General features: G+C 43.0%; 2 long non-coding RNA genes across 2 annotated transcripts; one reads left to right on the top strand and one right to left on the bottom strand.

Annotated features, from left to right (window-relative positions):
* Positions 1–29,629: 29,629 nt before the first annotated feature.
* Positions 29,630–44,773, bottom strand: LOC132813811 (uncharacterized). The gene is made up of 3 exons (XR_009644174.1): positions 44,702–44,773; positions 33,517–33,625; positions 29,630–29,685 (listed from the first exon to the last, which is right to left on the bottom strand). It is a non-coding gene; the product is annotated as an uncharacterized LOC132813811 (long non-coding RNA).
* A 1,719-nt stretch (positions 44,774–46,492) lies between these two features.
* On the top strand, positions 46,493–59,468 carry LOC132813813 (uncharacterized). Its single transcript, XR_009644176.1, has 3 exons — positions 46,493–46,602; positions 51,569–51,703; positions 58,998–59,468. It is a non-coding gene; the product is annotated as an uncharacterized LOC132813813 (long non-coding RNA).
* Positions 59,469–72,089: the final 12,621 nt, after the last annotated feature.

Here is a 72,089-nt window from a genome sequence, read left to right as displayed (position 1 = left end):
TGTAAATGGAACTGAGTGGATTTTTATTTATTGTGAAGGGAAGATATTACATAATGAATAGGAAATGGCCAGTTGCTTGGAGAACGACTTCCTGCTTTCATCACATGCGTTCAGGATGTGAGAAGAAACACCATGATGTTTGATCCATGTAGTACTCTGTGAAATTTGTCAAAGCAACGAGCAACAAAACTGGTGGGTTTTCTTTTGCACTTTAACCCTCTGTTTTTCTTAGCAGTATTTTCCTTAAGCTGAAATAAAGCCAGATCAAATTTGAATACAACATTAATCGTTCCAATGAGATATATCTAATTCACTTCTGATTATTAATGAACATTGTGAGGTTTCAGCAAAATTAAAATGAAACTAACACATCAGTGGTTCTTGCGATTTAATCCAATTCAGGTTCAGCCACATGAGAAAGGCCATTGAGCGACAACATCGCCTTTATTTCCCTCTCCATGGCTGCTTCTTCACGTGAGAGAGAAAGTGACGGAAGAAATTATGAGTCAAATGTACGTGCAAATATGAAAGAAAATTCATGTCCTATTTCATTCTGACTCAGTTCTGACTCAGAATGTATCAAGGACAGTTAATCATTCTGACCAGCATGGCTATTTACTGGAATTTGCTGTTATGATAATTCTGGTGAAGGCAGAAGCACAATGGTGTGGTCATATGTCACCCCTCTACAAAATGTGCAGAGGGGACCGAGGGATTATGGTGGTGGGTAATTATACCGCTGTGCTCTACATTCACAGGTTCGACTCACACTCTGGTTGCTAACTTTATGTACCGCTCTAGCAGTTTTTATTTGCACCTCACACTCTGGTATACACTGGATCGAGAATCTTGTTCTTGCCCTTCACTGCACGGGAGATTCACAAATAATCGACACCACATTAAAGTCGAAATGAAGAGTGAGAGCAGCCATTCTATTCAATTGTAGATGAAATTGGTGAAATGAGAAGGAACGCATTTTTCTTTCCGCCCTAAATTCCATCTTGTCTTTCTATGAATTTACATCGAAAGAAAGAAAGAAAACCTACAGATCGGGAGCACAGGCTTATCCAGTGGGGTTGTTCATGAGTATTTTAACCTAACACTTCACACAAAAATCTGATCAGTATTTCAAACAGTCAATCGGAATTCGAACCACAGAAAATGTCTCCAATGAAACAAACATTTCGTTCTTTCACAAATTTCTGCTGTGTGTGAAACATACAACGATCCATCATTCAGCGTGATCACTGACTTGCCAACTGTATAATATCTAGCAACTTTCTTCAGCAATCACAGCTTCTGTACACAGCCACCTGTGCTGGGCCCAGTGTCGTTTTTTGCCCCAGGCCACAGCATATTTCTTCTTCCTGAGTTTATGAGCCTTGTTCCTGCTCTGTCTGATCTGTTCAATAAACCTTTTATGCCACTTCATCCCATCCCCTCACAATTCTGAACTTATGAATAAAATAAGGCGTTAGATGAAATTTTAAACCAAGTGGAAGTATGCTATTCAGCGCAAGGAGTCTGCTCAACCATTCAACGAACTCATGATTGATCTGATTTGGAAATGCTGGTGTTGGACTGAGGTGTACAAATTTAAAAATCACACAACACCAGTTTATAGGCCAACAGGGTTAATTGGAAAAATACTAGCTTTCGGAGCGATGCTCCTTCATCGGGTGATCACCTGATGAAGGAGCGTCGCTCCAAAAGCTCGTGTGCTTCCAATTAAACCTGTTGGACTATGACCTGGTGTTGTGTGATTATTAACTTTGTACACCCCAGTCCAACACCAGCATCTCCCAACCATATTTTCCCTGTCCAGTAACGTCAAGTGACCTGTCGCACATAATTGAACATTCTAAATATTCCGACAGCTGGAGAAATCGGAGCTAAAAAGGCCAAACTAAAGCAAACATTAGACAAAATAATCAGCTCCAGAAAATTGTGGAAAGACCAGTCAAAGAGGTCGCAAAGGTTCGAGAGATCCAGTCACAACCAGCCCGAGAGTTGTGCTTTGAAGAGTTTGAAGCAGACTTCCTGGCACCTTGACTTGCAGCCAGTGCCTGAGCGTTATACACCTCGCTTGATAATGACGAAAAGTGAAGGGTGTTTTCATGAAACCCATTGAATGCTTAGAATCCAGAATTTTGGTAAAATGTTGTAAAGTATTTCCCAGATCATGGAAATCAGCTCAACATTATTGAAATCAAAGTACTCCTAATGGTCTTCAAGACCACCAAATTACTGTTCGGTGAAATATGCTTTGTACGTGCCTTATTGTTCTCAGGATGAATAATCACAGCAAACATCACTGTCTCACCAGATCCAAAGATACGTAAGAGAAACCTTATTATAATTTACACACTATATCTTTCCCAGACCCATGATGACACCTTATTTCTTATGACTGAGGATACTACACGTAACATGTGTCGAGATGAAGCAAGTCCTGAGTATAGGATTTTTGTCTGATAGATTTCCAAGCCAAAAATTATGATAAAAATTTAATTGTGGCTCATTACATTGTCAAAAGATCCCCATTAAATGTATTTATCTGTTTATTCAGAGACAACATTGAAACAAATACATTGATAAATGCTGTTGACTGTATGCTTCTGCGAAAATAAATCTCCCTTATGACTTACTTTCTTTATAATTCTGACTCAAATGTCTAAATATTGATGAGATGAAAAATTGCATGAATTAAGTACAATGCAGAATTTGTTCTTATTATATATTATATTTCTTCAGAAGAAAAGTAGAGAAACCAAGTATAGAAATTTTGAAGATCTGAGAATTTTGAATGACAAACCATTTCTGATCAATGTTCACTGAATGTCTAATGTCTTTCCACATCATCATGCCAGAATTTGCATTCTCGGCTGACAGATTAAGAAATATCTAGTCAACATCAGAGCAAATCCATTTAGACATATTGAATCATTTACTTTGCCAAAATTCTAAAATTAATTATCAATTCATTGTCATTCCAAAAATCACACAGTTTAGGTTTTGTAACAAACATCGTCAAATTCACATTTTAATTTAATCCAGTATTTCTTAGTGTCATTACTTTTTTAAAAAGTTCTCTTATTCCAGGATAACACAAATACAAACTAATTAATGATTCCTTATCCAACACTCACAGATAATATCTGTTCCCATCTCATTTGAATGTTCACAGAAATCATTGGATTAATATTCATCCTGACATATTAAGAGAGGTCTGATTATTTTACACTCCAATAAATGCTGTTCAGTTTTACACATGACGGGCAGCTATATGAGATTTCTAATCATTTTTAAATTCGCTATGAAATGTTTTTAAGATTAATTGTTGCTTATATCTAATAGTTAAAAATTGACTAAATCCAGTGTATCTAGTTTTAAGTGTGTAGTTAAGGCTCAGTAGCATAAACACATTGCATTTTACAGATACCAATGGTAGCAAATGGTGATTTTTATTTCAATACGTGAATCTTAGTTGATTTGCTGTTCTGGGCTCCCCCCACATGGAATAGAATGGTCCATATTGGCTCATACAAAATGTCTGACAATCAAAAACAGGCAGCCTACCTTAGAACTAAAATACAAGGGGTCAGGGGGTGATAAACTAAACTAACATTCTATTCCAGCCTTAAATTAAAAGAAAGCACACTACCAATGGACCGAGTCCAACGCCAGGACTACAACATTCCAGACATTTCATTATAAGAGCATGCCAACATACAGACAAATGACCAATCCTGATCTTCATAAATGAAAGGATAATTGTCCCAATAAATGTATAAACAGCAGCTGCAGGGTGCAGCCCAGTTAAATCACAAAGCAGCTATTATGACAACAGAAGGGTTCATTTGTCAGATATAGTTATTATTTTACAGTTACTCAGAACATTAAACAAAGGTTCTAATTACAGATTCTTGAGTATAATAAGGGAAATTTGCAACATAAGTTTGATACATGTAACCAATGCCTACTACAAACATCATAGAAAAGCATTTAGACTGAGATTTGAATTTACTTAGTTTTAGGAATTAACTTCACGGTATGATGTTGATTGCCCATTAATTATGAAGTCCTGATAGAAAGAGTAGCTGTATAATTTTAAAAATGAGGTCTGCAGATGCTGGAGATCACAGCTGAAAATGTGTTGCTGGTCAAAGCACAGCAGGTTAGGCAGCATCTCAGGAATAGAGAATTCGACGTTTCGAGCATAAGCCCTTCATCAGGAATAAGAGAGAGAGAGCCAAGCAGGCTGAGATAAAAGGTAGGGAGGAGGGACTAGGGGAGGGGCGATGGAGGTGGGATAGGTGGAAGGAGGTCAAGGTGAGGGTGATAGGCCGGAGTGGGGTGGGGGAACGTGGCTGAAGAGCTTCTGTGCAGAGGAGATGACCTGGGGGGTGCAGTGAGAGAGGGACTCACTGAAATCCTTGTAGAGGGAGGAAGAGAGCTTCTTCAAGGAAGGCATCCTTGTAAGAGGATTCGCAGTAGGTTAAAATCTTCGAGTAAAAAATGAGGTCTGCAGATGCTGGAGATCACAGCTGAAAATGTGTTGCTGGTCAAAGCACAGCAGGTTAGGCAGCATCTCAGGAATAGAGAATTCGACGTTTCGAGCATAAGCCCTTCATCAGGAATAAGAGAGAGAGAGCCAAGCAGGCTGAGATAAAAGGTAGGGAGGAGGGACTAGGGGGAGGGGCGACGGAGGTGGGATAGGTGGAAGGAGGTCAAGTGAGGGTGATAGGCCGGAGTGGGGTGGGGGAACGTGCACAGAAGCTCTTCAGCCACGTTCCCCCACCCCACTCCGGCCTATCACCCTCACCTTGACCTCCTTCCACCTATCCCACCTCCATCGCCCCTCCCCCTAGTCCCTCCTCCCTACCTTTTATCTCAGCCTGCTTGGCTCTCTCTCTCTTATTCCTGATGAAGGGCTTATGCTCGAAACGTCGAATTCTCTATTCCTGAGATGTTGCCTAACCTGCTGTGCTTTGACCAGCAACACATTTTCAGCTGTGATCTCCAGCATCTGCAGACCTCATTTTTTACTCGAAGATTTTAACCTACTGCGAATCCTCTTACAAGGATGCCTTCCTTGAAGAAGCTCTCTTCCTCCCTCTACAAGGATTTCAGTGAGTCCCTCTCTCACTGCACCCCCCAGGTCATCTCCTCTGCACAGAAGCTCTTCAGCCACGTTCCCCCACCCCACTCCGGCCTATCACCCTCACCTTGACCTCCTTCCACCTATCCACCTCCATCGCCCCTCCCCTAGTCCCTCCTCCCTACCTTTTATCTCAGCCTGCTTGGCTCTCTCTCTCTTATTCCTGATGAAGGGCTTATGCTCGAAACGTCGAATTCTCTATTCCTGAGATGCTGCCTAACCTGCTGTGCTGTGACCAGCAACACATTTTCAGCTGTATAATTTTACACAATATAAGGAACTTTATAACACAAGTCATATTTCTAATCTTATAGCAAGTAAGCTAAAATTAACTGTCTTTTCTATTTATTTGTACATATATAATTAAGACAGTGAAAAATATAAGGAGTAATTGGCTTTGATAAAATAAAATATAATGATTAGCAGAATTCAAAATTTCCCAACTGATAAGGTCTCCTGAGAGGCCCGAGAGAGTTCAGGAATAACTTTGGAATCTATGTCAATAAGACGCATGGAAAGTTCCCAATTGGAATCTGGGGATGTCCATGAGAATGCCTATCTGCGATTATGTGATTCAATTTGGTGTTTGGATGAGGAGGGAAGGGCTGTAACCACATTGCATGTGGCCATTGTGATGCCGAAAGTCCATAAAATGCTGCTTTTTACACTGTATATGTTACAGTATGTCATGGATCTCCCTTCCGTGATTGGCCTCGGGGGATGATCTCTTCATTAACTGATTGCTGCACATGCCTCAGCTCAGCCTGCCTCCTGAGTCTTCATCCCCTGTCAGGGGAAAATCCTTCTACAGCTATAATGACATTTCAATTCGACATACGTATGTATTGTGTGTGAAATGATTACATTCAGAGCGATATATTTTTCAGTATAAAATTGCTTTTATTAGTGTACAAGAAAACATTTTGATTTTATCAATTTGTTCTTTTGTTCAACCAACACGAAGTTTTAAATTATTGTAAAGACTACAATGGGGGAAACGTGAATGAGTTTTCAGCTCAAATGTCAAATGAAATGACTGTTTCCTTTCTTCAAACAAGTTGCCCTCCAAAATGATTTTTATTTTCATTTCACTATAAGAAAAATATTGCTTGGAAATGTTGACAATTCTCCTTTTCCCACCATATGAGATGTCAGTGAACAATAATCACACAATTATGAGAATTCCTTTCCAGAAGAAATTCATTGACTCTATGTTTTGTTCACAGTAATAGTCCCTTCTGTGGCCAAATTCTTTTCCTCCTAATTCTGAAATAAATGTCAAGACATTTATTGTGATAAAAATTACATCAATAAAATTGACATGACTCTTCAAGAAAACTATTGGAAGCATATAAATCTTGCAATGCCTGCATTTTTAAACAAAATCATTTTTTTCAATTACTGCTGAATGAATTTTTTCACATCATAGAGCGAGGTTTTATGCTTTAATTTTCAGTTCCCTAATCTTAATGAATATCCAATCAACAACAGAGAAAAGTGTTTCCAAAAATATTAGGTCAATTTATCTGTTAGGATTCTAAAAGCAATTATCAATTACAATAATTGAACAGCAATTTAACATAGACATTGTAAAAATGCGGTGTTTAAAAAAAATCAATCATTATTTCTGATTGTCAATGCTACTATATTAATACCTATTTGTTCAGGCCCATGCACATACCAAACGACCAAGAATATCCCTGGCAACATTCATTGTAAATGTCTGATTTTTGCTCAGGTGAAATATAACAATTATCTCAGCCTTCGAAATTCAGAGAACTCCAATTACTTTTCCCTACAATATTACTCTTCATTTCTACATATTACTCAGTCTAATATCAAGATGGGATATCTCATTATTCTCAAATTCACGAATATGTATTTTTAAATCCATTTATTGCTAATATATCTCATATCTAATAATTGTGTAATCCAGTAACGGCTACAAATGTGGAATTATGCTTATGTGCAATAAATACTGCAAGGACATTGCAATGTACAATCTCTCAATCATTGTGAATATTGCATTTATTTTAAACTTGGAAACATTTTTGAATTGATTTGATTGTAATTTACTTCGATGCTGACACTTACTGTATTTCCAGTCACAATGTCTGTAGATTATTTGGAGGTATAATGGTCCATTCCAATAATCACAGTATCTGCTATATACTTTCTTCTGGTCACTCATAGCAAAATGTATCTAACACCACTCAATCAATATTCCTCAGAAAATATTTGAGAATGTTACAGTCATAAAGCTTAAATATACAAAGTCATGATAGTCATTAATTTTCTCTTGTTCTGGAGATCTTAGTAAAAACAACACAGAATTTTATGCTCCAGTGCTATGAGGAAATATCAATGACTTCTCAGTAAAATAAACAAATGTCACTTGCTATTATTTAAAAATTTTTAATTACTGGTCAGTTTATCAATTGTGTGAGATTTGCTTTTAGATTTCCAGTCATCTAATTATATTGAACATGATACTGAAATGGTGTGAAAATATCAGGGTGTGCTCATTTGAAAATTCAATTTGCATACCTCTTACTTATCCCCTTAATTGCATGATGGTTTAAGAACGTTTCACTCAGCAATCCTCGTAAATATTAAAAACTGTCTGATTTTAAATCAGATCATTCACACCCAATTATCGGTCTGTTCCTAATTCATGTAAATATCTCAATTTTATCGAACCCAATGTTCACACTAAACATTACACATAAAGCAACACAAAGACTTCCATCACCATCTGATTATTGTTCAGTAAAATACCTTATTGCTCCTGAAACCAATGACAACAGTAACCATTTGCTTACTATTCCATGCAACAAGTGCAATTGATATGTTCTATTTCAGTTCAGTAGTTAAAGATGATTTATGTTGCTTAAAACAATGCTTCTACTTTATCACAGATATTGACTGTAACACAATCATGCAAACAACAAACGTTTTGTCATTCTAATAATCTTTAAGTTTACTTCTTTTAAATTTGTGTGCAAGAGATATTTCAAATTTCAACCACTTTTGTTGTATAATTCAGCAGACCTAAACTTTGAATTTGGGAAAGACTCCATTTTTGCAAATTGGAAGTAGTTTTCAGTTTACATAACACATGAAATGACTGTTTTTTTTTTAAATCACGTGCTGTGCAAAATGATTATGGGTTTCATTTAATTGTAAAAAAAGAACTGCTTTGAACATATTGATTCTTTTTTGTCTTTTCTTTTCCAACATTATTCATCACTGTACAATAATGAACAATTTTTATAATTCCTTTATGTACCAAATATCATTGACTGCATCATTTGTTCACTTTCATGCTCACTTTCATTATCTATTAACTTTCTTCCAAATTCTGACACAATGTCTGAACTCTGATCATAATATTAATCATCTAAATTAAAATAACATGTCTCCATGAGGAAACCATTTGATAGAAATTCATATTTCTTGTGTTACCTGCATTTTTTAGTCGAGAAAAAAAAATGTTCTATAATCACTGGTTCAGTTTTTCTTCAATTCATAAAGCTAGTTACTATATTCTATTCCACTATGTACCAATTTTAATAAATATCCAATCGACGTCACAGCAATGTGTTTTTGAAATATTGAATCATCTTCATTGCTCATATTGCAACATTAATTATCACGTCATTGTCATGATAATACTTGCGCAATTGTTTAAGAAAGACTTTTGAACAAGTAAATTGATATTCAGATTTTAATTTGACCAATTGTTTCTGAGTACCAACACTGCAATATGCAATTTGATTTTCAGGTCAAGTTACCCACAATGGATCCAAGGACTTCCCATCCAACATTAATTGTGACTGTCTAATGTTTGTTTATTTGAATGATCTCCATAGTCACAGACTTTAAATTCACAGACCTGCAATTACTTTTCATTGCAATAATTCCTGTTTGTTTGCAGATATTCCTCAGTCACATGGCAAAATGAGATTTCTCATTATTTCTAAATTCATTGATCGAATTTTATATTCAGTTGTTGCTCATACCTAATAATTATTCAATCCAGTATTTGCCGTAAATGTGGAATTACGGCTCTTTACATTTAGAACTAAATATATTGTAGTGTATAATCTCAATCATTATTAATATGAATTCTTACTTTACTCGCGGAAACATAGTTGAATTAATTTTTAAAAAATTCACTTCGATGCGAACATTTGTTGTATTTCTGATCACAATAAGATTTAAGTATTTTTCACGCAACAAAATCATGTAACATTCCGGCGTTTTGTTAAGTCAAATGAAAAAGAATTAACATCTCTGTATTGTCTCATTAAACAATGACAATACGTTTTGAATTTTTCGAAGTTGAGCATTTTGCAAAGAAGGGATGTTGTCTTCAGCAGAATTATCGCATTGACTGACTAATTCACAGAATCTGCTGTTTATTCTGTTTGCGTTCCCAAGAAATCAAAGTGACTAATTCTGCTGGTTCTAAATTCCTGAAAGGTATTTGATAATGTTTGAGTCATAAGGATGAATAAGTCGATGGAATTGCATTGATTTTTTTTATTGGAAAGAGCTTACTTCAAACATTTCAGGTACATAAAGCACTTTTCTGCAGTGTTGCAAAGATGAAAAGCAAGTCAATTTCTCCATCAGTAAAACAAACAAATGTCACTGCCCGTTATACATTAGTTAGCTCATTCCCAAATTTGTTGTTTAACAATGAAATTCACCTGAATATTGTTGTGTCCTTTGATCATATTAATTTTCTAATTATTGCTCATTCATGATTTGTTAGTGATTTTTATTTTGCACGTCTCTCACTTTTTCACTTCTTGCATGGGAATTGGGCATTGAGAACAGAGGATCAGTGGTTAGCAGTCGTGTCTTACAGTGTTATGCACTTGGGTTTGATTCAATCCTCGGACACATGTATGTGTGGAGTTTGTATGTTCTGGTTTTCTCCCACAATCCGAAGATATGCAGGTTAGGTTGATTGGCCATGCTTTGCTGCACGTTCTGTTCTGGGATGCGTAGGTTATGTGCATTAGTCAGGGGTAAATGTCCAGTAATCTGAGAGAAGAATGGTGCTGAGTGGATTATTCTTTGGAACATCGGTGTAGACTTGTTGGGCTAAATGGCCTGTTTCCACACAGTAGGGATTCGATAAACTTCGAATTGTGTTTCGCTATCCAAAACTAACAATGTTTTTTAAACGTTGCATTTAAAACTTACCTTTAAGTGTCAATTGTTAATCTTGTAAAATATCTCAATGTTACTGAAATCAATGTTCAAACAAAACACTGCACATGAAGCCACACAAAGATCTTCATGACCATCTAATTACTGTTCAGTGGAATAATCACAGTAAAAATTTATTGTCTAGGAGATCAATCACCACTATCACAGTAAGGATCTGGTTATCATTCCCTCCAATAAATACAATCGGTGTCCTCTGGTATTTCAGTTCAGTCGTTATACACCATATTGGTTGTTCAAAGCATGGTTATTCTTTATTATGAATGGGCAAGGATTCTAACGGCAAGAGATGTTGTTCGATCGAATTTTCTGCATGTTCTCAAATAGGTTTTCACTATAAATGTTGCAAAAATGTGTTAATTTGGTCGTGTTCAACTGCTGATGCTAACATTTTCAGTTCATGTTCATGAAACATATTTGTAGAAAGTGAGGAAAGCTGTAGCATTGGAAAAGGGAAGGCACATTCAAAGAGCAGAAGTATTGGCCTGTCGGGCATTCGGCCATCATCAAAAAAGATTCCTGATGAAGGGCTCATGGCCAAAACGTCGATTCTGCTCCTCGCATGCTGCCTGACCTGCTGTGCTTTTCCGGCACCACGCTCTTTTGACATTAGAAATATTTGTCTGAATATTCAGAGGTGATACTAAAGGTTGCATCTGTCAATTTTGTTTACTGTGCTTTCTATTCACTGAAGTTTTCATGTTAATTTCTCGTCTTTTTATTCTTAAATCTGATACAAATACAGAACATATTAAAATTCACATGAATTATAAATTTGATTTCTCGACAAGAAAACCAACGGAACGCAATATAGAATTCTTGAACAGCCGACACGTTTGAATGAAAAAGCAATTTCTTCCAAAATATGATTGCCATCTGTATCTCTCTTTCAATTCAATAATCCTGCAGATAGTTTATAATTGCCAGTTGATCTCTCTGAATGAGTACCTAATCAATGTCAATGTAACCAGCTGAAACATAAACAACAGATTGATAATTGGGTATTACAGATCTTATTTGAAGTGAACAAATGTTTGGAATTTACTTGAATTCCACCAGGAAACATTCTTGAGTCATAATACAAGAAATGAGATATGTGAGAGATGTGCAAACCTTATTTTTAAATGAACAAACTCCAATATTTTCAAAGTATTTCAACCTTACGGTCAAAATGAACAGGTGAATGGAAAAATAAAAACAAGTTTCCGGCAATTCATAAACTGAACAACAATTACAAATTCACTTTGATCAAAGGACAGAGTAACATTTAGATGAATCACAATATTTAGTTACAAAGTCGGCAATCAGCTGACTGACAAGTAATAGGTGGGAGCATTTGTTAGTTTACTGAAGAAGATATCAACTTTATTTCCAATTTATAGCACGAGAAAATAATGTTTAATGTGATTCAATTGTTTGGACTTGCCCCTTTGCAACAAAAAAAGATCAATCTCATTACTTGGAATGTTTAATTCTGCAACATTTTCAAATATTCTCCAGGAACTTATAAGCGACAGAATTAGATACAGGTATCCCCACTATCCGAAAGTAAAGCATTATTATGAAACCTTTCACAAGCTGAAAAGGCGTTGGTTGAAGAAGCATTAATTTAAATGGGAAACAGCTCCACTTGTTTCGAAAAAGTGAAAATCCTCTTAAGATTTCTTACAGTTAGAGAAAACAGGGCCAGATGTCAGTCTTTTGTAAAAGCAAGGTGGCAAAACCGAATTTTCCAACACATATTTCTTGGTAACCTGACTCAGGTAAGTATCAGATTTTGTGATTATTGATGTAATAGTCAAAAGCAGATCTAATATTAGATTAAAAAGCAATTCAATCTGTGCTTAGGTACTCTCTAATCAACATTCAGAGCAGCTCTTCATATATTTCTGTTGAAGGTGTGATTTGAAACCTTCCCTCGAGTCTAGTAATAGAGACACTGCCACAGCTCCACAAGCTCCTTTCATAATGTTCTCACTCAGGCCGGCAGGACTGCAATATTATGTTTAATGTGGTTACACAAATGAAAACTAATCAGCTGTTTATTGCAGTAATTTGAATGGGAATTGATTAGGTAGTTTCTGTGTGTAATGGACTGGAAATTAAACAATATTTTACAATAACAATAGAATAAAGGAATGATAGACTTAAATAAACAGGAATCTCATGACAATTCTTTGAAATACAAATTGACAAAACTGTATGATTATTGTACTTTGATTTGTAAAATACATCAGTCATTCAATGTGAATATTCAGCTGAAGACAATTCCCCTTCCTTTCAACAATGTACACCTTCCACAAATTCAAAATGAACAGTCATCAAAAAGGAAGGAACAAACAGTTGTTAATTCTATTTTCTGTATGTAAACATGCGATTAATTGTAATTCAGTTTTATATATGTAAAAAGGAAACTCTTATTCTGGTTCAAAATACAATAAATGTGAGCGTGAAGTGAAATATAATCAACTCAATTCAACTTTTTTCTTAGTTAAAATATAGTTCAATATTCAAAGTAATCGAGTGATTGTACACTGCAACATATTTATATTAATTCAGTGCTGAGACATAATTCCACATTTATACCCCTAATAGTGAAGCAAACTTGTGCCAGGAGTCAGAGGAGGTCGGGGAGGTCCTTAATGAGTACTTTGCTTCAGTATTCATGAGTGAGTGGGACGTTGTTCTTTATGAGGACAATGGGAAGCAGGCTGATATGGTCAAACCAATCCATGTTAAGACGGAGAATGTGCTGAACATATTGAAAACTCATGGGGGTAGAGAAGTGCCCTGGGCCAGAAAGGATATAACTTAGGTTATTATGGGAAGCGAGGGAAGGGATTACTGTGTTTTGGCAATGATCTTTGCATTCTCACTATCCACTGCAGTCATACCAGATGGTTGGAGGGTTGCAAACGTTATTCCGTTTTTCAACAAAGGCAATCAAGATAATCCTGGGAATCATTGATGAGTCAGTCTTACATCAGTTGTGGACAAATTATTGGAGAGGATTCTGAGAGACAGGATTTATTTGGAAAAGCATAGATTGATTAGAGATGGCCAGCATGGCTTTGTGAGCGGCAGGTTATGCCTCACAAACCTTACTGAATTATTTGAGGATGTGACAAACATGTTTGTGAGGATAGAGCAGTGGATGTGGTGTATATTGATTTCAGCAATGTGTTTGACAACGTTCCTCATGGAAGGCTTATTCAGAAAGTAGTGAGACACGGGGTAAAGGGTTATCCTGGTATCATGATTCAAAGTTAAGACATTTGTGTCAGAGACTGCAGGGGGGGTGAGTGAGAGAGAAATAAATAAGATAAAAGCAGAACGGAAAGGAACTGGTGAGCAGAGGAGCTCCAAATGTAGTTTCTCACCCTGCCAGCATCGTATTGGGTGAGCTGGAACACAGACTGTCAACCAACGGCCTTACACAGTCAGAATCATTCCTTACAATGTCCCAGACACCACCATCACCATCCCTGCATGTCCTGTTCCACCAGCAGGAAATGAATGTAACTTCAATACAGGAACATGCAGGGCTATGGACCAAAGTCTGCAGAATAGGATCAATGTGATTTGTTTGTCATTTCTCCAGAATATTAAACTCCAGTCCAATTTGAAAATGTATTAACGTCATCAGACTTGAAGTCCAAATGTCAGATAAAGAATATCAGAAACTTACAGCACAGATCGCGGCCACTTGGCCCATCCTATGTATGATGCTGTAATAGAACTATCCAGGCTTTACAATGTTCTGTACTCACCAATGAGAGCAACAGTTTCAGACTGTGAACTCTGCCCTCTATGTTGTTATAATCTGTTTTTCCAAAGTATTTGACAGCTGCATACCTTGTTTCCTGGTTTCTTTCCCAGCCCTAACTCCATTCCCCGTGGCCTTGAGTAACCAGCATTTCTGCTGTTTAATCTCTCCCCCTTCCCGCGAGTGACAGACTGTCTTTTTGTCCCTGTCTGACCCCCACCTTCCTCACAACCTCTTACATTTCTGATGGTTCCCAGGCCTCTGTGACATCACTGTGTCCCCCGGGTCAGTGACACAAGTTTTGATTTCTCTTCCCCCAGAGATAATTGGAAATCTTTCTGGTTGCAGTGTCCCCCAGATTTTATTTTTACAAACAGAGCATTTGTGTCAGAGTCACATATCCGTGAGACTCCATCCACAATTCCCAGCATTTGGATGTAATCTGTGACCCTCCCACAGATGTGCAGGTTTGCTCTATTGGCCGTGCTCACATGGCCTGTAGTGTGCAGGTTCAGCCGGTTGGGTTAGCCATGGTAAATGTGGGGTTATGGAGGCAGGGTGGGAGAGCAGTTCATTGTAGGCTCGATGGACTGAATAGCCTCTTTCTGCACTGACGGGATTCTGTGATTCTAACTAGTTGTGATTGTCGTCACGTTTTCCTAATGCCAGGTTCATTCAGTTCATGTACACACGCTGCCTTTGGACTTATGTGGGTTCTTACTCAATCCTTTCCTTCTGTTTTACAGCAATTTCACACTGTATGTGAGGGTGAGAATGAATTTGTAAAACAAATACTCCAACCTAAACCCGCACAGGTCAGCTGGCATAACTCACAAGGAACATAACAATAATAAAGGATTCGTCACAAATCTTACAGGAACATAGAGCTTATAATCACCAGGAAAGGCTGAACAATTCAAAATGTTTTTTTCTCAAGAAAAGAGGAGGCTGAGGGACAACCTGACATAAGGAGGAAGCTTTGTTTTTGTGGGTTCAGAGATTTGAGGTTGGAATCGTTGGGTCTGAAACATGTTTCATTACCCCATGTCAAAGTTGCTATCTAAATGTGTATCATTCTTTTGTCTTTCTGTCTGAGTTAACAATCAGATGGGTAGGGTCAGTGTCTGAGTGCTTTCCCAAATCCCTGATTGAATCGGCCTCCCCCACAATCTCAGGTGTCTCCGCACTCACTGGGTCACAGAGAATCTCTGCCGTTACAATGAGAACTGTCTTTGCTGTCGCCTCTCCCCGTGTTTCTGCCTAATCCCCACTTCCCTTCATTAAATCCCAGCTGTCTGTAGTACACTCACATGGACATGTTGAAGAGCATGACAGGAGAATGGATTGAAACAGAGAGTTCAATAACCGGAATGAGAGAGGGAGGAAATAAATGGGGTTTGTGGATCTCAGGGGATACAGACCCCGGCTGAGTCATTTGTGCACATTCCCGCAGTAATACGAGACAACATTCCATGATGAGAGTTAAACCCGGGTGGCAAGACAGGGAGCCACTGATCTTCCGTAGGTTTAGTTCAAACACAGGAGGTTTGTTCAGTCAGTAACGGTGTGTTAGACATGGATGTGAAGTGAACAGTAAGGGGAAATGTTACTAAAAGCCACAGATGGACAACTGTCATTGGAACATGAGGAGACCATTCAGCCCTTCAAACATGCTCTGCCATTCAATAGATTATGGTTGATTTGTGGCCTAACTTGCAATTTTCAAAACTCTTCAAATTCATCAATAAACTCCTCTGAAACAGACAAGATGAATATTGAACAACGAACCATCTGCAAATTAGAAACAAAAACAGACATTGCTGGAAAAATTCAACAGATCTGGCAGCATCTGTGGAGTGTGAACCTTTGTGTCCAGTGACCGGTCAGGTGGCCAGCTGCAGCTGACCATTCTGCCTGTTCTGTAACACTCTCTGGAACAGGTTCTGGTGCGAGGGGAATGAGACTGTCAATAATAACTGAGAGAAACAGGAGGACGTGCTCAATCAGAATAAAACCCATTTTGAAAAATGTGTTGCTGGAAAAGCGCAGCAGGTCAGGCACCATCCATGGAGCAGGAGAATCGACATTTCGGGCATGAACCCTTCTTCAGCCCTTATCTCCAGCATCTGCAGTCCTCACTTCCTCATAAAACCTATTTTGGTCTTACACTTCTAATTCAACTGCAAAAACTTTTCATTATTATTTCCAAAATGGGATAATAGACCAGAAATCAACTCCTCATGTCATTGGGCCTGTGAAACTGTTAATTCTGACCTGGTCCAGCCGACATGTGAATCCAGACACTGAATAATGTACTTGACTCTGAACCATGTCCTGGGCAGTCAGAATGGATGACAAATGCTGCCCCAGCAAGTGATGCCGTGATCCCATGAACAAACAAAACAAATCCAATTGCTGTGGTTACTTGTGAACCCGTCGGTGTTTCATCAAGCTGGATATCTGAGTGAACAGCTTCCCACACTCAGAGCAGGTGAACGGCTTCTCCCCAGTGTGTATTCGCTGGAGTACAGTGAGGCTGGATGGTGTCCTGAACCCAGTCCCACAGTGAGAGCACCTGAATGGTCTCGCACTGGTCTCCTGTGACGGGGAGAAATGATATCCACCATCCCGGGGATACAGGGTAAAGACACCTCCAACAGGGGTCTAGTGAGAGTAGATCAGGACAAACTGGTCGCATGCATGAACGAATCAATAATGAGGATGCACTGATGTAAAGGGATTGACAATGGAAGCACATGTGACATGAGACAAAATGTTTTCATGCAGAGAATGTTTATGGTCAGGAATACAGTGCCAAAGAGTGTGGTGGAGCCAGGTACAATGAAGAGAATAGAATTGAACCGTTACTGGAAGAGGACGAATGGGAATGTTTATTGAGTAACGGTAGAAGAATATCATTTGGTGAGTTGATCCTTTGGAGAGCTGATGAGGCAAACAGCCTCCTTTTGCGCATTAATAATTCTGTGAACATTTCATTCTGAGCCCTCTGAGGAAATATCAGAGCAGAGTTTGTGAAGAGGTCAGATTGAATGACGGTCTCGGTGACCAAAAGTGAGACACAGACACAGAGGGGTTTTGGGATGGATTGAATCAAATGTTATCAATTTGCATGGCCCCCAACACTACAGCAGTTACAAACGGGAATGATCAAGAGAGTGGAATTAGAGCAGCAAATACATCTTAAACATTTATGCAGCTAAAGAGGATGCTGGGTAAAGATACCACAGTTGGTGTTGATTTCCTTCCAGACACACCAGCCAGGGAGCACATCCTTCCTGTATCTGTCCTATCGAGCTCTTGATGAATTTTGTTCATTTCAAGTGTTTCATTTTAGATATTCCAGAGAACAGTTTCATGCTCTTCAATCTCTCCAGCCAGGGCAATGCTGTCGTTAGAATTCAAATCACTGATGCATGTTACTGGCTGCTTCATGGACTGGAACTGGCAATTGAAACTGTAAGGTTACTGTATAAAATATCTTTAGTTGTATTGCCAGATTGCCAGACGTATGAGGGGCTTAAAAAAAACACAACTTACAGGCATTGAGTGTCAGAGCACTTCCTGTTGTGGGGGCATCCTGTTTCGATATGATCTATTGATAATTGCTAGAATTGACTTGCACTGACTCCGTAGAAGTGGTCAGAGAATTATAACTGCCATTGGAGCAGGTAACAAATTTCTCATGGGTTAAAACTTCAAAATGATAGAATAGGTGTGGGTTCTTCTGGAAAAGTGAACAAAGTTATTCAAAATGGTCCTAATTTACTTTCAGAAACAAGTGAGAGAAAGGCACTTTTGAGTGGGAGAAGTGGCTGAGTAAAAGTGAACCCGGAAGATTCCAGCTAAGGTAAGACAGTTTGTTTTAAAATTATTTACCAGTAGCGGGCAGCGGTGGTTTTATTTTCTCTCTTCACCGAAAGAGCGGGAGCAGCAGGGGAAGTGATGGCTACCAGAGGAGCAGCCGGGAAGGAAAGCAGTGAGTATATAAATAAGGAAGGCGTGTACAGACCTCCTAACAGTGGTCAGTACCAGGGGCGCATCATGTACCATAAAATAGAGAAGGCATGTCAGAAAGGCAACGTCACAGTGATTATGGGAGACTTGAATATGCAGGTGGACTGGGTAAATAATGTTGTCAGTGGATCCAAAGAAAGGGAACTCATGGAATGTTTACAGGATGGCTTTTCGGAACAGCTTGTCATGGAGCCCACAAGGGAGCAGGCTATTCTGGACGTAGTGCTTTGCAATGAACCAGACTTTATAAAAGATCTTAAAGTAAGGGAACCCTTAAGAAGCAGCGATCATAACATGGTAGAGTTCAGTCTGGAGTTTGAAAGAGAGAAGGCAAAATCGGATGTAATGGTGTTACAGTTAAATAAATGTAATTATGAGAGCATGAGAGAGGAACTAACGAAAATAGACTGGAAGCAGAGGCTTGTGTGTATCATTTAGACAGTAGAGCAAAAATGGCAGGGGTTTGTGGTTATAATTGAGAACACTGTACAGAGGTTCATCCCCAAGAAAAGAAAGATTATCCGGGGAGGAATTAGACAGACATGGCTGACAAAGGAAGTCAGGAAATGTATTGAAGAGAAAGAGAGACCCTATAAAGTGGCCAAGAGTAGTGGGAAATCAGAAGTTTGGGAAGATTACAAAAACAAACAGAGGATAACAGAGAGAAATAAGAAAGGAGAGAATCAAATATGAAGGTAGGCTAGCCAGTAATATTAGAAATCATAGTGAAAGTTTCTTTCAATACATAAGTAACAAACGACAGGCAAAAGTAGACATTGGGCCACATCAAACTGATGCTGGAAGCCTAGTGATGGGAGATAAGGAAATAGCAGGAGAACTTAACAAGTACTTTGCATCAGTTTTCACAGTGGAAGACATGAGTAATATCCCAACAATTAAAGTGAGGTAGTGGGCTGAGTTGAGTATGGTTGCCATTACAAAACAGATAGTGCTAGAAAAGCTAAAAGGTCTTAAAATTGATATGTCTCCTGGCCCCGATGGGATACATCCTCGAGTTCTGAGAGAGGTGGCTGAGGAAATAGCAGAGGCATTGGTTGAGATCTTTCAAGAGTCACTGGAGTCAGGGAAAGTCCAGGATGATTGCAAGATCGCTGTTGTAACCCCCTTGTTCAAGAAAGGTTCAAGACAAAAGATAAAAAATTATAGGCCAATTAGCCTAACCTCGGGTGTTGGTAACATTGTAGAATCCATCATTAAGGATGAGGTTTCTAAATTCTTGGAAGAGCAGAGTCTGATTAGAACAAGTCAACATGGATTTAGTAAGGGGAGGTCATGCCTGACAAATCAGTTGGAATTCTTTGAAGAGGTGACAAGTAGGTAGACCAGGGAAACCCAGTGGATGTGGTCTATCTAGACTGCAAAAATGCCTTTGATAAGGTGCCACACGGGAGGCTGCTGAGCAAGGTGAGGGCCCATGGTGTTCGAGGTGAGCTACTGGGATGGATTGAGGATTGGCTGTCTGACAGAAGGCAGAGAGTTGGGATAAAAGGTTCTTTTTCGGAATGGCAGCCGATGACAAGCAGTGTCCCGCAGGATTCAGTGTTGGGGCCACAGCTGTTCACATTATACATTAATGTTCTGGATGAAGGGACTGGGGGAATTCTAGTGAAGTTTGCAGATGATACGAAGTTAGGTGGACAGGCAGGTAGTACTGAGGAAGTGGGTAGGCTACAGAAGGATCTAGACAGTTTGGGAGAATGTTCCAGGAAATGGCTGATGGAATTCAACGTGAGCAAATGCGAGGTCTTGCACTTTGGCAAAAAGAATGAAAGCATAGACTACTTTCTAAACGGTGAGAAAATTCATAAAGCCAAAGTACAAAGCGATCTGGGAGTGCTGGTCGAGGATTCTCTGAAGGTAAACATGCAAGTTGAGTCCGTGATTAAGAAAGTGAATGCAATGTCACTTATCTCGAGGGGGTTGTAATATAAACCCATCGTTGTGCTACTGAGTCTTTATAAAGCTCTGGTTAGGCCCCATTTGGAGTACTGTGTCCAGTTTTGGTCCCCACATCTCAGGAAGGACATACTGGCAGTGGAACGTGCCCAGCGGAGATTCACACAGATGATCCCTGGAATGGTTGGTCCAACATATGAGTAACGGCTGAGGAACCTGGGATTGTATTCATTGGAGCTTAGAAGATTAAGGGGAGACTTAATAGAAACTTACAAGATAATACCTGGCTTGGAAAGGGTGGGCGCTAGGAATTTTTTTCCATTAGGCAAGGAGACTAGGACCCATGGACACAGCCTTAAAATTAGAGGGGGTCAATTCAGAACAGAAATGCGGAGGCATTTCTTCAGCCAGGGAGTGCTGGGCCTGTGGAATTCATTGCCGCAGAGTTCAGTGGAGGCCGGGACGCTAAATGTCTTCAAGGCAGAGATTGATAGATTCTTGATATCACGTGGAATTAAGGACTACAGGGAGAATGCGGGTAAGTGGAGTTGAAATGCCTATCAGCCATGATTGAATGACGGAGTGGACTCGATAGGCCGAATGGCCTTACTTGCATTCCTATAGCTTATGGTCTTATGGCACATTACTGAGGTCATTGCATTAGTCCAAATTTAGAAGTTCAGGAGACCTGACTGGAGAGCTGGTGTTGGGAGTTGTAGTAATGACAGGGAAATAAAAAAATACTTGTTTTACAGAGAGAGTGAGTTCCTAGATGGGAAACTCAGATTTAACATCACATCAACTGCAGAGTCATCCAATTCCGCAGGTCCTGATCCTTATCGGTAATAAGGAAGGGGACAACATCCCCAGCCCAGAGAAATCATTTCCATGTTATGAATGTGGTTGAATATTTAACTGGTCATGTGATCTTGGAAGACACCACTATGACGCGACCAGGACGAGGGTATGCAAATACGGGGATTGTGGGAAGGAATTTACCTCCCCCTCCCAGTGGGACACTCACTGACAGAGTCACACTGCAGAGGGGCCTCTCACCTGACTCAAATATGGGAAAGGATCTTACAATCTGCTGAGGCACCAGAGATAGCACAGTGGATTTAGACGCTACACCTGCTCAATGTTTGAGAAGGTATTCACTCAAATCTCCCACCTGCGGAGACATCAGTGCACACCCATCGGGGAGAGGTCATTCACCTGCTCAGTGTGCGGGAAAGGATTCAGTCAATGACCTGCTGAAACAGCAGCGAGCTCACTCTGGGGAAAGGTCATTCGCTTGCTTCCAGTGTGGGGATAGATGCACTCAAATGTACCACCTCGTGAGACCCCAGTGAGGTCACACTGCGGAGAGGCCATTCAGATGGTCAGTGTGAGAGAGGGGATTCAGTGATTCTTCCTACCCCCCCTGAGACCCCATTGGGCCCACACAGGGGAGAGGCCATTCAGATGCTCAGTGTGTGAGAAGGGATTCAGTGATTCATCCCATCACCTGACACCCCAACAGATTCACACTGTGTAGGAATTGTTTACTTCTCTGTGTGACAAGGGATTTGCTGAGTCTTCAACACGACTGAGAGCCCAGTCAGTGCACACAGGGAAGTGGTTATCCCCCTGTTCCGTGTGGGGTAGAGATCACACATCACTGCAGGACTCTGATTCTGCAGTTACTGTTCATCAGAGTCAGGACAGGACCTTGTTCATGATGACACTGTTGGGAGTATTGATGTTGTGGTTGGTAATCACATTGACTGGGCTGGAGTTGACACAATTTACATTGTCATTTTCTGAACTTCAGGGTGTCTCTCTAGGCAGTAAGTCTCCACAAACAGCAATGTGACAATAAGCAATGATCATCTGTTTTGATTTAAATTATCATCGTAGCACTGCTGCTTCATAGCACCATGTAGAGCCTTGGAGTCCACCATTGGTCAATGTGGAGTTCCACATTCTCTCCATGATAGTGTGGGTCCCCTGCAGGTGCTCTGGTTTCCCCCACAGTCCAAAGATGTGCAGGTTAGGGGGAGCAGTTGTGCTAAATTGTCCAGTGTCCAGGAATGTGCAGACTAGGTGGATCAGCCATGGGAAATGCAGTGTTACAGAGATGGAGTGCTCTTGACGTGATGTTCTCCAGATGGTAGGTGGAATTTGATGGGCAAATGCTCTCCTTCCACACTGTTGGGATTCTCTTCCATGATTGAAAGTAAAGGCTACACAGCAGGGTGACTTTGGAGAAGGAGCATGTGGTGTGTATCAATGCTCTCGGTGCCTTTAGATAGAGGTGGGCACCACAAGGGATACAGTGCTTTATTTCCGTCACTGTCCCCTCACTCATTAACTCGACTTTGATTTAGTCCCTTCTCACTCTGTTACTTGTAATGGCTTGCTTTGCGCGTAATGGGCTTTTTTAAAAATAAATATACAATTGGTTACATGGTGTGTTCCTGCTGGTGATTATACATTAACAAAAAGCAAAATAAAGGAATAATCCATTCTGGTGGTGGGAAGGTTGCTCAGCTGTGTGAGATAACACTTCTAGGTTGGAGAAATGGGGAAAAAAGAACGCCTCACAGCTCACAGAATGAGAACTGAAAAGCAGTTGCCTGGAGTTTGAGTAGCTGGAAAGTGATGCTGTCCGGGAATAGACAGGATTTTGTTCTAATAACTGTTATATTCAGATAGCTTCTTTTCTTTTAGTTTTATATATTGTGAAATAAACTTTTACTTTTTTAAAAAAAAACAAATTCACAAACTATGCATTGAAGACACCTGTTAGATAAAATCGATCAAACCTTCCCTCACTGAAACCGGATGTGGAAGTGCAATCTCCTGGAGAATCCCTGCCCACTCCTTCCTACCCGGGCTCCATGGCTATATACATACCTGAGAGATAGCAGCAGGAGGAGACCATTCAGTCTTTCAATCCTGCTCCACCATTCAATGGGAAACAGCTGACCATCCAGCTCAGTCTCCTGTTCCATGCATCTCGTGGTGTTATTCACTTCTAGAACAGTACCCACTCAGTTTCCTCTGCTCTAAATATAAAATCCTCACTTGTCCAACCTCTCCCTATAACTCAGACCCTTGAGCTCTGACAACATCCTTGTAAATTGTTCTGCACTTTTTACAGTTTAATAACTGAAACCTACACTGCATTCATCATATTTCCAGTGTTTCCCCACGGCGCTGGAACCGACGTGACAACACCAATGGATTACAATCCATGATCGAGAATGAACTCCTTTACAACAATCCCGTTTGCATAGTATTTCCCATGGTGCAGGTATGCTTGTGTCTTTCTGGTTTTCTGGTTAATTAAAGATTTGTCCTTCTACAAAGCAAAGCTGTGGCTTAATTGTTCCTGGGAGATGTGCCATGATTTTTCAGACTTCCAAAAACAAATGAACTCTTTCTCCACAGTCACCACGCTAACATGGACTTGGCTGTACCTCAGTATTTTTTCCAGTCACACTGAGATTTGGAATATTCGCCCACGGACAGAATACACACCTTTCCTTCCACATGAAAAGGCCAATGAATATTCAGATTGGCACGGCTCAAGTAACCATCAGGTCTGAACATGAAGTTCAATTTGAATTTCTCATCCACAAATCCACCCTTTCAGTACCCTACAACTGAGAAAACAACTCACCATATTAATACAGGATGGATCTTTATAAGACAATTATAGTATTAAATTGTAGTTTCATGTTTCCCAAAGTTTTAACTCTCAATCTAACAATTTCTTTCTTCTGTGAACTGAAATCCAAACCAACCTCCTCACTCCTTTCCTCCACACCCAGTTCTCTCAGTCTCTGTCCTCTCTTTGAATTCAGTTTCCTAGCTCTTGTCTGCGGACTAAGAACCAAACCAATGAGTCTGATTCTGAGTCCACCGGGGGGGGGGGGTGAGGGGAGTTGTTGGTGAATCCTCTGATGACAACCACCCTGCATACACTGCTTCCTGCACACTCTGGCCAAAACCCGTCTTACTAAAATGAACCAAATTAGAACTCAAATTGCAGGTCCATCCTTGACATTTTCCATAAAAACCCTGAATCTTCACAAAAGAGTTCTGATAACTCTCTGCAAAATGCTGCCCCACTGATAGTCTGATCACATGTCAGGGTACCAGGAAATAGGCCATTCCCCTGGGTCCTGCTCCCAGAGGGAGGAAGATGCCAATAACAGATTAATCCCTCACAACCACAGCCTCCTTCCCAGGCACTGTGCATACTCCCACAATAGGCCAGCACTGTGCCCATACACTGGTCTCCCCTCCTACAGCACGTGCTCCCAATCATACAGGAGTCCGGGAGACTGACAGCAGCTGCTGCCCAATATATCAGAATCCCTACAGTATGGAAACAGGCCCTTCGGCCAAACAAGTCCATACCGACCCTCCAAACAGTAACTTGCACAGACCCATTCCCCTACCCTATATTTACCCCTGACTAATGTAACTAATACTATGGACAATTTAGAATGGCCAATTCACCTGTCCTGCCCATCTTTGGATTGTGGGAGGAAACTGGAACACCCGGAGGAAACCCGCTCAGACATGGGGAGAATGCACAAACTCTGGGTTTGGCTGGAATCAAAACCGGGTACCTGGTGCTGTGAGGCAGCAGTGCTAATCATTGAGCCGTCTCTATGGGCTGGAGAACTGGGGTAATGGATTGTAAACAATGAATGAATGTGGAGGACACTGGGGGATGGACAGGTCAGTGAGCGACAGGAGCAGTGCAGCAGCAGGAGGGAATCCTGGACAAACTGAGCAATGGGAGAGTCTGACAGGAGAGAAACTACAGGAAGGTTCTGTTTAGAGGCTGAGGCAGGGACAGCTGGGAAACAGTATGGCCTGGTGGCTTGGGCAGGTTTTCTAATCATCCTCTTCAAAGATGCTGTTCCTCAACGCTGAGCCTGACCCTCCTGGTCCAGAGGTAAGGACACTGCCACCATTTCCTGGTGGGCAAGGGATACGGGGACTGCCTTTCAAAAGGTTTCAAAAACCGGTGTTGGTAACATTAACAAGACTCAATACACAGTCACTGACAAAATGCTGGTGTACATGAACTTCATCCAGAATATTAACACCTATAACTGGGTAACGCAGACCCCGATGTACAGAGTTAAATCCTGGATATTAATAACAGATATGTGCATGGGAAATCATGTCTCATGAATCTGACTCAGTTTTTTTGAACAAATAACAAAGAGGATTGCTGAGGTCAGAGCATGGACATGATCTATATGGACTTCAGTAAGGCGTTCCTCATGGGAGACTGGTCAGCAAGGTTAGATCGTACGGAGTACAGAACTGGCCCGAAGGTAGAAGGCAGAGGGTACTTTTCAGGCTGGAGGCCTGTGACCAGTGGAGTGTCACAAGGATCGGTGCTGGATCCACGTTTCGTCATTTATATCCATGATTTGGATGTGAACATAAGAGATCTTATAAATAAGTTTGCGGATGACACCAAAATGGGAGGTGTGGTAGACAGGGAAAAAGATCAGAGTACAAGGGGATCTGGATCAGATGGGTGATGGGCTGAGGAGTTCAGTTTAGAAAAATGCGAACTGCTGCATTTTGGAAAAGCAAAGTTTAGCAGGACGTATACAGTTAATATAAGTTCCAGGGGAGTGCTGCTTAACAAAGTGTCCTTGGAGTGCAGCTTCATAGTTCCTTAACAGTAGAATAGCAAGGAAATTAGGATAGTGAAGGTGGCAGTTGGTCTGCTTGTCTTTATCGGTCAGAGTGTTTAGTATAGGGGTTGGGAGGTCATATTGCGGCTGTACAGGACATTGATTCGGCAACTTTTGTAATATTCCATGCAATTCTGGTCTCCTTCCTGTCAGATGGATGTTCTCAAAATTGAAAGGGGTCAGAAAAGAATTATAGGATGTTGCCAGGGTTGGATAGGCTGTTTTCCCTGGACCGTCAGAGGCTGAACGGTGACCTGAAGGAGACTTTTAAAATCAGGCCGGGCATGGATAGGGTAAATAGACAAGATATTTTCCCTGCCGGGGGTGGCGGGGGGGGGGGGGGGGGGGGGGGGGGGGGGGGGGAAGGGAGTACAGAACTAGGGGACTGGGAGGGGAGGGTACACAGAGAGGGTGGGTGGATCGAGAGGGTTGGGACAGAAATGGGTGGGGACAGAGAGGGGAGGCACAGAAATGGATGGGGCCAGAAAACAGGATTAGAGAGGAGGGGAACAGACTGGGGGGCGGGGGGGGACAGAGGGGGCGACCGACAAAGAGTGGGAACAGACTGAGGGCGGGGGGGGGCAACCGACAGAGGGGGGAAAAGAGACGGGTGTGCGACCAACAAGGGGGCGACTGACAGAGGGTGTGACAGATTGTGGGACAGATCAAAGGGGGGGGGATGCACGACCGACGATGTGGGGGGGCTGACAAAGGACTGACCGACAAAGGAGGGGGGGGTAAAAGAGAGTGGGGGGAGACGGGGGGGAACACAGAGGGGGAAGATGGAGAGTTATTTTATAGATCTACAACTCAACCCTGTTTGTGTTTTCTCCTCCTCACCTTACTTCCCTCTGAAGGGCTCAGAACAACTGCATAGTTCCTGGAAAGTGGGGTTTCAGGGAGATCAGGTGCTGAATGTGGCATTTGGGACACTGACCTTTAATGGAATGCGCTGGTCAATAAATGGACTCTGGTTCGACTCCACTGTCTGTGTGGTGTTTGCACATTCTCCCTGTGTGTCTGCGTGGGCTTCCTCTGGGTGCTCTCAATTTCCTCCCACAAATCCAAAGCCATGCAGGTTAGCTGGATTAGCTTTGGGTAATGATAGGTTACTGAGTTAGGGTGGAATGCTGTTCCGATGGTTGGTATGGTCTCATGGGCCGAAAGGCCTGCTTCCACACTGTGGGGATTCTGTCACTGAGTACAGGGATTAGGAGGTCACGTTGTGGCTGAGTAGGGCATTGGTGAGGCCAGTATTAGAATACTGCATTCAATTGTAGTCTCCCTGATTTCAGAAAGATGTTACCAGTATAGGACTCAACCTCTTAATAGCAATTCCTGGGAAGTGTTGACAGACAAACAGAACGTGCAGTGTGGGTTGATAGTTCCTTGAAAGTGTGGTTGAAGGGAGACAGGTCGGTGAAGGTGGTGTGCGGTATGCCAGCTGTTATTGGGCAGTGCATTGAGGATAGGAGTTGGGAGATCGGGTTTCAGTTGTACAGTTTATTGGCTCGGCCACTTTTGGAATCCCCAGACTGCTTTCAATTCCAGTCTCCCTGTTACAGGAAAGATGTTGGGAAACTTGCACGAGTTCAGAAAAGTTTACTAGGGTGTTGCCAGTATTGGAACATTTGAACCATAGGGAGAGGCTGAATAGGCTGAGGCTATTTCCCTGCAGCACTGGACACTTTAGGTGGCTTTATCGAACTTTATAAAATTATGAGGAGCAATGATAGGGTGACTAGTCATGGTTTATATTTTTCCCCCAGAGTCGGGGAGACCAAACAAATGTGAATCTTTTTTTCAAGGTGGAAATGACAAATTCTAGAGGAGAGATGGCAAGTTTAAATGATATGAAAACCGAACCAACTGAAGATGCTGTAAACCAGGAAGAGAAACAGAAGTTTCTGGAAAAGCTCAGCAGGTCTAGCAGCAGGTGTGAAAAGAAATTAGAGTTAACGTATCTGAGGAAGGGTGACCAGACCCGAAACTTTAACTGAGTTTTCTTCACAGATGCTGCATGACCTGCTGAGCATTTCAACATCAGTGGAAGTTTAAAGGGAGTGGTTTGGAGTATATACCTGAGAGGAACTTTATGAAGTTTATAAATTGAAGTGAGACCACATCTGGGAGTAATGACAGAAGTTTTGGTCCCTTTATTTAAGGAAATACATTTCATCAGAGGCATTTCACAGAAACCTGACTGGGATGAACCCTGGTTTGCAGGGATTATCTTTTAAGAAAAGGCTGAAGTAGTTGGGACTCCACTCACTGGATTTGGGAAGAATGAGAGGTGATCTCATTGTAACATGTAGAATTCTTAAGGAATTTGACAGGGTAAATACTGAGAGGATGTTTCCCATCATGAGGGAGTCTGGAACCAGATTTTGGGTCAGTCACGGAATCATGGATTCTGTTTTAGATTCGTCAAGTTTAAGGCAACACCGACACAGGTAAGGGGTTTCAGTAGCAATGGAGCTGGGGTGAGGTGGAGACAAGCAACATTTTAGAGATTGGAATTCCTGGCGTTTGTGATTGTGTAGATGTCTGATCAGAAGGTCAACTTGGGGTTACAGACATGACAGCAATATTGTGAAGAGTATGGTTCTATCTCAGATAGTTCCCAGGGAGAGGAAGGGGGTTAGCAGTAAGGGAAAGGAATTTGTAATAGCAACTGAAGGCAATGAGTTTAACCACTACAATGTTTCATTGGGGGAAACTGCAGCCAATCGCGTAGTGGGAGCGTGATGAGCAGTTTGATAACTGAGTAATGGAGAGGGATGATGGGGAAGGAGAGCTGGGCATTGTCAGTGTACATGTGAAACCTAACACGGTGCTTTTGGACGATGTCACCTCCTGGCAGTATGTAGGTGAGAAACAGGAGGGACCAAGGAGAGATCCTGGAGGGACACCAAATACAAGGAATTCAGAAAGAAAAGGGAGAGTGGAGATGGAGGAGGTGTTTGCAACAACGGTGAGGTCAAATATTAGTTTGTAGCAGAATGGGAGAGAAGGACATAACCAGATAAGACAGACAGATAGAACAAGGAACAATATCTGTGACTTAGTGAGGGGGAGTGATGAGGAGGAGGCACAGTCTAACACCAAAAACACTATTTCTACATTAGTGACGTCACCCAACTCCACCCTAGTCTCAGCTCATTTACTGAAACACTCGTCCATCCCTGTGTTATCTCCAGACTTCGTTATCAAACACACTCTTTGCCAACCTCCCACATTCAACTTACATGCAATCTCAAGAGTATCTAAAACCCTACTGTCCAAGTGCTCACTTGTACCAAAATTTGTTGATCCATCAACAAGCAACAATTTAAAATTCTCACCCTTGATGTAATTCCTGGCTGTGAACATCCCTGTCTCCCTGCACCACACAACCTGTGAGACCCCGACAACTCATTTTCTTTCAGATTCCCAACGATGTGTTTATTCATTGCTTCACCTGTCTGGCTGTTTCTCCTGTTGCCAAGGCAACACTGCCTGGAATTCCCACCCTAACCCTCTCAGACCTGCTTTCCTCCTTTAAGGTATTCCTGAAAACATGTTTATTTGGCAGTTCTTTTGATCACCTGACCTAATATCCCCATCTGTGGCCTTATGTCAGAAGCTCTTAATAGTATTTCTGTGGAATTATAAACTTAAAAAAAAACAAACTGTTGTTGATTTGCACATACATTGTCAACTCTTCACTGTCGCTGAGTGAATAATCTATAACAGCTCTTACCCAACCACATTGTGGGAGCACCTTCACCACATGAACTGCAGCTGTACAGGAAGTCAAACATCACCTTCTCCCCAGGCAATGGGGCTTTGGCATTAATCACTGGGATCTGTGGAGGGAGAAACAGTTGATATTTCAGGGAGTGTAAAATGCATTATAGGGAGGGAAAATGGTGCAGCATTTGGGATTTTCAAATTTGTGTTTTACAATGTGCACTACGTTCTGTAAAACCTCTCATGCCATACCGTGAAAATTTCCTTCTCTTTCTGGTCTATGTCTTTCCTTCCCCCTGCCCTGCACCTTCACACATTTCCAATGCCTTGGTCACAACAACACTGTGCTGCCAGTGAAGTTTATCACGTGGTTGAGTATTGTCCCGCCCCTCATTCACTCCGATTGGTTGAAGCAACAACTAGCACCTCTAGCCCCCGTTCCCCCATTAACATCAACAATCCGAGGCCCATTGTGGGCTGGAGCATGCTCAGTGCTTCCTGCTTTTGCTGCTGTTCATCAGGTATGAGAGAGAGAGGGCTCATCCCTGTTTCTCCTGATGTCAGACAATAACAACAACTACCTGCATTGTATGGAGCCTTTCACATTGACAAATCTCCTAAAATTCTTCACGGATGATGGAAACGTTGATTAAAGAGAACGATTTTTAGATACATCTTTAAGGTGGACAGAGGGGGTTAGGGAGAATATTCCAAAGGTTTGTGTACTCGGCAGCTCCAATTGTGGAGTGATATAGGTGGGCAACAGCTTACAATGGAGACAGTTAGGGGCTAACCATAGGTTAAGAACCCCATGTCGAAGCCCCCTACCCCACACACCAGACCTTGTTCTCACAGCCTGTCATTACACACTACCTATGGTTAGCCACTAACTGTCTCCACTAATAGCTAGTCACCCTCCCCCAGCCACATTATTATCCACTCCTTTATCCAACTGTTCTTCTCACTCTATCCCCACCTATCCTTTACTCCTTATATCCTCTCCCCACACTATCTTCTGCAAATAAACTGACTTTTTTTCCTCAGTAACATCTGTTCTGTGGAAAGGACACCGGATCTTAAACTTTAACTCTGATTTCTCTTCACAGATGCTGCCAGACCTGCTGAGATTTTCCAGACCCTCCGGGTTGTTGTTTCTGTTTTACATCTTCCGCAGTTCTTTTGGTTTTAATTTACCGGAAGTTTGTAATTCAGGTCCAACAGCCTCTGTCCCAGTCCCTGCTGTCTCTCCCACCCCCACCCAGTGACACTGCACCTGCACAGCTCATGGACAGGTGTCGGCTTGCTGACCACACCCCTGATTCACTCCCATTGGCTGCAGGGGAACACAGACTCTCCTCCATCATTCACAGTGAAGAGGGCAGTATCACAGAGCACAGGGGCTGGGGGCTATTCAGCCCATTGGGGCTGTACTCTCTCTCTCTGGAGATGCTGCAAATCTGTCCCAAGTCCCCTCCCATGAGCCCATAGCCTCCCAAATCTTTCCTTAAAAAGTAAAATTCCAAGTCTGTTTCAGAATACCTGCTGAATCTGTGTCGTTCAGACTGTTCCAGATGCTCAGAACTTACTGAGTAAAATAGCGTTCACATTTTCACCTTGTATTATTTGCCAATTACTTGAAAATAGTTACTAAAAATTGTGACAGTGTTAACAATTCCTCTCTCTCTCTGTAAATTCAAGACCTTGCAACCAAATCTGCACAAGATCGAAATCACTGCTTCACCTTCTCAGCTCCAAGGATAATTATCTGTGCTTCAGCTAGCTCTGCACAAAAGAGAGGAATGCATCTTAAATTATCAACATCAAAGAAACAGACCTTCGGTCCAATTCGTCCTTGCCAACGAGGAATCCTAAACTAATGGATTCCCATTTACCATCTATTGGCCTGTATCCATCAAATCCCTTCCGATTCGTGTATCCAATTGGAAGCCTTTTAAATGTTGGGATTTTATCAGCCTCCACTACTTCATCTGGTAGCCCCTCCCATACACACACCACACTCAGCTTGAAAACGTTGCCACTTAGATCCCTTTTAAATCTTTGCCCTCTAAACTTAAACCCATGTGCTCTAGTTTTGGACCCACCTAACCTGAGGAAATAGGACGCCAGCTGCTCACCTTATCCACGCCCCTCGTGATTTTATAAGTCTCCATGGAGACACCTCTCAGTCTTTGACTCACCTGAGAAAATAGCCCCAGCCTATTCAGCCTCTCCCTGTAGCCCAAATCCTCCAATCCTGGCAACGTTTTTGTAAATCTTGTCCAAACCTTTTCAAGTTTCACAACATCCTTCCGAGAACAGGGAAATTCAAACTGAAAACAGAATTCCAGAAGTGGCTTAACCAACATCCTGTCCAGCCACAATATGGCGTCCCAGTTTCTGTATTCAATGCATTGACCAATAACGGAGAGCGTTAATGGAGTCCCATTTGCCAGCGGTTCACCCTTATCCCTCTAAATCCTCCCTCTTCATGTACCAAATCAGATGCCTGATTCCAAGAACAGGGAGATTGGAACTGAAAACAGAATTCCAGAAGAGCTGTAATCAGTGCCCTGTCCAGCCACAATATGACGTCACAACAGCTGCATTCAATGCATTGACCAATAATGGGGAGTGTACCAAATGCTGCATTCACTACCCCGCCTACCTGTGACTCTACTTTCAAGGAACTATGAACCTGCACTCCAAGGTCCCTTTGTTCAGCAACGCCCCTCAGGACTTTACCATTAAGTGTATAAGTCCTGCTCTGATTTGCCTTTTCAAAATACAACAGCTCACATTTATCTAAATTGAACTCCGTCTGCCATTCCTTGCTCCAATGGCCCATCTGATCAAGATCCTGTTGTATTCTGAGCTAACCTTCTTCACTGTCCATGACACCTCCAATTTTGGTGTCTTCTGTAAACCTACTGACCATACCTCATATATTCACATCCAAGTCATTTATGTAAGGGCCCAATATCCATCCTTGCAGCACATTGCTGCTCACAGACCTCCGGTCCGCAAAGCAACCCTCCATCATCCTCTGTCTCCTACTTTCAAGATAGTTTTGTAATGGCTTGCTCTCTCTGCATTCCATGTTATCTAACCCTGCTAACCAGTCTGCTTTGTGGAACATTGTTGAATGTCCATATCAACAGCATTCACCGCCTTCCTTATTCAATTTTTTCGTCACTTCAAAATACTCACTCAAGTTAGTGAGACCCAATTGTGCATGTACAAAGCCACATTGACTCTACCTGATCATTTCTGTCCCGCTGCGCCTTCCTTGTTCAGTCCACACCCTCCCACCAACCCACGCTCCACACACTTGACCCTCCCTTACCACCACGGGAGATGTAAAACATGCGGCCACACCTCCCTCTGACCTCTGTCCAAGACCCCAAAATGATCTTTTCACATTAGGCAGAGATTTGCCTGCACATCCCAAAACCTCATCTTCTGAATATGGGAAATTTAACATGGTTCATCCAACTAAACTACACATCTTTGGACTGTGGGAGCAAACTGGAACACCCGAAGGAAATCCTCACAGACACTGGGGAGAATGTGTCAACTCCAACACAGACAGTTGCCCGAGGCTGGAATCAAACCCAGGTCCCCGGTGCTGAGGAAGCAGCACAAACCACTGAGCCACAATACTGTGGGATCTTTGATGCTGATGAGCTGCCCCACTAATACCTCAGTCACTCACCCTGCCTTGTTTCCTAAGAGGCAGTGATGATGGGGTGAAATCAGACAGTTAATTCAGAGACCCAGATAACGTTCTGGGGACAAGGGTTTGAATCCCATCACGGCAGATTTTGGAACGTGAATTCAATAAATATCTGGAAAAAATAATCTAGTGATGACAGGAATCCATTGTCAATTGTTGGAAAAACCAATGTGGCTCACTCATGACCTTTAGGGAAGGAAAATGCCATCCTTACCTGGTCTGGTCTGCATGGGACTCCAGACCTATAGCAACGCAGTTGACTCTTAACTGCCCTCTGGGTAAACGCAGCAATAAATGCTGGCCGAGCCAGTGACAGCCTCATCCTGTGAATGAATAAAGAAAACAGGTCAGGTTTTGTTCCTTTTCTCGTCGGTACATCCTACAAACTCAATCAGAAACGTTCTCGTACACACTGAACAAATACCTTTCCATCCAAGCCCTTAACACTACAGCACTCCGAGGCCATGTTGGTAAAGTTAAAACCACTTATCATTGCATCCATATTATTCTTACAGATAACCGAGGTCTCCTGGTAAAATTGTATCTCAATTCCCTGCTGACTATTGGGAGAGGGTCTATAACACAATTCCAGTAAGATGGTCATCCCTTTCTTATTTCTCAGTACCAACCAAATAACTTGCCTGGATGTACTCCCAGGAATATCCTTCCGAAGCCCAGCTATAATGTTATCCCTAATCAAAAACACCTCTCCCACTGCGCTGTTGGTCCCTTTCTATCCTTACTATAGCATCTATACCCTGGAACATTAATCTGCTAGTCCTATCCATCCCTGAGTGATGCCTCTGTAATTGCTGTAATATCCCAGTCACATGTTCAAAACCATACCCTGAGCCCACCTGCCTGACCTGTCAGGTCTCTTGCACTGAAATAAATGCAGTGTAACTGGTCCGTCCCACCTCATTCTGTGACTTGCTCTTGCCTGCCTTGACAGTCTGACCGGTGAACAGTACCAGCCTCAGACTCACCTCTTTTCTCACTATCTCTTTAGGTTTACCCCGACTCCCTCACTGGTTTAATGCCTCCCGAGTGGCACTAGCAAATCTCCCTGCTCATCAGGACCCCATGCTTTCCCCTTCCTATGCCATTGGTACCAATGTACAATGTCCTCCCACTGGTTATTCTCCCTTTTGAGAATATTCTGCTCCCTCTGTGAGACACTGGCACCAGGGCAGCACCACCCCATTCTGATGTCTCACTGTCAGCTGCAGAAATGGCAGACTGTGCCCCTGACTAGAGAGTCCCCCATCACTATCGATCGTGTGGAAATGGATATACCTCACATTATGTTAGAAGCCAGTCTCAGTACCAGTAACTTGGCTGTCAGTGCTGCATTCCCCTGAAAGTCTATTACCACCTACATTTTTCAAAACCGTGTAATTGTCTGAGATGGGGATAGCCAGTGGAGACTCCTGCAGTACCTACCTACCCCTCCTAGCTTTCCCAGAGGTAACCCATCTACCTGACTGTATCTGCAGCATCTTGCAATCCTGAGACGGCCACATATCACACCCCCCGGCTCCTGTCAATTCCTCACTGACTTTAATCACTTCTCCACCAATCCATGCGTTCCAATAGGATTTGCAATCACACTTCCTGCAGACATAATCATCAGGATCATTGAGACTCTCCCTAATCTCCCACATCCGACAGGAACAGCACGCCACTCTACAACAGGCCATCTCTCCGCCTTCACAACCTACAGACCATGACAAAGGCACAGTCTTACTGCTCAAAAAATACTGCCCGAGATTAGCAATGCTTACATTTCATATCTTAAACATTTAATCAAGAGACCCAAAGACATTAAAAAGAAATCCTCACCTTACTCACTACTGTAGATTTAATAAAATAAAACTGACTAAGATTGATATTTAAAGAGACTGAAACTCACTGAGCTGATCCCCGGCTCTGAGTACTTCCAAGGGTGAGGTCTCTCTGAGGGCAGCTGTGAAATGTCACTGTTTCTCTTCTCTGCCCACTCCATTTCCAGAGAGGTTTTTAACTTCACAGCAAGTCAGCTCAGAGAGGTCACTGCTTGGTTTTATTCACTGGGAGTTGCCTTTGCTGCCCAGACCAGTATTTATTGGCCACCTTCACTTGTCTTGGAGAAAGTGGTGGTTAACCGCCTCCCTGAAATGCTGCAGTCCATGTACACCACAGTGATGTTTGGACAACAGTCCCCCTCTGGCCCCACAACCCTCCCTGTCTCCGTAATCCCCCTCCGCCTTCAGAAATTACATGTCCGTGGCATCAGATTTTTATTTAGATTCATTTTTGTTTAATAAACACCCCTCCCCCCAAAAAAGTGAAATATTTCACTCCCAAACAAATTTCTGTTGATTAACCTTTTGGAGAGGCCGACACATGGACGTTGCACATTGTTCACGTAGAATGATGGAACTTGCTTTAAACATTGCTAAAAAGGGGAGGCAATGGCTTAATGGTATTCCTGCCAGATGAGTGACATGTGCAATGTTCCGAGGATTAGGGTTAGAATCCCAACATGGCTGTGCGGACATCAGAATCCAATACAATCTAGAGTGAAAAGGCAAAGGATGACCATGAAACTATTGCCGATTGTTAGAAAACCCATCTGGTTCACTCATGTCCTGTAGGGAAGGAAACGGTCATCCTCACCTGGTCTGGCCTACATGTGACTCCAGACCCACAGCAATGTGGGTAACTCTCAACTGCCCTCAGGAAAAATACATTAAACACTGTTAACAAATACTCCGCAGGAATCATTGAAAAACTGTCTGTTCCCTGAACTAAAACTGAGTTTCAGCTTCACCTTCTCCCTGTCTCCCCTCTCCCTGTTTACACCCAACTCCAAAACACACTCATTGAGCCAAGCAGCCCTCACAGTGCAGCCCTGTCATTTTCATTGCCTGCTCATACCTACACTGCCCTCAGCCTCCTGTACTGTTCCAATGTATCTCAATGGGAGCTCAGGGACTGCATCTCATCTTTCAATGCAGCCCTTTGTAACCCCAGAGTCAACATGGACCTCAGCAGTTTCTGAATGAACAGACCGTTGTCAGAATCTAGAACATTCCACCTGAAAAGGTACTGGAATTCGAGTCCAAAAGGACTTTTGATGGGAAGTTTGCAGTTAATTGAAAATATGAAGTTTACAGGTTAACATCATGAAGTGAGTGATTGTAAGATCTCTCAGATTTAGACCCAAAGAGACCAGGTGTAATTTGGATAAATCTGTGCTCCCTCTCAGGCCAATAGCTCCTTCCTCAGCTGCAGGGCCCACAACATAGCGCACACCCAAAGGGTGATCCAACCACGAATTTGTACATCTTCCTGCTTAACAAAAATATTGGAGATATTTTCCACAAACCTTTCTCCTTCCACATTTAGACGTCAATGATATTCAGATCCTGATGACTCCATTGACTGTAAAAACTTACTTTTGAGATCCCAGCCTCAATTATTCTGATTTAATATCCTATGAAATGAATTCTCAAAACAAAACTCAGAGCCAGTGCAGGAAGAATACAAGACATATTTTTTTCTTGGTATGTGACTGATGTGTAAATGCCTCTCTTCAAATCGTACACCACCCTCCCCCCCCCCCCCCCCCGATCCTAGGAAGAGGACATGTCCATGCCCCTCACTGTACCTTGCCCCCAATAAAGATGGCGGCCATATCCCAGGACCTGTCACTGCCTGAGGGCCGCAGCCATTTTCCCATCTGCTGCAAACACGGGAAAGAGTTTCTAATTCAGATTAATGATCTGCACAGAGTGTAATTAATACTTCCCAACCTAAAGTGACTCATTGTCTCCGTCTCCGAGGCCACTCTCCCCTTCCCTGTTTGTGTCACCCACATTCACCAACAGCCGAGTCACGTGACACTGCACAGGCGGAGTTACTGGTGACGTGTCATCCCACTGGTCACGCCCCTCATTCACTCCCATTGTTTGGATGACCAGCTGGTTCCACTTTGTCCACCAGTCCCACCACCTTTTCCTATTGGTCCGAAGCTGCCATCAATCAGCTGCACCCCATTGTGAGGTCAGTGGTGGGATCCTCCCCCTGTCTGAATCAAACCCGGAAGGTTCCGCGGTTACGTTAGGGTCCGGGTGTCCTTGGAGAAGGAGCACGCGGTGTCCACCAACACCCTGGAGTTGTTCAGGGAGAGGTGGGCGCCGCAGGGAGTGGAGTGCATCATTTCCCCCTCCAACTCTATTTTGATTTAGTCCCTGCCCTCCCCTTCACTGTTTTGATCACACAGCATTGCCCTTTGATGTGAAGGGCACTGCTTGTCACAGGCCACTCGGGTGTTTTCCTACTTTTCCTGGTGGTGGAAATTGAATAAAGATTTGTACACCTTGTCTCTCACTGTGTCTCACACCTGCACAAAAAAAAAATAAAACCTGGGGAAAAAAAAGCACTGCCGCATGGAGGCGGTAGTGTGGGGGAAATTGGAAGAAAAGAAAGGAGATAAAATAAGCACTACCGCAGTTAGGCGGTAGTGTGGGGGTTAATTAAAAAAAAATTAAAAAAAATTTAAAAAATCAAACCCGGAAGGTGGATGGATGGTGTCAATCAGGAACAACAAGCAGGAGGTGCTGGGAAAGCTCAGCAGGTCTGGCAGCATCTGGGAACAGGAATCTGTCCAGTGGCCCTTCCTCAGAACCGATGGGAGCTGGGAAAATTAGAATCCTGACAGAGTGGAAACAGGCCATTCGGCCCTAAAAGTCCACAGCGTATCTCCGAAGAGTATCCCACCCAGACCCATTCCCCTACCCTATTACTGTATATTCCTCCTGAATAATGCACCTCACCTACACATCCCTGAGCATTATGGGAAATTTAGCTTGGCCAATTCAACTAACCTGCAGATCTTTGTACTGCAGGAGATAGGGGTTAAAGAGCAAATAATGGGCAGGTACAGAACCCAGAGAGAGACAGGAACATTTGGAAAGACAAAGGAGTGGATTATGATCTAATTGGGAGAGTGCATAGCTGTTAATGGAGGGGACAGGAATCTGGGTCTGGCAGCATCTCAGTGGAGGTGGCGGAAATGGCAGCTGATGATCTACGTTTTGCTGCAAAAACAGACCCGAGCTTCCAGCTGCCTGCCACTTTAACACACGAGCCTGTTCCCTGGCCAACGTCTGTCTCATGCTTACTGCAGTGTTCCAGTGAGGCCAGAACATACCAAATGGCCCGTATTTCAAGGACTGCAATTTCCCCTCCCATGTGGTCAATACCATCCACTATATCTCCTCCACTTCCTGCACCTCTGCCTTTGAAACCCACACCTCCAACTGCAACAAGGATAGAACACCCCCCTCCCCCCACCAAGTCCTTAACTTCCACCCAGATACAACACATCATCCCCTGCCATTTCCACAACCTACAATCAGACTGCACCACCAGATTCTTAAGGGGTTTGACAGAATAAATACTGATGTGTCTGAGGGTAAATACAGAGGGGGGAGTTTGAAACCAGATTCTGAGTCAGTCACAGAATCAAGGGTTCTGTTTCGGATTCATCAAGTTTAAGGGAACACGGGTAAGGGGTTTCAGTAGCAATGGATCTGGAGTGAGGAGGAGACAAGCAACATTTAAGAGATTGGAATTCCTGGTGTTTGGGATTGTGTAGATGTCTGATCAGAAGGTCAGCTTCACATCAGATATAACTGTAATAATATTGTGAAGAGTGTAGTTCTGCTGCATCGTTCCCAGTGAGAGGGAGAGGCTCAGCAGTAAGGGAAAGGAATTTGTCAGACAATGGGTTTAACCATTACAATGTTTCATTGGAGGAAACTGCACCGAATCGAGTAGTGGGAATGTGGTAAGCAGTTTGATAACTGAGTAACAGTGGAGTAACGGAGAGGGATGACGGGGAGGGAGAGCTGGGCATCGTCAGTGTACATGTGAAACCCAACATGGTGCTTTTGCACAATGGCACCTCCTGGCAGTGTGTACGTGAGATACAGGAGGGGCCAAGGACACCAAATGCAAGGAATTCAGAAAGGAAAGGGAGAGAGTGGAGATGGAGCAGGATTTTGGGAGAGAAGGATAAAACCAGAAAAGACAGAACAAGGAACAATATTGGTGAATCAGTGAGGGGGACTGATGAGAAGGAGGAGGAAAGAGAGTTGGAAAGTCTATAGTTTAGTGAAATTAGGGTAAAGGGTCAAGATGAGTTCTGATAAGGCTTGACAAGAGACTGGATGAAGATGTAAGTTTAGGACAAAAACCAGGAACACCATGTGAGGCAGTTTGGCTCTGTGGGCTAGTGAGAGGGAGGGAAGCAGCAGATTGGATTATCTCAGTCTTAGTGACAGAGAAACGCCATGTGCTCCAAACTCTTCTTGTTGGATGGAGGAGACAGGAGGATGGACAGTGTTTCACAAAGAAACAAAACCTGGGTAAGTGATATTTAAAGTGATTAAACAAACCTAATATATTTAACTTTTATCCAAAATATTAAAACAAATGACTGAAGTCCTGGTTCGAATCCCAACTTGGCAGATGGTGGAATCTGAATTCAAGAAAAAATAACTGGAATTAGGAATTTCCTGATCTCCATGAAACCATTGTCAATGGCAAAAAAAAATCCTGCCAACGCGACAGTGGCCCAGCCAGCTACTCACTGTATTAATCACTGCAAAGTCTCAACAAAGGAATGAAACTGGGTGGACCACTCGGTATCTAACAAGGCACCAGAAAATACAGCCACAGAATCAGCCCTCTGGATGGTGCAACGTCCTCCAGACTAACATCTGGAGTTTGGTGTCAAAATGTGCAGAGCTGTCTCACAGACCAATCAAGGAACAGCCTGACATTCTCATACTCATGAAATCAACCCTTACAGACAATGACCAGACACCACCATCACCATCCCAAGATATTGAGATTGTGGTGATGGAAAAGCACAACAGGTCAGGCAGCATCCGAGGAGCAGGAGAATCGACGTTTCGAGCCTAAGCCCTTCATCAGCCTGACCTGCTGTGCTTTTCCAGCACCACACTCTCGACTCTGATCTCCAGCATCTGCGGTCTTCACTTTCTCCTGAAATCTCTGAATATGTCCTGTCCCACCGGCAGGACAGACCAGGCAGAGGTGGTGGCACAGACAGGGAGGATTTGCCCTCTGAGTACTCAGCATTGACTCCGGACACCAGGAAGTCTCATGGCTCCTGTTGATTACTAGGTACCGTCCTCCATTGGCTGATGAATCACTTCTCTTTCATGTTGAACACCATTTGGAGGAAGCACTGGGGAAGTAAAATGGTGTCAAACGTACTCTGGGTACAGGATTTCAATGTTCACAATCGAGACTAGCTCTGCAACAGAATTACTGACTGAGCCGGTCAGGTCCTAAAGGACACAGCTGTTCAACTGAGTCTGCAATGGGTGGTGAGGGAACCAAGAGGGAAAAAACATACTTGATCTCATTGTTATGAATTGACCAGCTGCAGATACATCTGTCCATGACAGTATCGGACAGGACACATTCCTCTTGGAGACAAAGTCTTGGCTGAAAGTTGAGAAAAACCTCCATTGTGTTGAGTGACACTATCACCGTTCTAAATGGGACAGACTTTGAAGAGATGTAGAATCTCAAACTGGATCTCTGAGGCACTGTGGGACATCAACAGCAGCAGAACTGTACTCCAGCACAATCTGTAATCTCATGGGTTTGTAAATCCTGCTCTCACCCATCACAAAGGACAGGAAAGGAGGGCATGCCAACAGCAGCACCAGGTGTACCTAAAAATGAAGTGCCAACCTGGTGAAGCTACCAAACAGGACCATCTGCATTTCAAACAGCATCAGCACCAAGCCACAGAGCTAAGTGATCCTACATGCAATGGAACAGATCGGAACTCTGCAGTTCTGCTACACCCAGTTGTGAACGGTGATGGACAATTAAATAACTCACTGGAGGAAGCATCACAGATATCCCCACCTTTACTGATGGAGGGGCCTCACACATCCATGCACCAGATACGACAACAGCATTTGCAGCTATCTGTATCCAGAAGTGCAAAGTGGGATGATCCATCTCATCCTTCTGCAGTGGTTTCCAACATCACAGATGCGAGTTTTAAGCCAGTTTGATTCAGTTTGGATAACATCAAGAAATGGCTAAGTAGTGCAAAGGCTACGGGCTCTGGCAATAATACTGACAGAGGAGGTTCCAGACTGAGTCTGTCTGTCATAGAGAGTATGGCTGCCTCATGGAGTTTGAAGCACTGCAATGGGTCCATGCAAGTCATGTTAGTCAAGGATATTATAACGGTGGCTGAGAGTACTTTTGATGAGGACTCTATTACTGAGGTAGTGTGGGCTGAGGTTAGAAACAGGAGAGGAGAGGTCACACTGCTTAGAGTTTTTTTTAATAGGCCTCCACAGAGTTCCAGGGAAGTTGAAGAGAGGATTAGCAAAATTATTCTGGGAAAGTGCAAAAGTACCAGGGTGGGCATTATGGGGGACTTTAGCTTCTGTGCAGAGAGGTAGCGAGTCTGTTTGAGAACGTGGCTGAAGAGCTTATGGGGGACTTTAGCTTCCCCAACATTGACTGGGAATGCTATAACTCTCATACGTTGGGTGATCAATTTTTGTCCAGTGTGTACAGGAGGGTTTCCTGATACAGTATGTCGAAGGCCAACAAGGGGGGAGGCCACATTGGATCTGGTGATTGGTAATGAACCAGGCCAGGTGTTTGATTTAGTTTTAGGTGAGCACTTTGGAGAGAATGACCATAATTCAGATATGTTTAGTTTAGCAATGGAAAGGGACAGGTACATGCCACAGGGCAAGAGTTATCAATGGGGCAAGGACAATTATAATGCAATTACGCAGGAATTGGGATGCATAGAATAGCGTAGCAAACTGCAGGGGATGCAGAGAATGAAAATGTGGAGCTGGTTTAAGGAAGAGATATTGCATATCCTTGATAGGTATGTCCCTGTCAGGCAGGGAGGAAGTGATAAGGTAAGGGATCCGTGGTTTATTACAGAAATTGCATAGCTTGTTAAGAAGAAGAAGGAGGCTTATGTGTTGATGAGACAAGATGGTTCAGATGAGGAGATGGAGAGTTACAGATCAGATAGGGAGGATTTAAAGAGAGTTAAGAAGAGCAAAGAGAGGACACGAGCAGTCTTTAGCAAATAGAATAAAGGAGAATCCTAAAGTTTTCTATAGGTATGTGAGGAATAAAATGATGATTACGGTAGGAACAGGTCCAATCAAAGACAGAATGGGAAGTTGAGTGTGTACCATGTGGAGATCGGAGAGGTGCTAACGAACATTTCGCATTGGTTTTCACTCAGGGAAAGGAGAATATTGTAGAGGAGAAGAATGTGGTATGAGATATTAGACTAGAAAGGATCGAGATTAGTTAGAAACAGGTGTTATCAATTCTAGAAAGAGTGAAAGTAGACATGTCCCCTGGGTTGGATGGGATTTATCCAAGGATTCTCTGGGAAGCTAGGGAGGAGATAGCAGAGCATTTGGCTTTCATATTTGAGTCATCATTGTCTACACGTTTGGTACCAGAGGACTGGAGGATTGCAAATGTTGTGCCTTTGTTCAAGAAGGGCAGTAGAGATGACCCAGGTAATTATACACCAGTGAGCCTGACTTCTGTTGTAGGAAAGGTTTTGGAAAGGATTATAAGAGATAAGATTTATAATCATCTTGCAAACAACAATTTGATTTCAGATAATCAACATGGTTTCGTTAAGGCAGGTCATGTCTCGCAAACCTCATTGAGGTTTTTGAGAAGGTGACCAAGCATGTAGATGAGGGTAGGGAAGTTGACGTGGTATACATGGACTTCAGTAAAGCCTTTGATAAGGTTCCACATAGTAGGCTGTTGGAGAAAATGCAGAGGCATGGAAATGACGGTGATTTAGCAGTTTGGATTAGAAACTGGCTTTCTAAAGGAAGGCAGCGAGTGGTGGTTGATAGAAAATATTCAACTGGAGTCCAGTTACTAGTGGTGTGCTACAAAAATCTGTTTTGGGACCACCACTGTTTCTCATTTTTAGAAATGACTTAGAGGCAAGCATAGGTAGATGGATTAGTAAATTTGCTGATGACACTAAAGTCGGTGGAGTAGTGGACAGTGTGGAAGTGTGTTACAGATTGCAGGGGGACTTGGATAAACTGCAGACTTGGGCTGAGAGGTGGCAAATGTAGTTCAATGCAGCTAAATGTGAGGTGATACACTTTGAGAAGAATAACAGGAAGGCAGAGTACTAGGTCAATGGAAAGATTCTTGGTAGTGTGGATGTGCAGAGGGATGTCGGAGTCCATGTACATAGATCCCTGAAAGTTGCCACCCAGGTGGATAGTACTGTTAAGGTGACATATGGTGTGTTAGGTTTCATTCATAGAGTAATTGAGTTCCAGAGCCGCAATATCATGCTGCAAAGATAAAAAAGCTGGTGCAGCCATACTTGGAATACTGTGTGCAGTTCTGGTGCCCATATTTCGGGAAGGACAGGAGGAATTGGAAATGGTGCAGAGGAGATTAACCAGGATATTGCCTACTCTGGAGGGAAGGTCTTACGAGGAAAGGCTGAGAGACGTGAACCTGTTCTCCTTGGCAAGAAGGCTAAGAGGGGATTTGATAGAGACATACAAGATGATCAGAGGCTTAGATAGGGTAGACAGTGGAAGTCTTTTTCTAGGATGATGATGTCAGTATGCACGAGGGGGCATAACTACAAATGAGGAGTGATAGATTTAAGACAGATGTCAGAGGCAGGTTCTTTACTCAGAGAGGGGCAAGGTTGTGGAATGTACTACCTGCTAATGTAGACAACTCAGCCACATCAGGAAGATTTAAACAATCCTTAGATAAGGACATGGGTGATTTTGGGATAGTGTAGGGGTGAGAATCAGTTCACAGGTCAGCGTGACATCAAGGACTGAAGGGCCTGTTCTGCGCTGTATTGTTCTATGACTATTGTGCTACAAGAGATTTCTGCTGTCTTAAACAGAGTGACAGATCTTGTATGTTGGCTTACAAAATGTCACTGATCGCTACCAAAAATGTACGAGGTCAAGTTAGGGCAATAATAAGTTGCTGCAACAGGAGGGGAGCAGGTAACTCCATACAAAACCCTGCTTCTTCTCACCTATTTTTACCTCCAAAATAGAGGGAAAGCACCTCTGGATCCCACCACAACAATTTGCCCCACAATCCTGGTATCTGGCTGCGCACTAGGTGGAGTGGAATAGTCTGTACTGGGACCCATTGGGGCCCTGAAACACTTGGGAAAGACTAAAATCATCTGAGCACTGAGAACCCCACCACATTGTATGCATTTTCTATTGTTTTTACTCGGTTCCCTTGTTTTTCCGAATGAACCTGTTTAAAGTTGTTATTAGACACACCTGCACCCGCTGTGAATTGAACCCAGGCCTCCCGGTCAAGATTCGGGATATTTTCACCGCATCACAAGACATCGACTCTAACTTCCCTTGTCCCTTAATGTTTCTGGTGCTTAGCTGCTGAGTCACGCCCGAATCAACTCTGCAAATGGGAGGAAGGGGCGGAACTGGAGGACCAAGCAGCGGCCGGTCCTCCAACCAGAGTGAGTGAGGGGCGGGGCCAAAGCATTCTCGGGAGTGAACGCGTCAGGATTGGTCAGAATGCAAACTGTTTTGCAGGATTGATCGTTTTCACTACATAGTGGAGTGTTAAACCTCTGTCATAAATCAATGTGAGATTTTAAGAAATAGTTGTGATGTAAATCTGATAACGTACATATTTTCAATCGATTTGCACAAATTGAGTAAGAAACTTGTTTTCAAACTCAGAACGACTGGTAATTTACATACTTGGCCAGTATGGTTGAGTTGGACCGAACAATCTACTCTCATACTAGCCAACTCTATATCTGTAAGTCGACAGAACTGTTGTTAATGACAAATATATCACCCATGATTCTCTTCAGTTATGAATAATCTGTATAAACTCACCGGAAACCTCAGACGCACGCGCAGTTTGGTTCCTATGTGGCACATGCGCAGTCACACTGATCGGGACAGGGAGAGGGAGAGACACGGAGCTGAATTCTCCGGCAAGTAGCTGCGATCGGCTTCAGAGAGCGGCGCTCAGAGCCGGGGTGTGGGAGCCTCGCTGGGAGAAAGGAGCGGACAGAATTCACAAATCTCGGATAGAAGTTAAAAAAAACCAAAAAGCCCCTCCAGGCCCGGGGAAGGAGGTGGCGGTCTCTGATCGGGGAAGCGGCTCAGGGTCACGGCCGCCATTTGTTTGAGGGAAGAGGGAGCGCTCTGGGCCGCCATGTTGTGAAGGTCAAGGTGCAGGAGGGCGGGGCTATCGGGGTCTGTAGAACAATCAGAGGAAAGGGAAGCCCCATTGTTATTGATGAATTCCATGAACACAGCGTCACTGGGCGGTCCCGCAGGAATCTCCTCTCTCAGTCCCTGCTGTGATGTTTCACCCCAATCACAACCAGCAGCTCTCCTCCTCTCTCAGCTCCCCTTCTGTCCTTCCTGCAGCATCTGTCCCCTGGGGCATTGAGCTGCCTGTCCTGTCCCTCCCTCAGCTGTTGTTCTGTAATCCCTGTGATATCCCAGTCCCACCTTAGATTACTTCACTAAAGACAGGGATGCAACCGATGGATTTTTCTTAACCTCAGCAATTGTTTAATACTCACTTACATGTTTTTAATTACATCATTTTTGAAGCATTTATTTCACATTCAATCCACATTCAATCATTTGCAATGGTGGGATTTGGACTTGTGTCCAGAGAACACTTGCTGAGTTTCTGGATAAATCGTCACACAATAATGCCCCAAGGCCATCACTTCACCTGCTCACAGTTTGTATATCCCAGTGCAACATGAATTAAAACCCTTTCTTCCTGCACAATTGTTTGACCCGGCGCTCTGGTGTAGTGACTCAGTACCTCACCGTCTGGTATCCCTCACTGTGTGCGTCTAATTGCTGCTTCTGTCAGCGTCTCTCACTTTTGAAGCTACTCCAGATCATGAGCCAACAGAATTCTCCGCTCCAGAGAGATGAGGCAGCACAGGTCAGGAATGGAGACTGGGATTTTCCAGATCTCTGTGGGCTCAGTGCCATTCTATATGTGTCACCCTCAAAGCATTAGTCTAATTTCCCATTTTGCCTATTTCTGTGTCTTCTACAGGTACGCATGGAGTTCCTGACTCAATAGACTTGCCAACTGCTGGCTGGGACGATGGTTGGTCAGCCAGAGAGACACAGTCAGGGAGGTCGGAGTCTTCAATCAACCCTGCTGCCAGGTAAGATCATTCCAGTGCACAGAGCAGAAAGTAGTAAGAGGGATCCAAACATCAGCTAACAAAACAGGACAGAGAGAAAGTGCTGGAGGGGGAGCACAGTACAGACACAACCCAGGCTCAATCACCATATCTGCTGCAAGTTTTGTTGTAATGAGACAGCATCGGGAGTTCCCAGTTATCAGTCCAGGCCTGTGCTTTCTTGGGGAGCATCAGAACAACTGAGGGGAAAGCAGGCCTCCCATGAGAGGGTGGTAATGCAATCTGGGATCTTTCTGTTCCCTATTCCCTCTCCAACACTATCTATGGCTTGTATTGAGGACCAGTGTCTTCAATCATTCTAACTCCTATAACAGTTCCTATCTCTGTCATCTCCCCTCTCACCAATTATTTCACATATTTGAAACCTCCAGTCCAGATGACCATCCATATCACTGTAACTTGCTTCAATCTCTACAACGTGCCTTGTCTCAATAGTCTTCTCCTCCTCCAATAACTGCAGACGTAGGGTCTGTTTCTGAGCGGCATGATTCTTCGGCCAAGGTTTCCTAAATGAAATGAGTCACATTTGCCTGTGTTTGGCTCATATCCCTTCAAACCTTCTCCTCTCCATGTACCTGCCCAAGTATCTTTTCCATGTTGTAATTGTACTTGTTTTTACCATTTCCTCTGGCAGTCCGTTCCGTCTAAGCACCATCTTCTGTGGATAATGTTGCTCCTCAGCTCCCTCTTTAAATCCTTGCTCTCTCACCTCACGTTTATGCCTCTAGCTTTGGACTCACCTACCCTGGACTATTCACCGTACTTAGGCCCTACATTGTTTCATAAACCTTTATAATGGCACCCCGTGGCCTCCTCTGCCTGGGGGAAATATTGATGACAGTGTTACCAATATCTCCAACTCATGTACTCAATGCACTGACCAATGAAGACAAGTGTGCCAATTGCCGCTTTCAACACCCTGTCCCCCTGTGATGCCAGTCCAAGGAACAATGTAACTGCACCCCTTGGTCTCTCCCTTTTCTACAACACTCTCCAGGGCCCAACCATTAACTGTGTTAGTCCTCCCTGGTTTGTCTGAATAAATCCAATACCTGAATTAAATTCCATCTTTCATTCCTTGGCCCACTGGCCCAGTTGATTAACATCCCCTTCGATAACTATATCCCCTGCCCACTCTTCCACTAATCTTGGTATCCACAAACATACTAACAGGAACTGCTCTCTTTTCACTCAGATTGTTTATGTAAATGGTGCACAACAGTGGTCCCATCACCAATCCTTACAGCACACTGCTGGTCAGAGGCCCCAGTTTAAACAACAACCCTCTCCCACCATCCTCTGTCTCCCATTGTCATCCCATTTTGTATCCAGTTGGCAAGCTCTCCCTGATCCTTTGTTGTCTACCGTTACTAACCAATGGATCATGCTTCACCCTGAACAGGGGTTTGCTGAAGCCAGAAACAACGTCTGTTGCTCTGCCTTCGTCTATCTTTTTGGTCACATCTTGAGCAAACTCCGGTCAAGTTTGTGAGACATGTTATTCCACGCACAAAGCCATGCTGGCTGTCCGTAATAAGGCCTACCTCTCAGAACGACCTCCAACAACTGACCCACCCTGATGTCTCGCTCATCAGCCTGTAGCTCCCTGGCTTTCTCTTGCAGCCTTTCTTAATTAATGACACAACATTATAATCATAGTCAGAGAGTCATACCACACTGTTCGGTTAACACTAACCATACTCTAAAACTGATCTCATCCCACCTACCTGTTCCTGGATCATATTCCTTCATACCTTTCTTATTCCTGCCCTAATCCAAATGTCTTTTAAACATTGTAAACGTCCCCACATTCACCCCTTCCTTGGGAAGTTCATTCCACACACAACCCATCCTCTGTGTAACAATGTGCTCCTCATGTCTTTTTTTTATATGTCTCTCCTCTAAACTGAGAAATGTAATGCCTTGCCTTGAAACTCCCCTGTCCATGGGAAAGACAACTCCCATTAACTCGATCTATCCTCCTCATGATTTTATAAACATCTATGAGGTCATCTGTCAACATTCAGGTTTCAGTGAAAAATACCAACCTGTTCAGCCTTTCTTTATACTGAAGCCTTTCATACCCAGCCACATCCCAGTAAATCTCCTCCCAACCCTTTCCTGCTTAATAATATCCTTCCTATAACTGGTCGACCAGAACTGGACACAGTATTCCAGAAGAGGACTCACCAATGGCCTGTATAATCTCAATATGGCTTCCAACTCCTATATCCAAAGGACTGAGCAGTGAAGGCAAATGAGGCAAGCACCTTTTTTTAAACTATCCTGTCTCTCCATGTTGCAAATTTCAAAGAATTATGTACCTCAACCCCGGGGTCCCTCTGTTCTACAACACACTACCGAAGGTCCTACTATTAATTGTATAAGCCCTGCCCGTGTTTGTTGTACCAAATGCATTCCCTCACATTTATTCAGATTGAACTCCATCTACAGTTTTTCAGCCATTCACACATTTCATCAGGATCCCTTTGTAATCTCAGAAAACCACCTTCACTGTCCACAATGCCACCCTCCAGTCTATCAGCCTATCACATGCATCTCTCTATGGTACAAATATCTCTGCTAGGGGCCCTACAATGTCTTCACCAGCTTCCCACAATGTCCTGAGCTACATTTGATCAAGTCCTGGGGATTTATCTACCTTTGTGTTTTAAACCCTCCAGCACCTCCTCTTCGATAATGTGGACTCATTTCAAGACATTGAGTCATAGAGATATACAGCATGGAAACAGGCCCTTCAGACCAACTCCTGCATGACGTTTCTAGTCACATTTGCCACAAGTTTTGCCAATATCCCTCTAAATCTTTGCTAGTCATACACCCATCCACATACCTGCAAATCGCCTCCCCAGATCTACTTTAAAAATTCCTGTCCAATACTATCTTGCTCCATTGAATAACTTGAACTTGTGGGCCAGGCCTTTCCTTTTCCATCACTATTTTCAAACGAATACAATTGTGGTGACTTTCCAAAGGGCTCCCCCACTAACACCTCAGTCCCGTTCCCGACCTTGTTTCCCAAGGGGAGGTCAGCTTTAGTCCCATTCTCCAGTTGGGCCACTTACATAATGACTGGGAGTTTCAGGAACACACTTAACAAATTCCTTTCATCCAAATGCTTAACTTAGTAGGAATCCCAGTCCAGGTTTGGAACAGTTAGGATCCCCTATCATTACAACCCTAATATTCTAAGAGATATCTGAAATCTCCTGACATATTTGCTCCTTCATCTCCCATTGCCTATCGCTGTAGTCCGACCATAGAAAACTAATGGCCAATTTTTATTTCTCAGTTCCACTAATATCGTTTAACTGGGCGATCCTGCATGAATACTCCCTCTAGGTCCTGCTGGGATGTTTCCCCCAGTCAAAACCACCAGCTCTCCGCCTGTTTTGCCTCCTGTTCTATCCTTCCTGCAGCATCTGTCTCCGGAACATCGAGCTGCTGGGCCTGTCGCTCCCTCAGCTGTGTTTCTGTAATACCTATGGTATCCCAATCCCATGTTCCCATCCATGCTCTGGGTTTATCTGCCTTATCTGTCTGGCCCTTTGCATTGAAATAACTGCAGTTTAATCCACCCGTTTTCCCTCATTGTCTGCTATGTTCGTGCCTGCCTTGTCTATTTATATTGCTCTCTACAACATCTGTACCAGCCTCAAATTTCCTTCTGGCCTTACGACTGTTTGGAGTCACACAGCCCTGCCAGACAAGTTTAAATCCTCTCGAGCAGCTCCAGCAACGTTCCCCACCAGGATATGGGTCCCCCTCCTGCTCCCAGTTCAGGTGCCTTCCCAGCCCTGTCTACCTGTGCTGACACCTTCAGACATCCAGGGACTTGCCCACCAAGGTCCCTGTGTCCCTCAGTACTCCAGGAGGACCGACCATTCATGATGGATATCATTCATTTATTAGACTTCCCACAGTGCATTCCCTCACAGTGATCAGAAGTAAACTCTGTCTGCCATTACTCTGCTCAGTTTATCATCTGATGGACATTAGACTGCAGCCTGAGTCCATCCCCCTCACCATGGACAACACCCTCACCTTTCATGTTATCTACAAACCTACTAATGTTACCTTCTGCTTTCCCATCCGAGTGATTAATGTCCATAATGTCCAGCAATGGCTCCTGCACAGATCCCTGTGGTACACCCGCTGGGCAAAGGCTTTCAATCACAAAACCAACCCTCCACCAATTGTGGAGCCACTTTACCAACTGACCTTGGATCCCATGGGATCTTCCCTTTTGGACCAGCCTTCCGTGTGGGACCTTGTCAAAGACCTTAATGAACTCCATGTAACCCACATCATCTGGACTGCCCTCATCAATATCAGAGTATCACTGTACAAAGTCTAATCTAAGGGATTATGATTTTTGTACATCAGCAATGGTTTCATATTTGTTTATGGATTGTTAATTGCTATTTTTAAAATTATTGATTTTAAATTCCACCATATCTTATGATTGGATTCAAACCTGCCTCCCCTGAGCACTAACTGAGGTTTTGGACAAATGCCCTAACAATAATGTTACTGGGTCATCACTTCACCTGCTCACTGGTTGTTCATCCCTGAGCACTGATACATGAAGCTAAACCCATTCTTCCAACATGATTGTGTGATCCTGAAGTCTTCCAGCACTCCGGTGATATCACTCAGTCTCTCTCCATGTGGTATCCCTCACTGTGTGGGTCTAATTGCTGCCTCTGTCAGTGTCTCTCTCTCTTGCAGCTACTCCAGATCCTGGGCCAACAGAATTCTCCACTCCAGAGAGACGCAACAGCACAGGCCAGGGATGGAGCTTGGGATTTTCCAGATATCTGTGGGGTTCATTTCCATTCTCCTTGTGTAACCCTCACCGCATCAGTCTAATTTTCCATTCTGTCTATTTCTCTGTCTCCTGTAGGTACTCAGGAAGTTCCTGACTCAATAGACTTCCCAACTGCTGTGTGTCTCATCCATCACCTTATTAAAGGTGGTTGGTCAGCCAGAGAGACAAAGGGCAGGGAGATCTGGAGCCTTCAATAAATCCTGCAGTGAGGTAAGATCACTCACAGTGCACAGAGCAGGGAGCAATGGGAGGGCTGCAAACATCGGCTAACAATACATGATATAGATACAGTGCTTGATGGGGAGCACAGTATAGACACACCCCATGCTCAATCATCACATCTACTTTAACTTAAGTTGCACTGAGACAGCATCGGGAGTTCAGAGTTATCAGTCCAGGCCTGTGCTGTCTTAGTGAGCATCAGGACAACAGAGGGGAAAGCAGGCCTCCCACGAGAGGGTGTGAATGCTGCCTGGGATCTTTCTGTTCTGTGTTCTCCCTCCAACACTGTATTAAGACTCACTACTCTGCAACACTGTATCTGTGCATGGCTTGTGCACCAGTGTCTTCAGTCATTTTTAACTCCTATAACAGTAGTTGTCCCTGTAACCTCCTCCCTTCCCGATAGTCCCTCCACATATTTGAGATGTACTGCATTCCAGACTACCATCCCTATCTCTGTAACTTGCTTCAGTGTCTACAACATGCCTTATTTTGGTACACTAATCCTCTTTACCTGGATACAGAGTGATACAGCACGGAAACAGAACCTGTGGTCCTACTCCTCAATGCTGCCCATGTTACCTCAACTGAATGAGTCTCATTTGCCTGCTTTTGGCCCTTATCTCTTCAAACCTTCTCCTCTCAATGTACCTCCCAAATATCTGTTCCATGCTGTAATTGTTCTTGTTTCTCCCATGTGCCTGAGGCAGTCTGTTCCATCTATGCACCATCCTCTGTGGATAATGTTCCCCGTCAGCTCCCCCTTCAAATCCTTGCTCTCTCACGTCCCGTTTATATCCTCGAGTTTTGGACTCACCTACCCTTGGCTATTCACCATTCTTAGGGCCACCCCGAGGATTCATCTGTCAATGACGGCAAATTTGCCAAATGTCGCTTTTCCCACCCTGTCCATCCGGTATGCCACTTCTGAAGAACAATGAAACTTGCACCCCCTGGTCTCTCTCGCTCGCTCTCTCTCTCTCTCGCTCTCTCTCTCTCTCTCTCTCTCTCTCTCTTCTCTCTATTCGACAACCCTGGCCAGAGCCCTTCCATTAACTGTATTAGTCCTCTATGGTTTGTCTTAACAAAATCCAACACCTGAATTAAACTCCATCTTTCATTGCCTGGTCCACTGACCCAGTTGGTCAAGATCCCCTTTGATAACCGTATTTACTGCCCACTACACCATTAATTTGATCATCAACAAACTTACGCACAATCACTTCTATATTTTCAACCAAATCATTTATGTAGATGATGCACATTAGTGGACCCAGCCCTGATCCTTTCTTCAATAATGGAATAAAACCATACTCTTGTCATAGAGCCATACAGCATGGAAACTGACCCTTCAGCTGATACCCACCATCATCTAAAACTCAACTCTTCCCAGCTGCCTGTTGCTGGCCCATAGCACTCCAACCCTTCCTTATTCACCTGTTTATCCAAATATCTTTAAAGTGTTGTAATTGTACCCACATCAACCCCTTTCTCAGGAAGTTCATTCCACACTCAAACCACCCTCGGTGTAGCAAATTGCCCCATATCTTTTTTTTGAACATCTCTCTCCTCTAACCTTAAAAATGTGGCCCCTCCTCTTGAGACTCTCCCATCCTGCGGAAAAGGCAGCTACCATTAAATGGATCTATATACCTCATTTTTTTCATAAACCTTTATAGTATCATGTCTCAACCTCCAGGCTCCAGTGAAAAAAGACTCAGCCTATCCAGCCATTTTTCAGAACCCAAGCCTTCCATACCCAGCAATATCCTGGTAAATCTCTTCTGAATCCCCTGCAGCTTAATAATATCCTCCCTATAACTGGGCAACCAGAACTGCACAGAGTATTGCAGAACAGGCCTCGCAAATGTCTGTGCAATCTCAATGCCGCTCATACCGCTCATGTTCATATAAGCCTCTGTAAGGTCATCCCTAAGTCTCCGATTCTCCAGTGACAGTAACCCCAGCTTATTCAGCAACAACCCGGGCAATATCTTGTAAAGCTTTTCTAAGCCCTTTCTAGTTTCACAACACCCTTCCTGTAGCAGGGAGACTGAAATTGCAGAGGACTCCGAATGTGGTCTCATGTATTACTCTTGTTCCCTGAGTTCCCCAGTCTTTGTCCTCAGTAAGTTCTGGAGTGAAAAAATTGTTTAGGATCTTAGCAAATATCCTGCAGTCCCACACATCGATGGCCTCATTGATCTTTAATGGATACTATTTTGTCCTGAGTTCCTTATGCACTCCTAATATACTGATACAATCACTTTTGGATTCCCCTTTCCTTCTCTGCTGAGGCTATTTCATTGAGCCTTTCTCCATTCCTGTTTTCGACTCAAAGTGTATTCCTACAGCCCCTGTATATCCTCAGGGATTCCCTTGATCCAGCTGGCTATACCTGACATGTGTCCCCTTTTCCTTGACCAGACCCTCAATAGACAGCCAGTGTTTCCGAATGCTGTCAGCATTGAGCTGCACACACACAGGAAAATGCTGGCGCTAGTCGATCAGTTTATCTCACTTTAAAGATATTCTCACTTGCCAAACTTCCCTTTCCCTGTAAATAATTCCCTTCCCCAATCACATTTTGAAAGTTCCTGGCTAATACGATCAAGATTGGTCAGGCTCCATTTTATAACTTGCACTTGTGGACCAGGCCTGTCCTTTCCCAAAGCTGTTTTCAAACTACTAGAACTGTGGTCACTTTGGCAAAATGCTTTCCCACTCACATCTCAGTCCCCTTCCCTACCATGATTCCCAAGGGGAGGTCAGGTTTTACCCCTTTCTCTTTTCAGGCCATTTACATATTGATTGGGAGATCCTGGAACACAATTACCAAATGCCTCCCCTTGCAAACACTGAACACTGGCAGTCCCAGTCTTGGTTTGGAAAGTTCAAAAACCCTACCATAACAGCCCCATTATTATGGTTGATATTTAAGATGTCCCGATACATTTGTTCATCAGTCTGCCATGGATTATTCGGGGTCAGCAGTCAGATCGTATCAACGTGATGACCCATTCTTATTTCTCAGTTCCACTAACATAGCTTCACTGGGCGATCCCACAGGAATATCCTCTCTAAGTCCTGCTGGGATGATTCATGCAATCAAAACCCACCACCACACGTCCTCTCCTGCCTCCCCTTCCTGGAGCATCTCTACCTTGAAACAATGAACTGCCAGTCCTGCCCCTCCCTCAGCTGTGTTTCTGTAATAACTATAATATCCCAGTCCCATGTTCCAATCCATGCCTTGAGTTCATCTTCCTTAGCTGTCAGGCCCCTTGTATTGAAATAAATGCAGTTGAATCATCAGTTTTCCCCCATTGCCTGCTATGTTCTTGCCTGGCTTATCTGCTGAAATTGCTGTCTTTAACACGTGTACCAGTCTCAATCTTCTTTCTGGCCTTACGTTTATTTAAGGTCCAACACCCTGCCAGACTAGGTTATGTCCTCTCAAGCATCTCTAGCAATTCACCCCAGCAGGATGTGGGTCCCTCTCCCGCTCCCAGTTGAGGTGCCTTTCCCACCCTGTAAACCTGTGCTGACACCTTCAGGGATCTATGAACTTGTCCACCAAGGTCACTGTATTCCTCAGTACTCCGCAAAGTCCTACCATTCATTATGTCTGTCCTTCGCTTATCGTACCTCCCACAGAGTATCACCTCACTTCAATCAGAACTGAACTCTGCTTAGATTTTCATCTGATCGACATCGAACAGCAGACGGAGACCATCCCCCTCACTGTGGATAACACCCTCACCTTTCATATCATCTGCAAACCTACTAATGATACCTTCTGCTTTCACATCCGAGTCATTAATGGTCAATGGTTCCTGCACAGATCCCTGTGTACACCCGTTGGTGAAAGTATTCTACCCACCAGTTTTGCATCCAATTTGCCAACCTGCCTTGGAACCCAGTCCTTTTGGACCAACCTTACATTTTGCATCTTATCAAAGGACTTATTCAAGTCCGTGTAACCCACATCATCTGCACTGCCTTCATCAATATACTTCAGCACCATTTCAAAAACCTGAACTGAATTCCTCAGACAGTACCTTCCTCTGCCAAATCTGTGATGACTAAACCAAGTTGATCCTTATCTTTGCAAGTGTGGATTCATCCTCATAATTCATTCCAATAATTTCCCTCCCCCTGCTGTCAGACTATCTGCTCTGTAATTACCTGGCCTATCCCTGCTGTCCTTTTTGAACAAAGGAACCACATTTGCGATCCGCCAAGTCATTCAACACTTCACCTGAGTCCAGCAAAGTATATATATCCACCAACAATCTCTGGGTAATTAGCATGGGGTCAAAGAATGCTGGTCCAGGCAGTAACACCCACATCCCATGAATGAATAAATAAAAATAAATATGTCCCTCCCTACCTCTGCAAACCCCTCCAGCTGCAGTAATTCGTACTGGCTTTGTAACACCGTTCAGGCCCTGACCACTCTCTGTAACTCTCTCACTACCTCCAGCATCTTCATCTCTCCCTGTTCCTAACGTATCAATAAACCTTGACAATGTTTCCTCTTCCCATTGCCCTCCTCCTGCTAGCAGACCCATTGCAATCCCTTTAAAACTTACTCTAAAACTCTCACTTGAGGATTTTAAGTATTTTGTGGTGATCTTCTCAGCTTCCTAATCTAATATGATCCATTTTGTCCTGAGTGAGGGACCGGTGGGGATTTCTTGCTGAGTTTTTGTCTGTTTCAATGGAATGTCCTTTTGTTGAGTGTTTTACACTGTTCATTCAAATGTTTTCCACAGTTCATTTCCAGACACACATATTTCAGTCTGTGTAGCCTATTTACCTTGGTCAGTTTTCCTCTCAAACCCATGTAATTGGCTATTTTTGTTTCTATTTGTAGCTTGTCCTTTCTGTGATTTACTTGAAAACTTTATTTTTCTTTAAACTGCACTTTATCACAATTTTCCTGAGGATCTCTCCAGAATGACATAACTCATTCACTAAGTTTTCTCACACAACAGTCGCTCTGAGACAGTTACGTCCCTCGCCGGTTGCACAATGTGTTATTCTAAGAAATACTGAAAAAAATTCTCTGAACTCCTCTTCCAATATCACTGTTGTCCGTGTGACTGTCCCAGACTTTGCGAATATTGAAATTTCAATAAATGTTCACCATTCCTTTATTAAAAATTCCAATGAGTTCCTGTGTAATGCAGTGATTAGCAAGGGAATGCTGTTCAGTGGTCTAAAACTGTTCTGCTGCTTGTGTCCTTGGCAAGGAGTAGCCAGAGGTTACATTCAGACTGACTCTACTTCATGATCTGAGACCAAATGCTTTCTCTGTAATGCCCGTCTTACCCATTATTGTTAGTGTTACCCATTTTGCCTGAGTTTGCACAATGTTGCGAAACATTGAATATTTATGTCCACCTTTTGTTCGCCCTGTACCACATCTCTCTGGTGTCAAAATCTCTTTTATCTCTGTGCCACAAATCCATCTACCTTGTTGCAGAGACTTTGTCCATTAATAAAAAACATAATTTACTCTTTCCCACAATTTCCTGTCACAAATGGTTTTGCTGATCTACAGTTTTAGTTAAAATTTGGCCCATCCTGTTCCTTCATTCTGCTTTACAATATAATAACAACCCCAATATAGAATTTAAAAACAAACTACTAATCGATTCTCCAAATTAACAAACCATAAAATAGGATATCCTACATTACTAAGACTAAACAAAAGGAGAAAAGAAAATAAATAAGTAAATAAATAACTAGATACATATGTTTTAAAAATTATATTAAGTCATAACAGAACCCGTATTGATGCAGGATTCCACCTCCCAGGAACCCCCGATCCAGCCAGAACCATCCCCATGGCTAAGCAAAGGCCCTGAACAATATGGCTGATATATCTGTGTCAATGTAGTTCAAAAAGGTGTGCAATGTTCTACAAAATAATTCCGTATTTTGGTTCACCATATTTGTAAGGAAGTCAAGGGGGATATATTCCATGACAAGCCTCTGCCAATTTGGAAGTCCACGGGGACCTTATGATATCCAATTCACTAAAATATATTTGCCCGGACAAAAGAAAAGGATAATCAATAATTTCCTCCCGTATACATCCGAAGAAAGGAAATTTGGGGGGCCCAGAAGTAGAGGCGCTGGATCCCACCCAATCTCAGTACCCATAATCTTTGCCAAGGCATTCACTACTCTGACTGAATACATGCGGATCTTACAGCATGTCCTCAGACTATGCGTGAGAGCACTAACTTCTATTTTGCATGTAGGACACATTAGAGATGTTCCTGCCTTGAACTTTGCAAGTCACTCAGGTGCCATTTGAGCCCAATGAAGTAACTTCAATTGGATAGCCTGAGATTTGTTACAGATAGACATCTCCCTGGCGTTTTCCCAGATGTCCTCTCACATCTCTAAGGAGATTTCCATCCCAAATTCTTGACTCTAGGTTTTATATAACGGTTCCATGTCTTTTGATACCTTATTAAATGGTTTGTGGTAGAGAGTACTGGCTACGGGCGGACCCACCGGCCGAAGCACCGTCCTTTCCCTATCCGATTTATGTGGATTAATTCTCAATGTGGTCTTCTTTTGTATAAAGTCTCCTATTCGAAAATATTGAAAAAGATCTTTACTAGGCAGCCCAAATTTCTGACGAAGCTGTTTGAAGGGCATTATGACATCCCCATTGAACAGGTCTCCCAAACAGGAGATTCCTCTGGACTCCCAGGTTCTGAATACAGCATCAGTCAGCCATGGCTGGAATCCCAGCAGTCCCACTATAGGGGTATGGTGGTGGGGCTTTGATTGTATTTAATACAGTAGGATTTTTACAATGATCCGTAATAACTCTCACCTTGTCCATAAATAGTAGATTGATCAGGGAATATTTTGCCAGGGAGGCCTCATTATCTAACCAGATTTATTGTGGGTCACAAGAAACCCAATCAGCTATGTTGGATAATAGAGAGCTCAATTGGTACCTTCTGAAATCTGGGAAATCCAGCCCACTCCTTACTTATGAAAGCTGTAGCTTTTCTGATGTATTAAGGGGCCGTCTATGACTCCAAATAAAGGAGCCGAGCCAACCATAAAGCTTACGCAGCGCCTATCTCGGCAGCATCAAGGGGAGCATTTTCATACTGTATAAAAGGCGAGGTAGGATAATCATGTTGAACAAAGCTATTCTACCTAGCCAGGATATCGGGAGAACCTCCCAGAGTTGAAGGCCCTATCATAATTTCTCCAATAAATGTTTATTATTGACTTTATATAGCTGATGAAATGCTGGAGTATTGAAAATACCTAAGTAAAGAAAAACTCCAGTGACCACCGAAATGCAACACGGGATTCATCCGGAAAATTGGATATACTAGCAAGAACTCCCAGCGGCATGGCCTCTGATTTCACAAATTGATTTTATAACCTGAGGACATACCAAATAATTTAATCACTTGAATTAAGCGGGGCACAGATGTCAATGGATCATTTAAGAAAAGGAGGACATCAACTGCATAGAGAGTAATTTTGTGCTGACCTGATCCAACCTTCGGAGCCTTTATATTAAGGTCAGCTCATACAGATTCCACCAACGGCTCAATCACTAGCGAAAATAATAATGGTGAGAGAGGGCATTCCTGACGACAATCTCTGCCAACGCGAAAGCTATGTGAACTTTAACTGTTGGTGATCACCGTTGCTTTAGGATCATTATATAATACTGTAACCTATTAAGTAAAGACCTCTCAACACCAAACCGTTCCAGCGTATAAACGAGATATGGCCATTCTACCTGAGCGAATGCCTTCTCTGTCTCTAGGGAGACAACTAATCCCGGTATTGCACCCTGCTGGCAGGTTTGTACCATATTTAAGACTCTTCTAATGTTCTTCGTTGATTTGCGACCCTTTATAAACCCCATCTGGCCTTCTTCAATAATGAATGGCAAAACCCTCTCCCGTCTTAATGACAACACTTTTGAGAGATTTTTAAAATCCACATTCAACAAGGATATAGGTCGATATGAAGAGCAGTCATCTGGGGCCTTTTCCTTGTTCAGAATGAGAAAATATTTGCTTCTCTCAGAGAAGACAAGAGGCAGCCCTGATTATCTGAATAATTATATATATTTATAAGTGGCCCGACTAATTCCCCAATCAATTCTTTATGGAACTCAGCCTGGAATCCATCTGGTCTGGGCGCTTTGTCACTCTGAGCTGCCTCACTGTCTCCTGTATTTCCTGGGTTGCTAGGTGGGCATTCAAGAACAACACCTTCTACCAGGTTAGGCCCGGGAGGGCAAGATTTTTTTTTAAATAATGACTCTATCTTCCTTGTTCTATCCTCACAGTCCTGTGACCTATACAATTCGAAATATAACTTTCTAAAGGCTGCATTGATCTTTTTACCATCACAAGTCAGGGTACCACCACTCTTTCTAAAGATGTAATGGCTTGGGGAGCCTTTTACTCTCTCGCAAGGTATGCTAGCTACCTGCCAGAGCTGAAAATGTGTTGCTGGAAAAAGGCAGCGGGTCAGGCAGCATCCAAGGAACAGGAGATTCGACGTTTCGGGCATAAGCCCTTCTTCAGGAATAACCTGCCAGGCTTGTCACCATATTCAAATAATCTCTGCTTCGCGAGTAATAGCTTTTTGAGTAAGTGTGGTATTCAAAGTTTCCCAAAGGGCTGTGATCCGCTGTAGTTTAGTTTTGGAGGGTTTATCCAAATACACTGTCTCAGCCACCTTCAGGCGAACCTCGAGCACACCCTGTTGTTCTCCCTTTTGTCTTTTCCGGGGCACAGAATATGAGATAACCAAGCCTCACACACAGGGCTTACCAGTCTCCCACATCACCGAAGAGTTACTGGCCGTGTTGGAGTTGATATCCCAAAAGGTTTTAAATTCCTGTGAGAAATATTTTATGAACTTACTATCCTTCAATAGGAAACGTCCATACGCCAACGTCGGGAAGATATCTCATTATCACTAGTCTTAACCTCCATATATACTGTGGCATGGTCGGAAATAGTTATATTACCACTTTACAAAGCAATATTGACTTCAAAAGTGTCGAGGGGACAGATGCATATCGATTCAGGTATGGCACTTGTGTGGATTAGAATAAAAATCGAAGTCTTTACCGTCAGGGTGAAGGCACCTCCACACATCTACTAGCCCCAACTCCCTACTCAGATCCACCAACTGCCTAGAGCTCAAAGATACGCCCGCAGAGATATTAGGTATTCTGCCCACCGCTGGGTTGATGATACAATTACAATCTCCCCCTATAATTGTGTGGTGCACCCCGAGACCCATCAACTTGGAGAACGCTTCCATCACAAATTTAAAAGAGTGCGCCGGGGGGCAATAGATAATCAAAATCCCATATTCTTCTCCATATATTAGGGTTTTAATCATTATATACCATCCAGACTCATCTTTTATTGGCTTAGCATTTGGAAGGGAAGATTCGTCTGAATAAGAATGGCTACTCATCTACTTTTTGAGCTCAAAGATGAAAAGAACACCTGGCCAAATCCACCCTATTTCAGCCTCGAATGCTTCTTATCAAGTAAATGCGTCTCTGTAGAAATGCTGCATCCACCCTTTCTTTTTTAAGACTTGATAATATCTTTTTCCTTTTGATTGGTGAGTGGCTCTCCTTGACATTCCCGGTGCACCACCTAAATGAATGGCTAGCCATGATCGTCCAAGCAAGCCCGAGACCCCGCAGGAAGACTAACCCCACCCAAAAGACATTGACGAAAAACCAAAAACGATTCACACGTAAACACTCTTTAAGCAGCGAAATTTTAAAAAACTGAGAACTACTCCTAAAAACAAATGGCACAAAACATATTTAAAAGGATACTGTCCCCCTTGTTCACAAGGGGCACTACTAGCTTCCAGTAATCCCACCATAACATTCCCCAGCCAGAACCATGCCCTCGGCCCAGGCATTACAAAGTAGAGTAAATAAATTCCAATACCTTACAAGACAGAGGTTATAAGGATGGGAGCTAACCCACCTCTCCACCACCACACCATCTTCGCCTCATCAAATGCCTTCCTCTTTCAGACCACATTATCCTGGAGCCCTTGTATATCATGGCATGGGGATCCTTCCCCAACACTGGAGGTCTCGAGCAGCATCTGTTTTTCCCTGTAATGTTGAAGTTGAACTAGGACTGGGCGGGGGCGATGGTCCGACCCGGGCCGGCGCACAGTAACCCGGTGGTCCTGTTCAACCCACACCCGGCCCAGCTCTGACTCCAGTTTCAGCATCTGTGGGAGCCATTGCTTCAGGAAAGCAAAACGCCGGGCTTCCTCCTCCCATTCGGGAAGGCCCAGTAATCGAATATTTTTCCGATGACCTCGACTTTCGAGTTCGTCAATCTGTTCCTCTAAGGTCGGGACTCGATGTTCCAGAGCCCAGACCTGACCCATGGATAACTCAGCAGTGTTCTCGGAGGCCGTGGTCCATTGCTCTGCATCTCAGACACTCTGCCCGAGTTTCTCGATCTCTCCGTCATGTTTCTGCAGCATGACCGAGACTGACTCCCACCTGGACTGAGTCTCTTCAATGGACTCATCAATCTTTTCTAGGAGTTTAACAAGCTCCGAGATCAGGCTCGCCTCTGCAGGTGAGTCCCCCGCGGCGGCCGCAGACGTCTACCTTGCTGCGAGGTGGGGGGACATGGTGTGGGCAGGGGTCTCTGCCTTTGTAAACAGCGAGTGCCTTTACCTTTGGTCATTTAAAAAGCGTTAAATTATAAAGTCTGATGTAGAATGGCCAAGGCTGCAGACTCATACCATTTGGTCGCCGCCATCTTGGATCTCACTGACACCCTGTTTCAAAGGGGAATAAGGCCAAAGGCTGAAAATTATATACTGATTGTGAAGGATGAGATTTGTGAATAATTGCCGGTGCATGGTAAAGTAGGGCGAAGTCAGTATGGTTTTTTCAAGCGGAGGTCATGCTCATGAATCTGTTAGAATTGTTTGAGGATGTAACAAGAAGGTTAGACCAAGGAGAGCTAATGGATGTTATCTATCTGCACTTCAAGAAGGACGTTGACAAGGTGTTTCACAGGAGGATGCTGAGTAAGATAAGGCCCCATGGTGTCAGAGGCAAGGTGTACAGAAACTGGACTGTCTGGCAGAAAGTAGAGAGTGGGAATAAAAGGGTCCTTCTCTGGATAGCAGCCGATGACAACTGGTGTTCTGCAAGGGAACCAAAACTTTTTACTTTGTACATGAACAATTTAGATGAAGGAACTGAGGGCACTCCGGCGAGACTTTTAGATGATGCAAAGGTAGGTAGTGGGACAGGTATCATTAAGGAGGCAGGGAGGCTGCAGAAAGATTTAAAGAGGGTAGGAGAGTGGCCAAACAAGTGGCAGATGGAATACAACCTGAGAAATTGCACGGTGATGCACTTTAGTAGGAAGAAAAGAGGCATGGACTATTTTATATTTGGGGAGAAAATTCAGAAGTCTGAAGTACAAAGAGTGTTGGGAGTTCCAGTCCAGGATTGTCTCAAGGTAATCGTGCAAGTTGAGTCAGTAGTTAGGAAGGTGGTGTGTCTGCCGCACAATGTGTTTGAAATCTTACATTCATCAAAAGAATTGAGTCAACTCTTATAAACAATAATATTTGTTGATTGAACACAATTAATATTAGAACAATAAAACGCACTATAACGTAATGCAAAACACTACAAATTATCTTATGGTTTCACTTAACTTTGGATGATCACATACCACCCCACTAGACGATGACCGGACTCCACGTGGTGAAGTCGTCTTGTTCTTGTGATGGTCTTGGAGGCGTCTTCTCTTTCAGTGGTTATTCTCGAGTTACCACTCTCTGAGGGGCTTTACGGTGATTCTTATCCTTCCGAGTCTTCACACCTTTTTGGAGGGTGTGGAGGATCTGCCAATGAAATGATCAGGTTCATTTACTCTGATCAATCAGACTCAACAAAGTGTTGTCACATTTTTGGCCCAAGTGCGACATTCCATCATCCCATTCAGGTCCAACTTCTGTTGCTTCAGGTTTCTTTGCAACTATTTGTGGGGAGCTGCAGTCTGTCTGGCTTCTGCAGCATGTGCATGAGCACAGAGACTTTGGTCAAGGTGGAGTTCTACTTCCCAGCATGCTTTAATCATTGTTCATTTTTATAACTCCATGGTAAATTTATTATTGTCCATCGTAAGATTATTATTTCATGTGGTTAATCTGGTCAGAAAGGCAAATGCAGTGGTGGCATTTATTTTGAGAAGACTTGAATATTACACCAGCGATGGATTTCTGAGGGTCTATCAGACTCTGGTCAGACCACATTTGGTGTATTGTGTACCGTTTTCGGCCCCACAACTCAGGAAGGATGTACCACCCCGGCGTATGTTCAGAGGGGCTTCATACGAATTGTCCTCCGAATGAAAAGCTTAACATATGAGGTCTCTGGGTCTATACTCGCTGGAGTTTATAAGGATGAAGGTGGATCTAATTGAAGCATACAGAATACTGGTTGCCTGGTCAGAGTGGATGTTGGGAAGATGCTTCCACTGTTAGGAGAGAAAGGACTTAACGACATAGCCTGAGAGTCAAGAGGAAATCTTCAGAAAGGAGATAAGGAGAAAAGTCTCCAGCCTGAGAGTGGTGAATCTACGGTAGAACGGCAGTTTCATTCCCTAAAGGACATGAGGAACCAGGTGAGTTTTGCTTGGCAATCGATTCATAACCACCATCAGTCTCTTAATTCCAGATTTGAATTTAAGCTCCGCCACTTGCTGTGGCAGGACTTGAACCCAGGTCACTCGAACATTATCTGGGTTTAACACGTAAGAATTTAGTGATAACACCACGAGGCCACTGACTTGCCCAATCCTCCACACTGTGACTAACTTGTGCAGTATGATATGCACTGGGATTTTCCTTCATGTTATCTTTTATTTCCTTAACGAGATAGGGATGATTTTTGTTCGTAATGAATTCCTCTGCGGTCTTTAGCATCTCCCTAATTGTTTGCCAAATTTTTTCAGTTGTCCTGCCTTTGATTGTTTTTTACTCTCTTCACCCCCACCCCGTCCCCTCCACCCCCAAGATCACCTCAGGCAATTCCTTCCTTAGGCCAGTATAATTATCATTGACTAACACTGAATCTCTCATGTACGACTCTGTCATTACTCTTTCAATCTGAATGTGAAACTCCAGCATGTTGTGGTCACTCTTTCCAAGGCAAAGCTCATCCACAAATCCTTCCTTGTTACATAATATCCAATCAAACTTAGATTAGATGCCCTACAGTATGGAAACAGGCCCACACCGACTCTCCGAAGAGTAGAGCACCCAGACCCATTTCCCTCTGAGTAATGTACCTAACATTATGACCAATTTGGCATGGCCACTTCAACTGATTTGCACGTCTTTAGACTGTTGGGGGGGGGGGGGGTGCGAAACCCACGCAAATAGGGAGGAGAATATACAATCGACACGCAGACAGTCCCCCGAGGCTGGAATCGAACCTGGGACCCTGGTGTTGTGCTAACCACTGAGCCACCGTGCCGCCCCATTGTCTGGTTGTTTCCAAGACGTTCTACTCGCAGAAATAATCTCTCATACACTCTATAAATCTTTATTCAAGGATATCACTGTCCAGTTGATTAATTGAGACTATTTGCATGTTCAGACCACCCATAGTTACTGTTGTGCCCTTGTTAAAAACCCTCACTCTTTTCTACCTCAGAAGTACTTTGGAGGGACAGTGGCTGAAAATTACTCTTCCCAAGAGGTTTCTTCTCTTGCTTTTTATTTGCACTGAGACGGCTTTCAAATATTTTTTGGCACAAAATACTTTGAAAAGGTCTGAGTTCCCACTGGCACAAACAAATGTTTATTTTCTTTTCATTAGCTGCATTTCACAGTAAATATCGAGGATTTAAGAACGCTAAAAGTGGTCATGAGATATCGTTAGCAAACAGACTTGAGGAAAATCCCAAAGACTTCTTTTCATTTATAAGGATCAAGAGGGTAACTAGAGAAATGATTGGCCCACACAAGGACAAAGGAAGAAAGTTATGCATGAAGTCAGAGAAAATGGGTAAGTTTCTTAGCGAGTACTTTGTATCTGTATTCACCAAGGAAAGGGATGTGACGGATGTTGAGGTTAGGGATAGATCTCTGAGTACTCTGGGTCAAGTAGGCATAAAGAGGGAGGAAGGTTTGGAGACTCTGAAAGGTATTAAGGTAGACAAGCTCCCAAGTCCGGATGAGATCAACCACAGGTTATTGAGGGATATGAGTGTGGAAATAACTGGAGCTTTAACATATGTCTTTGCAGGATAAGTGAACATGGGTGAGAACCCAGAGGAATGGACAGTTGCTAATATTGTCCCCTTGTTTAAGAAGGATAGCGGAGATAATCCAGGTAATTGTAGACTGGTGAGCCTGATAGGGAAGCTGCTAGAGAAGATACTGAGGGACTTGAGTAAGGCGTTTTATTAGGTTCCCCATGGTCGGCTGACGGAGATGTTGAAGTCGTATGGGGTCCAGAGTGTTCCATCTAGATGGATAGAGAACTGCCTGAGCAACAGAAGACAGTGAGTAATAGTGGAAGGGGATTTCTCAAAATGGAGACCTATGACCAGTGGTGTGCAACAGTGATCTGTGCTGGGACCACTGTTGTTTGTGATATATATCAATGATTTGGAAGAAGGTATCTTTTGCCTGATTAGCAAGTTTGCCAAGATTGTTGGAGTAGCAGATAGTGAAGGGGACTATCATAGAATACAGCAGAATATAGATACATTGGAGAGATGGGCACAGAAATGGCAGGTGGAGTTCAATCTCTGCAAATGCGAGGTTATGCTTTCCGGAAGATCCAGTTCACGAGTGAACTTTACAATAAACGGAAATTTCCTGGAGAAAATTGACATATAGCGAGATCTGGGTGTTCGGGTCCATTGTTTTGTGAAGATGCCAACACAGGTCAGTAAAGTGGACAAGGTGGCAAATGGCATGCTGTCCTTCATTGGTTCAGGTGTTGAGTGCAGTTGCATAGGACTTTGGTTAGGCCACATTTGGAATACTGCATATAGTTCTGGTCACCGCATTAACAAAAGGATGTGGATGCTTTGAGTAGGGTACAGAGTAGGTTCACCAGGATGTTGCCTGGGATGGACGGTGCAGGTTATGAAGAAGTATTGCGTTAATTATGATTATTTTCATTACCAAGACAAAGGTTGAGGTCTACAAAATCAAAACAGATATACACAGGGTGGATAGCAAGAAGCGTTTTCCCCCAGATTGTGGAACTCAATTACTCGGGGTCATGAATTTAAAGTGAGAGGGGAAAGGTTTAGGACAGATGTATGTTGGAAGTTCTTTACACATAGGGCGGTAGCAGCCTGGAACATGTGGCCAGCGAAGTTGGTAGGGGCAGGAACGATAGCGTTATGTATTTCGACAGAAACATTAATTGGCAGGGAGCAGAGGGGTACAGACCCTTAGAAAATAGGTGGCAGGTTTAGAAAATAGGAGGGTCTGGGTCAGCACAGGCTAGGAGGGCCGAAGGGTCTGTCCCTGTGTTGGACTATTATTTATTCTTTATCATTCATTCTAAAAATAGCAAGTTTTCAACTTATTGTCTGTAACAATTTGATAATATAAATGGTTTAGTTATTTGATAGTGCATGTCAAATTACAGTCACAGGGTCAAAGAGATGTATAGCATGGAAAAAAAAAACCTTCGGTACAACTTGTCCATGCCGACCAGATATCCCAACCCAATCTAGTCCTAGCACTCAGCTCATATCCCTCTAAACACTTTCTATTCATATACCCATCCAGACGCCATCTAAATGTTGCAATTGTACTAAACGCCACCACTTCCTCTGGCAGTTCATTCCACGCACGTACAACCCTTTGAGTGAAAAAAATGCCCCTTACATATCTTTAATATTTTTCCCTTCCCAACTGAAAGCTATGCCCTCTAGTTCTGGACTTCACCACGCCAGGGAAATACCTTGTTTATTTACCCTATCCATGCCCCTCATGATTTTATAAACCTCTATAAGGTCACCCCTCAGTCTCCAACGTTCTAGTGAAAACAGCCCCAGCTTGTTCAACCTCCAGCTATAGCTCAAAGCCTCCAACCTTGGCAACATCCTTGTAAATCTTTTCTGAACCCTTTCACTTTTCACCTGATCTATCAGGTCCTGTGGACTTTTTCCACCTTTATGCATTTCAAGACATCCTGCACATCTTCCTCTGTTATATGGACATTTTCCAAGATCTCACCATCTATTTCTCCGGATATCTATATCTCCCATGTCCTTTTCCTGAGTAAACAGTGGTACAAAATACTCGCTTAGTAACTCTCCCATCTCCCGTGGCTCCACACAAAGGCACCTTGCTGATCTTTGAGGGCTCTATTCTCTTCATGTTCACCCTTTTGTTCTCAATGTATTTGTAAAATCCTTTTGGATTCTCCATAACTCTATTTTCCAAAGCTATCTCATGTTCCCGTTTTGCCTTCCTGATTTCCCTCTTTAATATACTCCTTTTGCCTTTATACCCTTCTAAGGATTCACTCGATCTATCCTGCCTGTACCTGTCATAACCTTCCTTCTTATTCTTAACCAGACCCACAATTTCTGTAGTCATTCTGCACTCTGTATACCTACCAGCCTTTCCTTTCACCCTAATAGGAATATACTGTTTCTGGACTCCGGCTATCTAATTTCTGAAAGCTTCCCATTTTCTAGCCTTCTGCTTACCTGCGAACATTTGCCACCATCAGCTTTTGAAAGTTCTTACCTAATACCATCAAAATTGTCCTTTCTCCAATTTAGAACTTCAACTTTTAGATCTAGTCTATCCTTTTCTATCATTATTTTAAAACTAATATAATAGTTGGCAAATAACTGAAGCTCACACATTTCAGGCGAGAAATTAAATTGATTGATTAAATTTAAATGTGTAAGAGTAAGAATTCTATTTAATTGTTCAATCATTTGCTCACTCTGAATATTGAATCAGTCAGAGGTCAACCATTTTACAAATGATAGAGCGACAATGTATGCATTTGAAAACTGAGATTCAATGTGTAATTTTAATCATCACCACAGTCAGGTGACATGTTCTTTATCGATACAAAACAAAATGTGCATTCTTTACTTTTGTATCATAAAAGGTCGTTCGATGTTTATATTTTAATTCAGTTATTATTCAGTTGAATAATTGCAGCTCAACCTTATTATTGCCCAATTCACAAACATGGCAATCTCCTGACTATTGTTCAGGTCAGTGAACCCATCACTTTGCATCATGACCGACATTAAATGTGGATTCCAAAAAGGTGAATTCAAGTACAGTGCTACTGGACCTCACAATTGCATGTAGCACTCAGAGAGCCATTGGCCTGGTCCTGAATCTGTGAAGAGAGTTTCCAACCTGTGTCAGGGCAGTCATAGAAATATTCCCTCACAGAGAACCATTTGGAATCCACCTTGAGCAGGAGAAAACTAGCCAACAGGCTATCACTGCTCTCAGTGTAGGTACAAATTCTGTCTAAATTAGATACCAATGACTGACCAGGAACCATGCCTTACAAATTCACCCTCAGTCATAGCCTGGCCCAGGGAGCAGATGTATGGACACGGAGTGTCAGAATCACATTGCAAAAGTTACTTATGGTGATGACAACTGGCACGTTACCCAGACTCCGTACATCTGCACCCTGGACCAGACACTGGGTGAAAACGTTTACAATTGACAGTCTATAGCAGCATTTTGTGTCTCACAGTAAACCCTCTGAAACTATATCCAATAAATGTACCTTCACATTCAACAGTATCAAAATAAAATTATACATGTCTGTGGATGGTCAGATACTAATCCATAGGTCACCCAGCAGAATGCATCTGAAGAAACTACGAGCAAACGGCAAGCCAAAAATCGTTTTAATAACTGAACTTGGTGGATTTTGTCTGGTCTAGATAACCACACATATTGTGCTGACACTCAGGTGAATGTAACAATTACATCAAAACTGGAAGTCTTGGTCTAACGCCTTTAACCCTCTATTCTTTATGGAAATGCAATCTTCCAAAATAAATTGCTTCACACTTTATCAGGTTGAACTCTACCTGCCACTTATCAGCCCAGCTCTGCATGCTGTCAATATCCTGATGCAACCTACAATCGGCCTCCATACTATCCACAACCCCACCAACCTCCGTGTCATCGGCAAACTTACTAACCTACTTGTCCACTTCCTCATCAAAGTCATTGATAACAATCACAAAGAGCAGAGGTCCAAGAGCTGATCTCTGTGGAACACCACAGGTCACTGAGATCCAGGCTGAATACTTTCTATCAACTATCATCTTCTGTCTTCTATGAGCCAGCCACGCCCATATCCAGAGAGCCAAATTTCTCTGCGCCCAATGCTTCCGTACCTTCTGAATGACCCTACAATGGGGAATGCCTTGCTAAAATTCTTGTTCACCACATCTACTAGTCTACCTTCATTCACGTGTTTTTTTTTATATCTTCAAAGAATTCAATAAGGTTTCTGAGAGATGACCTGCTCCTCACAAAGCCATGATGACTATCTCTCATCAAACTATCATTTTCTAAATAATTGTAAATACACTCCCTCAGAAACGCCTGCAATACTTTTCCCACTATTGATGTAAGACTGACTGTTTGGTCATTCCCAGAGTTATCCTTATTCCCTTTCCTGAACAAGCAAACATTGGTGGATTATATATCGAAACTAAAACAGTTGCAGAAATTCTGAGCGTCATATGCTCTGAAAATTAGACATGCAAATATCATGGATAGTGCAGTCTTATTGGATGGTCTCAAGTTGCATCACAACTGCGTTAACTAAGTGACTGCTCATGCTGTGAAAAATAAATTCCCTAAATGTATATCAGATGGGTTGAAGAGTATGTATTGAAACAAATTAGAGATCAAGTTTTTTTTTGGATTTGTTGTGTGGTCATGTCCTTGCTCTGATGCAGCTTTGGAGGAATAGTGACATTAATATGTTGTATTTTACACAGCGTCTGCATACAATATAGAATGTTTGTACATTTTGGTCAAACATGATGGAAGCATGGAGCCGAGAGGGTCAAGCATGTTCCAGTGAATTGGGAAAATACAAAATAACATTCAGTGGGAGATAAGCAATGGTTGTTAGAGTCATAGAGCCCGATAGGCCCTTAGGCTCAAACTGATCCATTCCCACCAAAATGTCAATTCACACTAACCCCAGTTCCCAGCCATTGCCCTGTATCCTTCTAATCCTTTCCGATCCTGTATATGTCAAAATGCATTCTAAATGTTGTGAATGTACCCACCTTAACTACTTCTGCTGGTAGCTCATTCCATATGCGTATCAACCTGTGTGTATAAAAGTTGCTCCTCAGGTTCCCTTTTATTCTTACCCCTCTGACCTTAAACTGATGCCCTTGAGTCCGTGATTGTCCAATTCCGGCAAGTAAAGGCTGAGTGCATTCACTCTATCCGTGCCAGTTATGATCTTATACCCTTCAATAAGATCCTCTCCCCAGTTTCATACACGCAAAAGTAAAAAGACCTAGCTTTTCCAACCTCTCCCTATAACTCAGAGCCTTGAGTCCTTGGCAACATACTTGTAAATTTCTTCTGCACTCATTCCAGTTTAATAACATCATTCCTATAGCAAAGTTAACAAAACTGAACATAACACTGTAAGTATGGCCTCAACCGTGCCCCGTATTCTGCAGCATAGCTCCCCAAATTCGCTACTTAGTGCCCTGACTGATAAATGCCAGTGTGTCAAAAGTCTTCTTCATTGCCCTGTCTACCTCTGAATCAACTTTCGGACAACCATGCACCTGAATTCCAAGGCCCCCCTGTTCCACTACGTTCCTTAAGACCCAGCCATTCACCATAAAACTCCGATATTGATTTGAGTTTCTAAAATGCAAGAACTTACACTGATCTGCATTAAAATCCATTTGCCATTTCTCGGCCCACTTCCTCAGCTGATCAAGGTACTGCTGTAAGTTCTGAAATTTCTGATAACCTTTGTCATTCTCCATGTAACCGCCTATTTTATTGTCACCTTCAAAGTTACAAATCATGCACGTACATTCTCATGTAAATTATGGATATATGTAATGTATAGTGGTGCCAGCATCTCCCCGATGCATTCCATTTTAAATGGAAATGAAACAAGGGCCATGAAATTGATAAGGAAATCAAAAACAGAACATGAATGCTAACAAACAAGAACAAAAACACTGCATAAATCTACAATCTGTATTTCAAAGGAAACAAAGTAAAAGCAAGGTCAAATATGGAAAAT

This window comes from Hemiscyllium ocellatum, unplaced genomic scaffold, assembly GCF_020745735.1.
Source record: "Hemiscyllium ocellatum isolate sHemOce1 unplaced genomic scaffold, sHemOce1.pat.X.cur. scaffold_480_pat_ctg1, whole genome shotgun sequence".
NCBI lineage: Eukaryota > Metazoa > Chordata > Chondrichthyes > Orectolobiformes > Hemiscylliidae > Hemiscyllium > Hemiscyllium ocellatum.
The sequence above is the reverse complement of the archived record's forward strand: the minus strand, read 5'-3'. Positions and strand labels throughout refer to the sequence as shown.